The sequence below is a fragment of the Punica granatum genome, chromosome 5, assembly GCF_007655135.1.
Source record: "Punica granatum isolate Tunisia-2019 chromosome 5, ASM765513v2, whole genome shotgun sequence".
In the NCBI taxonomy this organism is placed as follows: domain Eukaryota; kingdom Viridiplantae; phylum Streptophyta; class Magnoliopsida; order Myrtales; family Lythraceae; genus Punica; species Punica granatum.
In genome coordinates, this window is record NC_045131.1 from 26,985,368 (window position 1) to 27,052,707 (window position 67,340).

General features: G+C 40.8%; 5 protein-coding genes and 1 long non-coding RNA gene across 10 annotated transcripts in view; 3 read left to right on the forward strand and 3 right to left on the reverse strand.

Moving 5' to 3' along the window:
• Positions 1–1,372, reverse strand: part of LOC116209175 — a 5,356-nt gene extending 3,984 nt beyond the window's left edge. Inside the window, exons 1-3 of one of the 2 annotated variants that reach the window (XR_004157160.1) lie at positions 942–1,372; positions 542–619; positions 1–51 (exon numbers count right to left, since the gene is read on the reverse strand). The exon at positions 1–51 is cut by the window's left edge and continues 107 nt beyond it. Coding sequence is in view for 1 of the 2 variants with exons in the window: in XM_031542737.1 (XP_031398597.1) it covers positions 1–51; positions 542–619; positions 942–1,242 (430 nt within the window). In the remaining variant the exon portion in view is untranslated. The remainder of the gene's footprint in view (positions 52–541; positions 620–941) is intronic. The other variant, XM_031542737.1, reaches the window with a different exon arrangement.
• Positions 1,373–36,030: 34,658 nt separating this feature from the next.
• LOC116209109 lies at positions 36,031–36,618 on the forward strand. The gene has a single exon (XM_031542667.1). It carries the CDS (start codon positions 36,031–36,033, stop codon positions 36,616–36,618), a length of 588 nt encoding a protein of 195 aa, XP_031398527.1.
• Positions 36,619–42,777: 6,159 nt separating this feature from the next.
• LOC116207333 lies at positions 42,778–45,916 on the forward strand. Its single transcript, XR_004156905.1, has 3 exons — positions 42,778–42,923; positions 44,121–44,203; positions 45,239–45,916. It is a non-coding gene; the product is annotated as an uncharacterized LOC116207333 (long non-coding RNA).
• Positions 45,917–47,398: 1,482 nt separating this feature from the next.
• Positions 47,399–48,745, reverse strand: LOC116209110 (vegetative cell wall protein gp1-like). Its single transcript, XM_031542668.1, has one exon. It carries the CDS (start codon positions 48,743–48,745, stop codon positions 47,399–47,401), a length of 1,347 nt encoding a protein of 448 aa, XP_031398528.1.
• Positions 48,746–51,639: 2,894 nt separating this feature from the next.
• Positions 51,640–53,955, reverse strand: LOC116208687 (cytochrome P450 716B1-like). Its single transcript, XM_031542230.1, has 3 exons — positions 53,536–53,955; positions 52,567–53,150; positions 51,640–52,359 (listed from the first exon to the last, which is right to left on the reverse strand). The coding sequence occupies exons 1-3, from the start codon at positions 53,910–53,912 to the stop codon at positions 51,848–51,850; spliced, it is 1,473 nt and encodes a 490-aa protein (XP_031398090.1). The 5' UTR covers positions 53,913–53,955; the 3' UTR covers positions 51,640–51,847.
• A 10,130-nt stretch (positions 53,956–64,085) lies between these two features.
• On the forward strand, positions 64,086–66,108 carry LOC116206798. 4 transcript variants are annotated; one of them, XM_031539605.1, is made up of 4 exons: positions 64,086–64,557; positions 64,878–65,181; positions 65,315–65,489; positions 65,599–66,108. In XM_031539605.1, exons 2-4 carry the CDS (start codon positions 64,897–64,899, stop codon positions 65,796–65,798), a joined length of 660 nt encoding a protein of 219 aa, XP_031395465.1. In that variant the 5' UTR covers positions 64,086–64,557; positions 64,878–64,896; the 3' UTR covers positions 65,799–66,108. The 4 variants fall into 4 exon arrangements, 2 of the variants coding, with proteins under 2 accessions (XP_031395465.1, XP_031395464.1); XR_004156799.1 differs by having other exon boundaries at positions 64,086–64,710; positions 64,878–65,489; XM_031539604.1 differs by having other exon boundaries at positions 64,087–65,181.
• Positions 66,109–67,340: the final 1,232 nt, after the last annotated feature.

A 67,340-nucleotide genomic window follows, 5' to 3' on the forward strand; every position in this document is an offset into this window, starting at 1 on the left:
CACCCTTATATGATGGTGGTAAAATGCTTGGCAGAACTGTTCGTACCACATCTGCATAGAGGGAATAATATGTTAAATATCTAGAAAGGGATGAAAGATTTCTTCTATGGTCATCTAGAAAGGGAAACCAATGCAAGAAGACGTAAATGGGAGTACGGTCCATGAGAAGCCTGCCTGCCACACAGATACGAAGAACATACTAGAGCCATTTGACAACTCTGTCGACCTCTTTAAGGTATCCAAAAGTATCTAAGGAAGATAAATAAGTTGTTTTCTGCAGATTACCCTTTTCTAAATGGGGTGAGAGTATGTAGGACCTTTTTAGAGGATTAATGTATTCCCGTAGGAGACTCCCCCGCTGCAGCAGGTGATGTACAAAGTTCTTTTAGACATTCTTTTATAAGATCAATGACAAGCTTCTCATCATTGAAAGAAACAATGGATAGGACCAGTGAAGATTTCTGCTGCCAAAACTCCTTTCAAATTGACCATGGAATTTTAACCCATTCCCAACTATAGGGTATAAGAGATTTCCTCTTACAAGTTTTTACGGAGCCAGGGGAGACAATCAGATTTGAAATTACGTGAGGTGCGGCGCCGTCCATGAAAACATATTCCCCTGCAAACGACGAGCGCCAAGAAAGTCATTCAACCAAATAAAAAGCGCTTGTAATGGATCGTAGCGCAAATGAAAGCCAAACACGGGCAGAATCCGCAATGCTGATGCTGAAGCGCATTCGAGGACAACCTTAAATCAAAATTGTAGTGATTTACGTGTTTAGAACTGAATAGCTACAACAACTATTATGATGCATTTGGCTGCGAACTGATGGAGAAATCAAGAGCTTGGCATCTCTTCCCGACCTCACCTTCCTAACGAAGTATTGCAGAATCATATTAAACAGAGTAGGAATTCGATCGGAGCAGAGACAACAATGTACCTCTCCGCTGTTTGGAGTCGGGAGAGGGCTTCTGAGTGGCGAACCATTGGCAGTCCAATTTCTCGATCCCTTTGATCTCGAAGCCGAGCCGCTTGATCAAAAGGGAACAGGCACCGGCACTCTGGAGGACGGCGGGATCGAGGATGCTAGGACAGGAGATCTCGACGGTGGCAGTGACTTGGTCGCCGGGCCGGTAGACCTCTCTGTCAGTGCGGAGATTCAGGAACGGCGCCGGGAGTCGGCTCTTCAGGCCTTGCTTGGTATCGCCGCCACCAAAAATGGAAAATCGCGGCGGCAACATTGGCCCGCTGCTCTTTCTCTGGCAGTGCCGGCTATGAGATCAGTCGAGGTAGCTTAGAGGAAGGAGGAGGAGGCGACTTGCTGCCGGTACAAAGCTAACTGGTCCGATTTGATTCCGGTTCGCACTGGTTTACTTATTCGGTCTCGAGATAATTTTCGGTTCGTAAATTTTACCCGAGTCCCCGAGCATTGACTTTCGATTTGTATTCCGCCCCAAGATCGACTTTGCTTTCACCAATTCGTAGTTGAAATGATGCAATGCAACATCGAAGATCATTTTAAGAGCGCACCATGACGACGAATCGGGAAATAATAGCAAGGGACGAGACACTAGTCAATTCATTAAATTTCACCAATTGTAGACGGTGGACATGGCTGATAACTAAAATGTGATTCCAACATAGAATTCTATCTAGAAACTATATATCTATCCATATTTATATATTATGTAAAACTAACTTCAAATTAATAAATGTATCTCAAATAAATGATGGATTATTAATGAAACAAAAAAGTATTAAAATAATTTATTGAAATAAATATTTTAGCTATGACCAATTCTAGGTGAGGCTAGGGAAGTACAATAATACTAATCAAGACCTGGACGACGATATCATGCCCCATAGCGATCTTCATAGCCTTTTCTGCGGCAAGCACTAAGCTCCACATCATCACCTCAAAAGTTGATTTTTAGTATTACTGATTCCCTAAAATTACTTTGGATCGCATCTGAACAACACGTTTTCTGATGTGCATGTTCCTCATAAGAAGCAAGCACAGAGCATTCTTAGGTCATCTCCTGGTGTTGAAGAACTAGACTTGTTTGGTTTTACGATTAAAATTTTACTATACTCAACTCAACTTTATTCTTCTACAAATTTAACATTACAATCATTACTGTTTTGTCTTTTCTTTCTTTTAATAATAATATCTTATTCATATTTTTTTAATCATTTTTATAATCAATTTCTTAATAATAAATTTCATATCTATTTTACATATATATATATATATATAGTCATATATATATTCTTACACATCCATATATTTTTCAACATTTGTCATAATTATTTTTTGTCTTTTATTAATCCCCAAAATTGAATGGAGTTGAGTTAAAATCTCAACTCAAAAACCAAACATATCAAATATTGTGTCTTTGATTTTAGAGTTGAGTAAAGTTAAATTTTTATTTTAATTGGCTTGTAATAATTGTGTTATTGAATTATGAGAAAAAGTGTGAAAAAATAATGAATAGTTGAGAAAAAGTAATGATTGTGTTGTTGAATTGTGAAAAAAGTAATGAATAGTTGAAAAAATTTAGTATTAAAAATTGAATTGAATTGATAAAAAAATTGAAGAAAATGAGAAAAAGTAATAATTACGTTGTTGATTTTTGTTGTATAATGAGTAGTGCTAAAGTTAGAGTTAAGAAGTATTGTCTGTCGATCCGTTCACATCAAAATTTAGCTTATGTCTCTCTTTTCATATCATTTTGATAACTTTATATTATCAGTCTTTTCAAGATACATTTAACTTAAGAAATATTTTTATATTGCATTGATAAAAACGAATACTAGCTAAAATAGTATATATTGGAGCACGAGTAATAAATCCAAATAAAAGCCAATAATATAGCAACACAGTAAAAAAAAATATGTGTAACCAACATCAACATAAAATTATGAGCATATTAGTTAATTATTTTAAAAAATAAGTGTTGCGCGTTCGATTTTGGGCGAGGAAGGGAGAGTGAGGGAAAAGTGGAAGGACATAAAAAGAGGGGAAGTTGGTAATCATATCACTAAATTTATAATTTTGTCTTTAATTAGTGGCATGTAAAAATTAAAACATATGAATTAAGACCATTTTTTAGGAAGATGAAAGTGAGATAAAAGCTCCTTCTCTAACTTTATGATAAACATAGATACAGATAAAAATAATTCTAGAAGAGAGAGTGCGATTCTGACGCAGTGTATACGCAAAGAATCTATCACAGACCCGTTGATTTTGTAGTCTACCGGAACTACGACTTTCAATCCCTATTGATTCTCCGAATTCCTAGGAAATTGGCATCCAACTCGAATCGAATTCGAGAATGGGCAAAAGAGCACAATAGCTCTAAACTTTATTAAGAAAACATCCCCCCGTTAAACCCTAGGGTTTTACCAAACTTCAATAGAAATTAAAACGCCTAAATTACACAAAAGACATAAACTTTTCCTAAAATTGCAAAAACGCTCAAATAATATAAAAATGCCCGTTTGACTCCGGAGGCCGTTTCCCTCAAGTTAGGGTTGTCAGAACTTGTTTTTCTTGAAATACCGATTTGCCACGTATTCTACCACATTAGGTTCCATAAATAGAATTATGCCGATACTTGTTGCAAAGTGCTCCGGCAGAGATCTTGGAGATCCAGAGGGTAGGAACAGTGTGCTCCAGTCCCTCATCGCTGTCAATCACCTGGAAAACGAAGGAGGGGCATAGTGCCAACACCTTCTCTGGCTCTAGGATGGGGCTGAAATCGTGAGGGGGAGGAATGATTGGCGGCCCTTGAATGAAGGCAAATATGGGACGACGATACCAGGTGAGGATATCGACTAAAGACTCCTAGAAGAGCTCAATCCCTTTCGAGTTTTGAGTACCTTATGGTTCTAGCTAAGCGAACGTGGGTGGGTAGGATAGTTTGTTTGCGGTTTCTCACATTGCTCTTGTATAATATCATGATCATCCTCTTGTATTCTCATATGTTTCGGTTGATTACATTATATTCTTTCGGTTTGCTCACAAACGAAAAAAGCAGGGAAATTGACTCTTGTGTTGTAATTATTTACATCATTGTTCCAATATAGTTAATATCCTCTTCATCAATACTTTCCAAAACTATATACCATTTCCTCATAAATCATATCATCGCATATATTCAAAAGTTAGCAAATGTCTATATTTATCCTTAAACTCCTGAGAAAGCCTACTTTTCAAGATAAATAATTCTAATCCACATGAAATTCACATAGTCCAAGTCCAGGAAAGGCAAAAAAAAGGGGGAGAAAAGCTAATTTGGATTCAGTAAAAGATCATCTGGTGGTAGAAGTCATTTATGTCGATCTCGATCTTGTCTATAGAACTTCGACAAGATTGCGATTAAAATGTATTTGTGCCTATTATATAGCTACGCTGTTATGTCACTTTGCCTCAAGTTTGCCCTTAAGTCAAGAAGACACAGGCCCATTGTTAGAAAAAGCTAATAAGAAAATAATATTCAAGTGGAAAAGAAACCACCTATAAGCTGAAAAAAGGGAGCTTCTCAAAAGAAGAAGATTGACATTTTCCAAAAAAAGAGGAAGATAATGGAGTTCCTAGATTGGGATATGTTGAGGAAAATGTATTCATCTGAGTCCAGACCTAAGAATCTTATTGACTCTGCGAACTAGGAACTAGTGAGATGTGCACAGCTCGAGAAAGTAGCTAGTGAAATTAAAGAAGGTGATCAGCATTATAACATTGCATCATTGATACTGTTAAAGTTTTTTCGGGTAAATTGCACTGGTGGTTCAAAAAGTTTTACAAATGTTTCAATATGGTACAAAAAGTTTTTTTTACTACTTGATGGTACAAAATGTTTCAAAGTTGTTTCAGTATAGTACAAACCGTCATCTCGCCTTTGAAACATTTGTAAAACTTTTTGGACTACCAATGCAATTTACCCTTTTTTTAATGATAATCACTTTTCCAAAATGTTCAATGCTTACTTATGTCAAAAGTATAATTATTTGTAGGAGTTTCTCATGGGATTAATTAGTTTGCATTTTAGTAAAATTTTTTAGTAGTAACGAAAGTGTCCACCTAATGAGGTGAAGTAGGCTAATATAGCCCATAAGCTAAGATAGAGTCCATTTGGCACATATACTCTTTTTAACTTGTTCCTTCTTTTTATGTTTTATCTATAGAGATTACGTCTTAATTTGCAAATCCAGGAGGAAAAGTCAATCTTACTTAAGAGGGTCATCCAAAAGATGCAATGGACCTTCACTACGTCACTTGGAGTTTCCCATAGGCTCTAGGTGAAGGAAATGCGGGCCTCTTTAATAAGGGCATGTCGCTGGTAGCTGGTAGTGACGTTCCAGCAGATTAGGGCATCCACTTCAACATTAAACCTTGGCTGAAATAGCTTAATGAGCAACTCTAATACCTTTGCAAGGCATGGAAGGATTATCAAGAGATGACCTTCCCCGATCTCTTTGAGGCGGTGGTTAACGTGCCAAAAATGGAAAGTCTTTCAGAACAAGCACAATATGAACTTGCCATTGCACTAAAGGCCAGTGAGCAAGCAACATTAACTTCTAAGGAAATAACGACAACATCAGATAGAGCTGGCAATATTTCACACGACACGATAACACGACACGGGTTTAGATTGGACATTTTTGATAATCGATCTAAACGGGTCCAACCCGTTTAAACATGGTTAATAAGCATGTCTTACCGGGTTGAACCCGTGTAACCCGATTATACACGATTAAACTTGTTTATTTAGACATGTTTAATTGCGTTACTATAATCATATAACCCGTTAACCCATTTATGTATTTGGATTTACCAAAATATCCTTATGTAATCCTAACTTCGTAAGTCTCTAACCTAATTTCCTTTCCTTTCTTTCACCAATCCAACACAGCACAACCGCACTTCCACTTCTACTTCTACTTCTCTACTACTCTCCCTCAGATCTCATCTACGATTTAATTTCCTTCTTCTCATCCATCAATGGCGAAGTTCTGCTTCTTCGCTTTCATTGCTCTCCTCTCCGTGCAACTCGCATTGTCCGCAGATCCGCCTCAGATCTCGCCTTCCCCTGCTGCCAAGCTCGCCGCCGACTCCACTCCCACCATTTCCCCTTCGAAGCCCACCGCTTCTTTGGCTCCCGCTCCAGCCAATGCGCCTCATGGCTCCATCTCATCCTCGTCGTCGCTGCCTCCCTCGGATACGGCTCTCGCCTCTTCCCCATCCACATCCCCCTCCTCTCCATCTCAATCTCCGTGTTAACGTGTAAACATGTTGTGTTAACGTGTTCGAGTAAACGAGTTAATCGGATAAACATGTCGTGTTAATGTATTCGGGTAACTGAGTTGATTGAATAAACAAGTTGTATTAACGTGTCCGGATAACGTTTATAATCGTGTCGTGTATACGTGTACCTATTATAACACGTTTCGATAAACGGGTTTAAACGTGTCTAAACGGGTTGACACGGATATAAACGTGTTGTGTATGGGTTTCCAAAACCTGACCCGTTTAATAATTGTGTCGTGTACGGGTTATGACTTTAATGACACGAACCCGTTTAGACACGACACGTATAAACGCAACACGACACGAATTGCCACCCCTAACCTCAGAGCCTACAAAGCATACTGAGAGCACAACTGAAGCAAATGATTCAATAGAAGAGTATGTTATTCAAATGGGAAAACTCAACTTATATTCCTTTCGTTTTTTCTGAAATTCTTTTTTCCCGATCCTTAAGTGGTGCTCTTTATTAACTCAAAATTCTAAATTCTATGGCAGACCATTACCAATTGATGATCCCATTACCTGCCATTCACTTAAAAATCTAAAGCCCATTATGTGCCACTCCCTGTTAAGAAATTGTTGAGATGGGTTTTGTTAGTAATGAGGAGTAGTCCTCCTCTCGACAAAATGGTGCTCGAGGGACCATTGCATATTTAGAAAATAACTGATATTCTGCCAACCCGTACTAATTATTTAGAAGAGAATGTTGATTTGATATTTCTTGGTCAAACACAGAGTACTTCATGCACAAAGTCTCTTCAAGTCTATGCAAGGAAGAAGCAGCAAGTGATGAGCACTGCCATGAAAGTTTTGTGTGATTCCGCTGAAAAAGATGAGATTCCTATGGGAAAACAACTTTTGAATTTTGAGGAGTTGCATGGAAGCGAAATTGACCGGCAAAAAAAAAAAAGCTAGGGAGGTTGCTGAAGTTGCCAATTCGCTAGTCATCACCAAGAACGTCGTTTCCACTTGATTGTTGAGCAATGGAAATGGTATTAGTAGTTTTTTCACTCAATTTTATGCCTTTTTAGGTTCTTCTCTGATGTTCCCATATGCAATTGATCTAGATAATTGAGAAAAGCACTCCACCTCTCAGGCTCATCACCAATAAACCACCACCAAAATTGCTACAAAAGGGTTCTAACTCGGAAACTTGCAAGATCGTTCGTTGAAGAACGAAGGAAGTATGCGATGGCAAAAGAGCTAGTTGACTTGCCAATTACTTCTATATCCTTAAGACTTGGGTCGTGCAAGGTCATTAAATTTTGAGAAGATGAGCCTCTAGGAAAGCGATTCGCAAGAGGAGCACAAGAAGACTACAAGGCTACAAAAAGCTATTCTTGATAGATTCCCAAAAAATTTTAAGAAGAGATCTAAGAGGTTTGGGAATATGAGCGCTACTTCTAAGAGGCTCAAGATCTAGAAGAAAATAACAATTTAGGTATGTGCATTTTTATTTTTTGAAAATTTTGAAAGTTTTTTTTAACTTGCGGACTTACTTTTGAAGGTCAAGTGGAAGAGGGCAAGGAACAATAAGGAAATAAGTTCGTTGAAGGGGTTGAAAACTTGATTGCTCAGATGCATAGGACCTTGGGTGTGTTTTGCGTTAAGCATATTTCTTAATCTTAAAATTTAATTCTTCTTGTTATTTCCTACAAAAAAAAAATGTGCTTTGCGGGAAATCGATGTTTTTGCATGGAAATGTTCAGTTGTGAATTTAGCTGTTAGAGCCTATCCAACTTAAAACATGTCAAATCATCTCCTGAGTAATTGTTTTTTTGTAGGAGTTCCTCACGAGATTGATTACTCTGCATGGTAGTATGGATCTTTAGTGGTTACGAAAGTGTCCTCTTAATGATGAGAAGTAAGCTAATATAATCCATAAGCTAAGATTTATTCCATTTGGGAAATTTACTCTTTTTAACTCGTTCTTTTTTTTTCCCTTTTATCTATAGAGATTACCTCTTAATTTGGAAATCGAGGAGGAAGAAAATGCGTGCCTGGGCAAAGGAAATGGGAGCCTCCTTAACAAGGGCATGTCACTGGTAGCTGGTAGTGACACCCCAGCAAATTAGGGCATCCACTTTGCCGTTAAGCCCTAGCTAAAATAGCACAATAAGCAACTCTTGTACCTATGCAAGGCATGGAAGGATTATCATGAGATGACCTTCACAGATCTCTTTGAGGTAGTAGTTAACGTGCTGATAGTCGAAAAAGTCTTTCAGGACAAGCATCTTGGGCGATGGAGAAGGATGGGAGTCTTATTCTTTTACTCTTGCCTTTACTGTCTATCATAGAAGTTTCCAAAGAAAATAGTGGAGAGATGAGAAGGAGATAAAACGAATCACTACGATCCGTATAGAGGAAACGGAGGAAAAAGAAGATGTGCGCTCAATTTATATAAGTAAGTGCGTTTGATCATTGTTCAAAATATGTGAACCTTTGGTTTCTCTATCCAAAAGCCAATTGTTAAAATCTGATTATGTTTAAAAAATAATTATTAGTTAGAACCAAATCACGTCTCCTCACCAACATCAGTCTCTTCAACTGTCAACCACTCCCATTTGCATCCCTTTGCTTATCGTTATTAATCATTGCATCATTTGTAAACATAAAATTGCTTCGAGACTACTCATCTTTGCTATGTTAGGTGAGCAGTTAACTTATTGGTTTGCAAATTGGTTGGTCAAATTGCATTTGATTATAAGTGGTCGCACAAAAATATAAGTAATAGTTTGTTGTTATTACCTTCTTTTGTTATTTTCTTTTGGCTCAACATTAATGCACACATGTCCATCCGGAAACTACCAGATGCAAATAAGACTATTATCACCGAGATGTATAATTGTATAATCATCCAGAATAAACAAAATCCTGGATATGCAAAGAAGGATTTGTATGATCACATTCACATATCAAGAAAGGAAGAGTTTAGGAACAGTAAACATGAAATATGGTAAGCAGATGAATCTAGTCGCTCATTCATTGTTAGGTTTACTAAGTACAATGAGGTCCGACTGGGGAAACTATTTTGGTGCGTCAAAATGTCACGGGTTGATTACCCTAGGTTCAACCATGCCCACATTTTCGAAAAGATACCTTAGGCCAAGAAGTACATCATGCCTTTTGTGGAATTATTTGAGATTAAGCAGAACCAAAAGAAAGTTTCTTTTACCTGTGCCTTGGACATTAAATAGAAAAAGGACACATTTAGTTAGGGAAAAAAAACCTGTCTATCATGCTGGATGGTGACAAAGTTTTGGCAAAGCCATTATATTGATGATTTAGGAAGCATTGCACCGATTGTGGCCTTGGAACCTAATTTAAGGGAAATGGAGGCACCGACTTTGCGAGGGGTTTTGTGAGGTGCACTTATAAGTACAAGACCCCCATAGACTTTGAACACACTTGGAAGTAATTGATTGAGCATTATAAGGTGGATTTTACGGGTAGATTGCACGAGGTTGAGCATATTCTCATTTTTGTCATAGCATAAAAGACTAATATGTATGGCATGTCCCTTGTGGTACTAGTGGGGATCAATCACCATTGGGAAACGATTCGCTTAGATGTGCGTTGGTTATTAATAAGAAAGGACACAATTATAGGGTTCTAATATAGATGTTAGAGGCGCGAGATGGAAGTTGTCTCAAATTCGTTGTGCCGAATGGTGACAAACCAATGGCTAACGGAATTAAATCACTCATTCCTGAAGAAAGGCACCATCTCTATTATTGGCACCAATGCGAAATGTCAAGGAAAATGGAGCAACTGACTTTGCGAGGGGCTTCACGATGTGCATCTACAAGTAGAGTCACCAACAAACTTCAAACGAGCTTGGAAGGAACTACTTAATTATCATAGAGCTGTGTACACGAAATGGGTAAACGATCTTTTTGTAGATGAGGAAAAGTAGGCGAAAGCATATTTTAGAGGTCTTTCACTTTTTTCGTCGGCTTAGAAAGCACATGGTACAGCGAGCCAATGTATAGAACACTGAAGATGGTTTTGATGCAAAATATTATGCATGCTATACAAATTCGTCTAGTTGCACGATCAATTAATCACTTATTTACGATTCAGAGAATGCCATGATGGTTACACAAATATACACTGGGCTCAAGCAAATTTTTTTATTTTGTAAGAAAAGTGGTAGGAAAGGAGAAACGCTTAAGGGCTTTAAACTTACGATGTGAAAGTAAATTCCAACAGGGATCACAAGGATGATTCCACGGAGTTTGTTCCAAGTCACGTTCCACTTAATCCCAAAGAAATGCTAAGCTCTTTATTTGTTTTTTTTCCCCTTAATGAAATAAGGAATTCAGACTTGAAGAATGCGTTTTCATATTAGCAATTTATAGTTGTTAGAAAGTTATTATTTTTGTTAATATATTTCTGGCACCAGTAATTTGGAGAGAATGGGGGAAAGGGAGGAGAGAGATCTATAGTATAAAAAAAAAAAAAAGATTGGTTTGCATGTGTTCTACAAATGGATTTTTCCACAAAAACATGATGGGAGAGATAGGGAGTGGAGATTAGTTGGAGAGGACTTTCTTGGATAGATGTAATCTTTTCAATTGATGAAAATTAGCTTCCAATAAACAACCCGTGGGACAAATCAATATGTTAGGGTGCAAATGAGAGTGACATGATAGAACTCCTAAGGGTGTGTTTGGATTGAAAACTTTATCCAACTCAACTCAACTTATTTCATAAAAGGACAAAACATGATTGAAATAAGTGAATATGGTGGGGCCCATACCCCATGACAATTCCTTCTAAGGAACCCTTCATCTTGTGTTGACCACGGTCATGTTTTTTGCACAATGCTTTATTTGTTTTTCAGAATGCCACGGTATACACAATTGCCGTGGCCTTGGAGGGAATTTTTTTTTTTTGCTTTATCTTCCTTGGCCTTTTTGCCGGTGAAAGTGCCGCAACAAAGGAGTAATTGTATGCCTGAAAATAATTTCATTTAAACAGAAATCAAATTGAATCTATGTCAAATCATAACAATAATTATTACTAATTTCTAATACAAACACCTCAGTGTATGTCATCGCCCTCCTCGCTCCGCACGCCACAACCGATTAGCGATACGGTCGCGTACAACATTCATTTCGGCACTACTCATGTCCACATCAACTCTAATTCCGTGTTGTTGTGGTGGATTGCGAAATTCATCGTAATCCGCCCACGCATCGCCGTATTCCATAAATAATCTGTCATGGTAATTATTACGGTGTATAAAATTATGCAAAACAAAACAAGCAAGGACAAGTTGTCCTTATGTATACGGTTTGAAGTTCGTCATTACATTCAGTATGGCGAATCTCTTTTTCAAAATACCGAAGCAACGTTCGATGACATTACGCACTGACGCATGGCGCTGGTTGAATAGCTCCTTTTCCGATGTTGGCGGATAATGCTGAGGGAAATCGCTCCGGTGATACCGTTCTCCCTTGTATGGAGCCAAATATCCCGGTATATTTGAAAACCCTGCATTAACAACATAATATTGTCCTGCAAAGAACAAAAGGAAAATTAAAGATAACTAATTTCAGCTAGCAATTTCATAGAAAATTGAAAAGGTAAAAGCAAATACTCACGACCATGCGGTGCTGGAAAGCGTTCAAGTGACGCAGCGTCAGCAAATATTCTTGAATTGTGTGCGTATGTGAACATCATGTCGTGTGAACAAGCAGCCAATACATTTTGTGATATATCGGCATTACGATCACAATAAGGTACTCTGTTCACATGTGGCATGCATGCATCGACATGGATTCCATCGATAGCTCCAATACAATGCTGCATGAAAAACGCATAATTATATCTAACTCACATGTTATACCAAAAAAAGTTCTATACAATATGAAATTAGCAGATAACATACCATAAAGAAGCGCCACCTTTCATCATTTTCAATTTCTGGCTGGACAATAACGTTCCGCGGTGTTATAAAATCGGCAGATAATTCTTGTATTCCGCGTGCAATTTGTTTGATAACTCGTGAAACCGTTTCCTTCGAATGCTGAAACCTTTCAGCCACCATTAAAAATCTCATACTAAGTGAAATAACCAACATGAACATGCCGACTTGCTCTTCTACGGCAATACCTTTTCTAGTATCTGTGATGCCACAGTGCAACCGTAATGTGTCGCATAGATTTCTAAACAAGTGTGGTTCCGTTCTGAAGGTTTCGAAGCATCGGACGTCACTCCCTAATAGTTCAACAATATACTATCGTCCTTGAAGTGCAGAATTTCTACACGGCAAGTTCCGTGGAACGGGATCTTCCATCTGATCATATTGCATCATCAAGGAGTAGAACATACGTTGCCTACATTCATTCTCGTTGTCTTCGGGGTTATTGTCATTGGATGAAGACATGCCATTACGAGACATACTGTTTGCCAAATGATCGCTTATAACTGTGAAAATAAATTCATGAATAAATCGTTAACAGTGAAACAACTCAATTATAATCATAACACAATAACATGCAAAACACACATAAAATAAAAACTCATCAGCATAAGCAAACACACATAACAAACATCAGCAGTATGAGTTCAGTCAGAAAATTTAAAAAAACGTTGTTTTTCGATGCGTCGTAAAAAAAACAGAAAGATCTGATCACGGTTGCTTCAAGGATGATCCAGCTACAATATCCATTCCATTCGTGACTCCTCCTTGAACCACATGAAAAGCCCTCGGGAGCCCGGATCAAGGAGTGCTTTGCCCGCTTTCACAAATAAGGATTGAGGGATTCTCGATTCCAATTTAGCCAACTCATTGAGGGCTTCCTCGATGCTATTCTTCTCAGGTTTCTCAGCGCTCGATACCTGTGCGCACCCGAATTTTATTCTTGTCGGGGCACGCATGCGTGCGCCTAAATGCTACGCGGCTTGGGAGTGTCCACCTTCCCGGGGATGCTCGACGGACGCACATGAGAATGAGTCGCCACTTGCCATTTTACGACCTGAAGGTCGAGGGCCGGCAAGTTACCCAGGTCTAGGGGTATGGATACACCTAGTATGCTAAGGCAATGGTCTTGGACGGAACAGGAAATTCCGAATTCGGGGGTTCTATTACGTGTGGGCCTATATCCCACACGCCCTTTCGGTATTCTAGCTTGCTAGGCTTGCCATTTTATTTATTTACCGCATGATTTAGGGTTGCATTTAACTCGCCCGTTTTGACACCGTAAATTCGAAGAAACACTCGAACCGTCCACTCTCCGACCGGGATTATGAATAAATATACAACATAAACCCTTACCTTGTTCTCTCAAATAAATAAAAGACAAATTACAATGACTGAATCCTGGTCGGTTCGCGTTCGGTCATTATTCCACTCATGCTCACCGTATGGTTTTGGAAAAGACCAAAAATTAAATTAAATGTGCACTCAGTGTATGGGGGCATTGGACCCCGTGATCGACGGTTAGGGGTGTTGGACCCTGTGTGAATCGTGTCCTAAAGGATCAGGCTCGATCCACATAACAAATAAGTGCAAAAATGTAACAAGCAAGCTCAAATAAACAAACAACGGGGTTTTTATTATAACCAAATTTACGTGAATTAACTGATTATTAACCGGGTATCTTGGCATACAAATCCTACCTTAAAACAAACAAAATGATTTATGGATAGGACATGTAGCATTCGGCATTATTTTAACGGACCCGACAGTATGATATCTGTAGTCAAGTCCTGAATGTGTGGGTTATTTTTAGATTATTCTGTATCGTGACAATATTGCTTTTACAGATTAAGAGTATTTTCACCTAAAACCCAAAACCTAACCCTCTATTTGACTATTGCCCATGTTTGATTTAGGCCGAATTTGAGATTAATCTGTTTTTCCATGTTTTAACCCGTTCTAAACACAAACATATACTAAAGTGACGGTAGGATAAGAACCGATAGTCATCCCCCTTGAATCGAAAAATATGTGTGTGTATGAAAAATCAAGATTACGTAGCACGTATCTCAATGCTTTTGAAATTGTGTATTTAAAAAGGGAGTGACTAACAGTTCTTGAACTGTCGACGCGATTACAGATTATTAATCGGTTCGTACAATTCATTTAAAAGAGTCAAGTGATTTAATTTAGCCAAATTTAACGTCCCGATTATCCCGTATGTAGAATTTTAGGTTAATTAGAAATTCGCCGAATGCTTTAATCTACGGATTTCGAGTCGTTGAGATAGCCATTAGTTGATGGCCCCATAAACTATAATTTCCGACATTGTCACTTTGTATATATATAATTACAAAAATAAAATATTTAAATGGGGCACATACATTGTCGGTCGGTGATCCAAGTAGGAAAGGGTCGGATATTTTTTGAAAATGTCCAGGGGACTGAATTGAACTATTTTAAAAGAGCAGGGACTGATTTGAAAATTCGGATGAAGTTTCGGGGATCGATTTGAAAATTCTGAAAAATTGGGGACTATGTAAAAATTACTGAAAATGTCCCAGGACTTGTTTGAAACGAATTTGAAAATCTGACCTGATCTGAAAACAAAATAAATGGCCCCAGGACTAAACTAAAACAACTTAGAAAGTTCCTTGGGATGCTAAGGTGGCGTTTGAAATTTAGATTTGATTTTAACTTGACTTTGATTGTGATTTTACAGAGTATTTGGTCAAACTTGCGGGCCCATATTCATGTGAGAATATTGTAATTATGTAGTTGTATTAAAATGGAATGGTGTAAATATTTATGGGTGATGCCCATTATTTTGACTTTGATGAGTGTAATTTGTTTTGCTATAGGTAGAGTTAAAATCAAAATCACGATTCTAAAATCAAACCCAAATTTCAATCGGGGCCTAAAAAATTCTGGGAATTCCAGGACTGATTGGAAGATAGTAAAATGACTGGGACTTGATTGAAAAGAATTTTGAAATTCGGGGCAAATCTGGAAGGGTGAAAATGACCCCGGGACTAAACTGAAAGAACTTGAAAAGTTCTTTGGGATGCTTAAAAAAAATCTAGGAAAATTCAAGAACCGATTGGAAAATAGTGAAAATGGCTGGGCTTGACGGAAAATAATTTTAGAGTTCAGAGCAGATCTAAAATAAATAAAATAAAATAAAATGCGTCCTCTGGACTAAAACGTGACAAAATAGAAAGTTCGTAAAATCGAGTTCGGGACAAATTCGATCACCCACGCAACCCAAAAACGCTCATTTCACATCATATCCATCAAGCAAGCATTAATATTCAGGAAATGAGCCCTAATTATGCCACTACGTCGAGAATTTACCTAGTCCGAAAAGTTGAGGGGCTTCTCTGTAAAATAAAAAAAATTGTCGGACAATCGGGTCGGATCGGACTAGCTCGCCCGAAGGAGAAACCGCCCGGAAGAGCTGCTGGACCGGATTGGGGACGTTGGGCCGGAATGGGCCGAACTTCTGGGCTGGACCTACGAAGCAAGAGAAATGGGCCGAGGCCTGTTAGCCGACGGGCGGTCGGGATCGTCGAGAACGGCGGCGACGACGCTGCGGGCGGTGGTTCTCGCCCCTGGACGCCGCGATGACGGTACAAGAGGGTGCGGAAGATGGCTTTGGGCACCGCTTGGGCTGCGCAGTGCCCGATTGGACTTTACCGGGGTCGAAACGGCCGGAATCGAGGGAAAAAGTCGCGTTTTCCGGCGAGGGTTTCCGAAATCAATCGATCCTGTAATCGGCCAAATCGAGGGCAAATTTCTCATTTTCTCTTGCTGGGTTCTGTTTCTTCTTCTCCGAATTGCTTTTTTGTTCATTTAATTGCAATCTCTTCCCCTTTTCCATTAAGATTTCGGCCGATTTTGGAGAAAATCGCGGAAGTCTGCGATTTGGGGATTCTGGGCCAGCGGGGATCACGGGCAGCTGGTGAGCGCTGCCCGGCTTTGCCTGACCTGCCCGAATTTTTTTTTTTGGGGGCCGGTTGGGATCACGGGCAGCCGGTGGGCGCTGCCCGGCCTGCTCGATTTTTTTTAATTATATATATATATATTATTTATTTATTTATTTATTATTATTTATTTATTTTTTAAAGAAAAGGTAATAAATTGGGAAATGATAATTTTGCCCCCCCGGAGCTAATGGACCGAAATTGGGTGCTGACAATACCGACTTGCTTTTCTTTGCCAACGGTGGGGTGTCTTGTCGGTTCTTCGTGAAACTCTCCCTGAATATGTCCATGCACTCCTGCATTTGTGAGCTCTTGCTTTGAGATCTTTTCGGCACTCGACGTCGAGACTCGGTTAAAATGGGCTCTACAACATGGACTGGGTTGTCACTCTCGTCGGAGCCTTCTTCGAGATCGACATGGTGTTTCTACTTTGCCTTCCCCCTAGATAAGAATTCCGCATTTAACCGACGTTCTTCTTCTAAAGTTGGTGGTGGATTGGTCGAGGATATGCGAAGAACACCGGTGGCCACGGAATAACTAAATAGTTGCTTCTGCAAATCGTAGTGCTTACAGCCCTTGCTCCAAAAAGTCTTGTACGCCCTATTCTTTTGTACCAAGAACAACGACATGATCGAAGGAGATCAGTGACATATGCTGAAAACAATAGTAGAAGCAGAACAAACAAAAAAATAGCATGTACCTTTGTAAACATATCTCAAACATCTGGGTCGGCTGTGATGGTGTTTGTGTCTGCATCCCATCCGATGCCTGTATGCTTTACTATTTTAGAAAATCAGGTGAAATTTGTCTTCATTCTTTGATACTTGTCCTTCACCTTCTGCAAGAACAGATGCTTATCGGGAAAAAGGTTGATCATTTCATCTGTGATCTCTTTTCAAGTGCTAGTCTTCCATGTTGTAGTGTGTGTTCTTCTCATCTTCTCAAGTATTATGTTTAGGAAAGCTAAGTCCATTTCATCACTCCATTTGATGATATTTTCCCCCTTTTGAGCCATGATGCATGCAGTTGCTGTAGCAAAACCTCCACAAATAACAGGCAAAACAAAATGAATGACAGACAAACAAAAGTTCGCAGCAGAAAGACAATGCAAAAACGAACAAATAGCGACTGCCATATCTCGTAAATCCATAAGCCTATGTTTGGGAAAAAATGAATGCGCAACAGTAGAGTATCAGTCAAGATCAGAACTTCTATGGTGTTTTTCGCAACAAATTAATCACAAACAGCTCACGATTTTAGCAAGTTGTATAACTCCAGAGAACAAAAGCAATTAAAGTCCTCACACGGACGCTTTCAAACTCAAATTTCACTGAGCAGCAATAAGTTCTCAGACAATTTCTCAGCTTCTCTGGTTTTTTTTTGCAACAAAATAACCACATCAACATGTCACAGTCGACGAGCAAGTTATAAGTGCAGAGAGAAACAACAATCACAGTCGTGAGTTGAAGCTTTCAAACTGAACAGAATTCAATGAACTAACAAATATCAGCAGCAATCGTGAAACAAGTGCATCTCAGCAATGGGCTAACAAAACATCAGCAGCAATATTCAACAGCATGCATCTCAGCCCACGCTGGGTCTGTCAACGAAGAACAATGAGAACAGAGCACTTGGAGACAGATGTGATAGAACATACCTGAACTGCACAATGCTTCTTCCGGGATTCTCATCTACCGCTGCTTAAATCAGCAAATTCAGCCGAGAACAGAGCACTTGGAGGGGCCCCTACAACTTTGTGAGATTCGCGAGATCTCAGACAAGCGTGCCGAAGCACAGAAGAAAATCAAATAATTCCTGACAAGATTCGTCCCCTTTCATTGTGAAGAAGCTCCTTTGCTCGTCACGGACGAACAGTGTTTGCATTCGACGCATTTGACGGAATGAAAGTGAGAAATCGATGGAATTGACGGTATGGAGATGAGTAATCGATGAAATTGATGGAACCCACTTACCAATCGGGTTCTTCCGCGCTCGATTTCAGATTATTGCAGCCAATTTCGTTGATGATATGAAACCCTACCGACGCTGGGAGGAGGGAGCTTCACGGCTTCTTTGGTTCTTCGGTCGAACGGTCATCTACGCAGTTCTCATTGTTTGTCCAGCACTTTGACCCACCGACAGTGCTATTGGGTCCCATAGCATTGAAATTTCAGACAAATTTTGTCGGGTAGGCCTTTGGATGGAGTTGAGTTGGACAAAGTTTCCAATCCAAACAAGATCTAAATGACCCAACACTTATCTGGAGTCAATTCTTCACGTTTGTCTCTCCCTTTGTCCTTGATACACGTGACTCTTATACTATGTGTCTCTCAAATCATTAAAGCCCTCACATATCTATGATGCGTTGTAGCAAATCTGATCGGCGCATACAATTAAGATAACATATTTACCAAAATAACCGAAAACATTATTTCATTGATACTTCAAAATCATTGTTATTTATACTTGGGCGAAGAAACCAAAGCAATTTGAACAATAAAATTGCTCTAGTTTCAAATTGCTTGGAATAAGCAACTAAAGCACCAGTAACAACGATTTTGAGTATTAGGAAAACAACAATTTCTATCATTTTGGTAAACATGCCTTCTAAATCGTTTGCATTAATCATTTTTTTTTTCAGTGGAAACAGGGCAAAAGCCCTAAATAGCAATTAAACAGAAACAAGACGGGGTATGGAGGCCCCTGAAATATCGCCTAACAAAAGTGGTAAGACCCCATTAGGAGCTGAATGGAGAACATGAGTGCCCAAAGGGAAGTCGATTGCTCTCCTAATAAGCCAGTCCGCGCACGAGTTTCCCTCCCGATAAGTGTGGAGAATACGGATTTCTCAAGTTCGCTGGCAGAGTTCTTTACTACGTTGGAGTAAGGCTTAGAATGTGGGTGCACAACTACCCTCCCCAGAGATAAAATTGCACACCACCAAGGAGTTCACCTCAAGTATCACTTTTCGAAAACCTAAATTCCAAGCCAGCTCTAGACCCATATGAACTCCCCATAATTCCGCCATCGTGACAGAAGTGATTCCAATATTTTACAGAAAGCCGATCACCCAACCAACACTGTCATTGCGTATTAAGCCATCAGCCCCTACTATTCCTGGATTCCCACGAACGTAGCCATCGGTGTTCAACTTGAGAAAATCTTCGAGTGGCTTCAACCAACGAATGTCCATCCAATCCTTGTTGCTACCACCTCCCATAGCCCAAGCTGCTGCCCAGGGGTCCTGAAATCCCAAGGCAGTGTGAAGAATTGCTTGTGTACCTGACTCCGGGAGGGAGAAATCGGGGTCAAACACCTCTTTATTTCGCCAACTACAGATTAACCAACAACCGGGGGCAAAGATAGAAGGCTAGTTGGAGTGGAATGGTTGGCCAAGATTACTCAGCAACCATTCCTTCAGGGGACAGGAGAAGAAGATCGATTGGTTTGCTAAAAGGATAAGGCTTACGCAAATCGGCTTGGACAACGCACAGTCTCGGAGGGCATGTAATGTCGATCCGGTGCCCAAGTTACAACCTGAACAGTCAGGAGAGGGGTTGAGATGTCTCTTGAATCGGGCTTCGTTCGTGAGAAGGCTTTCTCCTGCAACCCGCCACAAGAAAAGCCGAATACGTTATGGGCCTTCCCACGACCATATAGTCTTCCACAATCTCGACTGATAGGACAATCTCGAGGCTAAGGTTAATAGCTTATAAGCCGAGGACATTGAATAATCTTTCGACGGTGAAAGCCTCCAAAAAGGAATATAACTGCCACTCGTATCCGAAGACGGGGGGCAGCACACTCGTCAAGCAAAGCAACGATGTGTGGTTTAAATAAGTTGAGATTCGAGGCCAATCTCAGCCACTAGACGATGTCACAAAACTTACAACCGGCTCGTGTGGAGTTGCAGCTGATGGGACGGAGACAACCTGCTCTAGCAACGGCCCATAGCCCAGGACCCAATGATCCAGCCAAAATCGTGTTCAAGAGCCTTCCCGTAAGTGCCAGCATAGTTAAACTCACTCAGCCGCGTAATCCAAGGCCACTTGCCTCTCTTGGTTGGCAAATCGATTCCCAACGTACTGTATGAAGTTTCTTTTGATCCTCTTTATGTCCTCACAGAAAATTCCGACACAATTTGTCAATTTCCGCGCAGATACCACGAGGAAGAGAGACCACTTGCATCATATAAGAAGGGATCGACTAAATTACTGACTTGATCAATGTGGCACCATCCATGGAGAGAGAAGATGCCGACCACCCATTGAGCCGATTCTGGATCCGAGCAACAACATTCTAGAAGTGGGACTTCCGGACACTCCCGTGCATAATAGGGATCCCAAGGTATCTCCCCATTTCATCCGTTGGGGTAAATGAGCAATGGTGACTGTCAGCACCCAATTTTGGTCCACCGGCTCCAAGGGGGGCAAAATCGTCATTTTTGCCACCTGTAAGGGAAGTATTTCTAATTAGTTACTCGAGTATTCACGACTTTTTTGGAAATAGCACATTTTCCTAATTTAACACAAATTTTATGATTTTTCAAAAATAATAGGGCAAATTACAAAAAAAAACCCAAATTTTGTAAAAAGTCTCAGTTTTGTCATAAATTTTGTTTTGTAACAAAAAAAACCATAAGTTTTCTAAAATGTCTTAAAAATGACCTCCGTTATAACTTCCGTCAATTTTTGCCTACGTGTGACCTACGTGGACTGTTAAAGGGACCCACCAGCCTACGTGTGACTTATGTGGACTGTTAAAGGGACCTACCATCAACAGCAAAAATTGACGGAAGTTATAACGGAGGTCATTTTTGAGACATTTTAGAAAACTTATGGTTTTTTCTAATACAAAACAAAATTTAGGACAAAATTGAGACATTTTACAAAATTTGGGTTTTTTTTTGTAATTTACCCAAAATAATACTATTTGGGACATTTTCGAATTTCGCGTACATCGACGTCAATTTTCAAAATTTGGGACAAAATTCGAGATTGAAAATAATTTTATTGCATAATATCGATCAACGAATTTTTCTGAGCACGATGGCGGTCTCGAATCATTTTTCCGACATTCGATCAAGAATACAGAATTTTCAATTTTGTACGTGAGTCGAATTCAAATTCGAATTCGAAAAAAAAAGAAAGAAGTCAGAACCGGTCAGAAGTCAAATGACTTCTGACCGTTGACTTGATGCCCCCCATGTTCCTGTTCTTCTTCTTCCTCCTTTCCTCTTAGTTTTCTTTTCTTTTTTTTCGTCCTCCTTGCAGGGACGACCGAGCCCGTAACCTTTGCACACGCCAACGGATTTCGTGCATGCCGACTCTCTCTCTCTCTCTCTCGATTTTCCGGAACAAAAACCTGCGGCTCGGGATTTGGAAAACGGAAAAACGAAAAAATCCCGGAGCTCGCCGATTCTCTCGAACAAATCCCTCAGCTCGCCCCCGAACTCGAGATCGGGGAGCTCAGATTCTGGAACATCTCGACCCCCCCGACGCTCTCTCTGAGCTCGATTTCTCTCGGATCGACAGCTCCATCCGAACCCCTAAGCTCTCTCTCTCAGGATCTCTCTCGACTTTTTAAAAAGAAAAACCCGCAGCTTATCCAAAAAAAAAACAGCAACTCGAGGAACGGCAGCTCACGAAAAAAAAAGAAAAAAGGGAAAGAAACCGAAAGCTCGAGCAGGGGAAAACCCCCAGCTCCCTCGTCGAAACCCAGCTCCCTGGCCGAGCCCCCAGCTCGGTTTGGATGCTTGTTTCGTCCTCGGCTCCGACATTTTCTCTCGAAAAAAATCGGCCCTCAGCTCGTTCACACATCCTCGATCCGGATTCTCCCTCGGCTCCTCACCTCGATCCCTCATCCAGCGGACCGTCGGGAATCTCCTCGGAGTCGGAAGTCGGCGCGACGCTGCCGCTCGGACCGCCTGCATACCGCCCAGCAGCCCCGTTCGCACGTCCAGCAGTTCGGCCCAATCCGGCAGCGGCCCAGCCCAGTCATCCTGTTCGGCCCAACAGCTCACTCGGCCCAACCCGGATCTCAGCCCAGTTCGGCCTAATCCAGTTCGGCCCAATCCAGCCCGGATCTCAGCCCAATTCGGTCCAGCAGAGAGTTCGGCCCAGTCTAGCCCAACTCGGCCCGTTTCGGCCCAATCCCTCAGCAGCCCAATTCGTCCAAACTTCCTTTATTTACAGATTTGCCCCCGTTCTTTTCAAACAAGGTAAATTCCCGACTTAGTGGCATGTTTAGGATTCCATTTCTGAATATTAATGTTTGCTTGGATGGATATGATGTGAACTGAGTGTTATTGGATCCCGTTGATGATTGTATTTGTCCCGAGCTCGATTTTATGAACTTTTTATTTTGTCTCATTTCAGTCCTGAGGGCACTTTTCAGTTTTTAGAAATCAGCCCCTTAATTCTTCGTTGCGTTTCAGTCAATTCCCGGATATTTTAATATTTCCCAATCGGTCCTTGAATTTTTCAGAATTTTCCAATCATCCCAAGAATCTTTTCAAATTGTTTCAGTTTAGTCCCGGGGCTATTTTCCACCTTTTTCAGATCTGCCCCGAATCTTAAAATTCTTTTCAGTCAAGTCCCAGCCATTTTTATCATTTTCCAATCAATCTCTGAACTTTTAGAATTTCTAAACCTATTCCGAAAATTTTTCATGATATTTCGGTTCAGTCCCTGGGGCATTTTTCACTTTTCAGATCAGCCCAAACTTTCAAATTCGTTTCAAAAAAATCCTGGGACATTTTCAGTAATTTTTACACAGTTGATTTTTTTCAGAATTTTCAAATTAGTCTCCTGAACTTTATCCGAATTTTCAAATCAGCCCTTGTTCTTTTAAAATTATTCAATTCAGTCCCCAGACATTTTCTAAAGATATCCGACCCTTTCCTACTTGGATCACCGACCGACAATGTATGTGCACTATTTAAATATTTTATTTTTGTAATTATATGTATACAACGTGACAATATCGGAAATTAGAGTTTATCGGGCGGTCAACTAATGGCTATCTTGACGACTCGAAATCTGTAGACTAAAGCATTCGAAAAATTTCTAATTATCCTAAAATTCTACATACGGGATAATCGAGACGTTAAATTTGGTTAAATTAAATCACTTGACTATTTTAAATGAATTGTACGAACTGATTAATAATCTGTAATCGCGTCGACAGTTCAAGAACTGTTAGTCGCTCCCTTTTTAAATTCACAATTTCAAAAGCATTGAGATACGTGCTACGTAATCTTGATTTTTCATACACACGCATATTTTTCGATTCAAGGGGGTTGACTATCGGTTTTTGTCCTGCTGTCACTCTAGTATAGGTTTGTGTTTAGAACGGGTTAAAACATGGAAAAACAGATCAATCTCAAATTCGACCTAAATCAAACATGGGCAAATAGTCAAGCAGAGGGTTAGGTTTCGGGTTTTGAGCGAAAATACTCTTAATCTGTAAAAGCCATATTATCACGATACAGAATAATCTAAAAATAACCCACACATTCAAGACTTGACTATGGACACCATGTCTATCGAGTCTGTTAAAATGATGCCGAATGCTACATGCCCTATCTATCACTCCTTTTATTTGTTTTAAGGTAGGATTTGTATGTCAAGATACCTCGGTTAATAATCAGTTAATTCACGTAAATTCAGCGATAACAAAACCCCATTGTTTGTTTATTTGAGCTTGCTTGTTGCATTTTTACAATTATTTGTTATGCGGATCGAGCCCGATCCTTTAGGACACGATTCACATAGGGTCCAACGCCCCTAACCGTCGATCACGGGGTCTAATGCCCCCATACACCGAGTGCGCATTTAATTTAATATTCTATCTTTTTCAAAATCATACGGTGAGCATGAGTGAAATAATGGCCGAACGCGAACCGGTCGGGATTCAGTCATTATAATTTGTCTTTTATTTGAGATAAGGTTTATTATTACACATATATTCATGTAAAAATCCCAATCGGAGAGTGGACGGTCAAAGCGTTTCCTCGAATTTACGGTGTTAAAACGCATAAGATGAGCGGAACTTAATTAAGCGGTAATTAAATTAAAATGGCAAGCCTAGACAAGCTAGAGTACCGAAAGGGCGTATGGGATATAGGCCTACACGTAATAGAACCCCCGAATTCGGAATTTTCGGTTCTGTACAGTTCATTGCCTTAACATTTTAGGTGTACCCCGTACCCTTAGACCCGGGTAACTTGCCGGCCCTCGACCTTCGGGTCGTAAAATGGTTAGTGGCGACTCCTTCTCACGTGCGTCCGTCGCGCATCCCCGGGAATGTGGACACTCCCAAGCCGCGTTGCATTTAGGAGCGCGCATGTGTGCCCCGACAAGATGAAATTCGAGTGCGCACAGTTTGGCGACTTCACTAGGGACACTTAGAGGGTTCGGGCTCGTTCCCGCTTGCTTTGTTTGCTTGTTTATTTATCGCTTTTCGCAATTTCCTGCTTATCTACTTTACGCACCTTTATTTCTCGCATGCACATTGCATATCATACTAGCTTCAGGTACCTACGGGTCGCGTCCCACGACCAATTTTAGGAAACACAGGTTAGATAGGGGTTCCGAGTAAAGGTACGTCGCACGGTTGGACCGTCGATTAGGCCCCCAAAGATCCCCACTCGATTTCAAGGAATTGACACCCTTGAGTCGGGAGCCCCCATCCTTACGTAGCACGGTCCCTGTAGCACTAAAACCATGCATTCTGCAGGAGCTCCATGCCATCCTCCAACCCGGCTTCGACGAATAGTCCATCGAGTCGGCCTGCGTGCCATTTGAGTCTTTTCTGTTTCAAGAGCGATGTACCATGTAATTTGTACTAAGCCGTGGGCACTTACTTTCTTCACACACATGCATAATCTGTTTTTCAAAATTAGGGTGTCATTCATATGGACGAGTCCTAAGTCAGTCTTCCTTTCTTCTTGGTAAGAGACGCCTTGCTCGGCCTCTTGCTCGTGCCTCGACAAAGTCCGTCAACACACGAGGGTCCCACCGGGTCTCCACAAACAAAGACCGGCACATCTGCCAGAACGTCTCCCACTTCAGGCACAGCTATTAGAGTCGACCTCACCAACAACATGATCGATCACCTTCGTCGATAAGCTGCTGAGAAAGATGAGGAACTAGTCGGCCAACCACAACCTCAGAGGGAGCTCGCTCAGACCCACTACAGAAATCCAATGCCGCGCTCGCTCAAACTTCGAGGGTGGTGGAAGACTGGCTTAAGGCTTTATTTTACAAAATTTACATTGTACTTTGATCGTTTTGAGTCAATGTGAATGGCGGCGTTAGTTTTGAAAAACTCACGCATCGTATATATCCTACTCATTTACTGTTTTACATAACAGCTAACGTTCCACCATGCAAGTGAGTGAAGACCTTCTTCGCAGGTAGACCAATCACGACTTTCACGGCAAGGCAAGCCGTGACCCGAGGGCCGATCCACCTTCCTTGGCAAAGTTACCTTCTCACTAACCCCGCGCAACCAAGCGTCATCGCGTGATCAAGAGCACACGTCTCTTCGCGCAACTGAGCACATCCACCAGCACAACCGAGTGCGTCTTTCCGCGTCGTGTGAGCATGCCTCCACCTTACCCATGCACATACCTCCGGCGCGCTCGCACGACGCCTACTAGGCTAGTTCGATCCCCTGCGCCCTTACGTTGAAATTACGAAAATAGTAGGCTCCTTCATCATTCCCCTTTTCTTATTGCAGGAAATAACCGACAAGAAGGCAATTTGAATTCTAAAATCGAGTCAGGAAACACTTCTCTTCTAACTCCTCGGAATCCAAACACTGAGGACCGACCTTCCCTCCACGAAAGATCACAGGCGACAGCTCCAACGAACATAGCATGTCCCAGCCCACCCGCCACGGGGCTTCTAGCACGATCACACTGCCGATCGAAGAATGAGCCCAACCCACCCTCCGCTATGGCCACTGACCTGCTACCGGGGCAACACACACTCTCCTTCAAATGCTCTTTTACATTTATTCGCATTTCCAAACAAGCTCTTAGCATAAACGAACCATTCAAGGGGCACTTGAACAGTCTCGAAGACGCCCTATTGGTTCTGTCGGACCTGTCCGACTCGCATGTCCCAATGGGACTCGGCTCCTCGAGCTTTCCCTAGGACGGCTGCGCAGACCAACCCGCAATCGGGGAAAGTACAACTATGCGGTTCCCAGTCACAGTCTAACCGCTCCAGCGTGGCGATGACCGGACTCCCGAAATTGAGTATCCCCCACGCGCGGCACCCCATGGGTCGCGCGCTAGATGAGGGAATTTCCCATGGGTCCACCTTACATTTCTTACCACATATTTCACAGTATAATCACCTAATACATCATCTTCTTTGTCATCCTTCACAGGGGCACGCTGGCTACAAGTAAAGAGCGATACACGGGTTCACACCTCCACGAGAACTTCTACCGGGTCTCTCTCCTTATACTTCGACAGGAAAGAGGCTTGATGCGTTAGTACCCCCCTTTTAACGAAGCCGAAGACAAAAACGACTGAGTGAGCCACATGCTGTCAACCCAACCATCTCAGTCGATGGCAAGCATGGACCTAAGGAATTAGAGCAATCAGTGTAGAATTCATGGCTCCCACTGATCGACGACCCCCGAAAATGCCGCACACAAAATCTAACAAAGAATGACAAATAATGTCCCAGCTCGTCTGGTAGAAGATAGCCCGGTACCCATAAGGACCGGGAGCTCGAAATGGAGGCATATCAAATAGAGCTTTCCGTACTTCCTCAATAGTAACCCCAACCGAGAGGGCTACGCTAGCCTCAATCGGGAGCTCCGGAAACCTACTCTCCGTCATGCACTCTCCTCGGGTCGAGTCCTCCCCGTACAGGTTGCTAAAGTGAGACACCACGAGCTGTCAGAGACGTGCCTCATCATCCACCCACTCTCTATCATCACCCTTCAGCGTTTCAATTCTCAATCGTCGACGTTTGATGAATGTACGGGTATGAAAATACTTCGTGTTTCTATCACCAAACTTGACCCAGCCGCTGCGCGATTTTTGGAACCAAAGAAGCTCTTCTTGAAGAAGTATCTCCTCAAGTTCCCGTACAAGCTCCTGCTCAAGCCGAGTGAGGAAAGGGTTAAAGCCTCGCTACAACGCCTTTTGACCACCCCCGATACGAGATAAAACCTTGGACTTTCGAAAGTCAATAGACTTCTTTATCCACTTTTGAACCCGTACTTGAAATTCCGCAAGATTAGCAGCGAGATCCCCGGACTACCCTCAATTAGAACGAAGGAATTGAGAGAAGTCATGATGCATGTGCCATGCTGTTAGATACTGGAAAGGTTGTCTATGGTTGTTTTCTCAACTAACACCGTGACTACTCACAAGAATAGGATGGTGGTCAGACTTGACTCGGGGCAAAACTCAGACTGAAGCTTCTGGGAATAAGACTCACCATTCTGCATTATACACGGCTCTATCTAGCCGACAAAAGATGCGCTCCCGCCCTTGGTAAGTAGGCCCTCGCCAAGTGAACTGGGGTCTGAACTGCTCAAATCCAGCAGACGACATCGATTAAGAGTTTTACAGAAGTTGGAAGCATCATTTGGATTGAATGGAGCCCCACTGGATTTCTCCTCCTCTGATACAATAGCATTAAAATCTCCTCCTAATAGCCATGCTTCTGGTGTAGATGGGCAAACCGAAGTTAAAAACTGCTACAGCTCGATTGGGAAGAAGCAGAAGGACTCCCATATACCGCAGTAAACAGCCACGATCTCCTTCCCTCCTCAATTCTCGTATAGATAGCTTGATCATGACGATGTAAGACCGTAAGCCGGAGTCGGTCGGAACCCCATAACCCATATGCCCCCTGAAAAGCCTCGGGCTTCAACACGGACTACATCGAAGTCCCTGAGCTTCTTGCACACTGCATTAGCTCGATTACCGCTTATACGAGGTTCCACATTAACTGCAATGTCTGGATTATGCAAACGAAGATAATTTTTAAAAGAGTTAAGGAATTTAGGACTTTCCGCTCCTCTGCAGTTCCATGAAAGGAAATACATAGAAAACGAGTCATGACGGGGGGTAGGATGCATCCTGCTTCACGCCTTCCGAGTTGACGGGAATCTCCATATCACAATCGATCTTCTGCTTGCCTTCCACAGCTACTAGCGGGAGTTTTTCAACCACCATTGGCTCCGAGCCCGAACACTGTTGCTTCTCCGTGACTATGCTCGGGCTAGTGCTCAATGGGCGAGGGAGTGTCGCCCTGACTTCCATGGGAATCCTGAGTTGCAGACATCTCAACCGTCTCAACAGTGATATCCCCTGTCGTCGACTCGGAGCTAGGTGTCATTGGTGCGGGAACTGAGCGGGGAGGAGCAGCCCGAGGACGTTGCAAGATCCTCATTGGCGCAACAACTCGTGGCTCGGTGGGCCTGAGTGGTTGAGCTAAAGGGGCTGCAGGTTGGGTTGGAACATGTTTAATAGAAGCCTGTCCATAAACATTAACATGGATTTTCCTTTCGCAGTTTGGGCCTTATGCGACACAATAGGTCGGGACTGTGAGCTCTCCCCTACTACAACACATCGTAGACATGTGAGGGTATAATGATTTGAGAGATATACAGTGTGATGGCCACATGTATCAAGGACAAAAGAAAAGAAAAATTTACATTTTTAACAGAACTTGCTCGCATCGAAATTTACACACTTGTGGGATGTAGGTAACTACAACTAACGCCACACCGTTATCCCACTTGACTGCAGTTAAGGATGGCGCAAGAGAACCAACCCACTATTCTCGAAGAAAATACCCCACAGATATCGGTCTATTCTTAACTGTCCACAATGCATGCGCCGCCACCACTGACCCCCTGTAAGCGCGCTACTGGCGCACCGCGGAGCATCCTCGACTTACCTCCCACCTCCAGCTTCCTCAAGCGCGCCCCTGACGCATTTAGGAGCACTTCTGCCACCAGTACTATCACCGACAACCCAAGTACCTTCCACCTCCACTAATGATGTTGCGCGCATTGCCGCACTCGAGGGCACGGTCAATCAAATGGTCATTGACATGGCCGAACTCATAGTCTTACTCAGGGGCCCAAACTGTGCCTCCTCCAACTCTACTCCGCCTTTGGGGTACGGGCTAACGGTCGACCCGAACACTTGGGTCCCGTCGACCCATGTTCTGGAGGGCGGTGATATGCCCACCATACACGTGTCGGTAGTCCACTTAGTCAACACTCCTCCGCCCCCAACGACTTTCCCTATAGCCATCACTCCTCCACTAACGGTAGTCCTAACTTCGAACCCAACTATGTTTGCACTGCCGCCAATGTCCATACCAGTTTCGACCCCCATCTACTTAGCCCCTCTGCAGATGGTCTTCTCGGCACCGAGTGCCCACGCTCCTGCTTACACCACAGAGCCTTTTCCATTCCAAACTCTACAACCCCACAACAGCCTCCCCTACCAAGCTCCATCGCTTTTAAATATTCCCATCCCTAAACCGGGCAAGCCAACCCATGCTGTCCCCATAACTCCATCCACAAATTCCCTCCCCAAGGCGGAGATTGAGTAGGAGAGAAGGATGAAGAAGATTGAGGAGACAATTAAGGCCCTCCATGCTGGTGACCCCTGACACAGCACCAGCTACCGAGATTCGACCCTCTTCCCGAACATGCGACCGCCCCCGAAGGTTAAAATTCCTGACTTTTAGAAGTTCGACGGGACAAAAGATCCACGGCACCATATCCGTTATTACCACGGAAAGAAGATCCGGTATTGGGAATTCGAACAGTTTGTAGTCGCCTCATTCCAAGAGAGTATGTCCGAACCGACCCTCAATTGGTTCATGTCGCTTCGAGCAGAGAACATTCCTTCCTGGGCCGAGCTGTCCAAGAAGTTTGTAGAGCAGTATCAGTACAACATGGAGACCCCTCAACCCTTCCTCGAGCTAAGCACAATGGAGATGGCCGAGGACCATAAATTTGAGGATTACGCCACGACTTGGCGTTCGGAAGCGGCGAAGCATTTCCCCCCATCTGCAAAGCCCATTAAATACAAATGTTTCACGGGACTCTCAAGGGAGTGTACTAACAACTTATGGGCCATAAATCCTCCTTTTCCGAGATAATCATGGCTAGGAAGCAAGTTAACCTTAGCATCAAGTTTGGAAAGATCGAGGGTCTGATTAAGAAGAAGGAGGGGGAATCCTCGAAGAAGACCGCCACCGTGTTGTCCGCTACCGGTGGTAGAAAAGGCAAAGAAACTGCCATCAATGTCGTCAACTCGGGGCACCAGAGGCCCCAACTGTATTCAGTAAGTTTCACGCCCGCACCACCTACCGCTCCCGCATATGCCCCGTCGCCCATGCACTACCAACCGCAGCACCCCGCACAGCTGGTCTACTACTGGGCACCGTCGGCTCCACTTCCACCACCGGCCCCTTAGCAAATCATTCACCACTAGGGCTGGTAATATTTCACACGACACGATAACAAGACACGGAGTTAAACGAGTTTGGGTTGGACATTTTTGATAATCGGTCTAAACGGATCCAATTCGTTTAAACATGGTTAATAAGCGTGTATTACCGGGTTGAACCCGTGTAACCCGATTATACACGATTAAACCTGTTTATTTAGACATGTTTAATTGCGTTACTATAATCATGTAACCCGTTAATCCGTTTATGTATTTGGATTTACCAAAATATCCTTATGTAATCCCAACTTCCTAAGTCCCTAACCTAATTTCCTTTCCTTTTTTTCACCAATCCAACACAGCACAACCGCACTTCCACTTCTACTTCTACTTCCCTACTACCCTCCCTCAGATCTCATCTACGATTTGATTTCCTTCTTCTCATCCATCAATGGCGAAGTTCTGCTTCTTCGCTCTCATTGCTCTCCTCTCCGTGCACCTCGCATTGTCCGCAGATCTGCCTCAGATCTCGCCCTCCCCTGCTGCCAAGCTCGCGGCCGACTCCACTCCCACCATTTCCCTTTCGAAGCCTACTGCTTTGCTGGCTCCCGCTCCAGCCAATGCGCCTCATGGATCCATCTCATCCTCGTCGTCGTTGCCTCCTTCGGATACGGCTCCCACCTCTTCCCCGTCCACATCCCCCTCCCCTCCATCTCAATCTCCGTGTTAACATGTAAACATGTTGTGTTAACGTGTTCGGGTAAACGAGTGAATCGGATAAACATGTCGTGTTAATGTATCCGGGTAACTGAGTTAATCGGATAAACAAGTTGTGTTAACGTGTTCGGATAACGTTTATAATCGTGCGTGTATACGTGTACCTATTATGACACGTTTCGATAAATGGGTTTAAACGTGTCTAAACGGGTTGACACGGATATAAACGTGTCGAGTATGGGTTTCCAAAACCTGACCCGTTTAATAATCGTGTCGTGTACGAGTTATGACTTTAATGACACGAACCCGTTTAGACACGACACGTATAAACACAACACAACATGAATTGCCACCCCTATTCACCACTACACCCATGCCCCTCCTTAGACCCAACAATATCGACTCCCGGCTTCAAGAGCTGCTCAGCCGGTACAGTGGGCCTTAGCACCTCAGGTTCACACCCCGACCAGTCCCGCTCTCCCACATATATCAGCAACCTTTCGCGGGCAACAAGATTTGACTAGTGGTGCAAGGCCATAACTTCGATCCGACCAACCAGGACCCGAGCCGACGCTACGAGTACCACATAGGTGCCCCGGTCATACCCTTGACAACTGCTGGAGGCTACGGGAAAAGGTCCAGGAGATAATCGACGCCAAGGAGCTTTCGTTCAATGCCGTCAGCCCCTAAATGTGCAAGCCAATCCTCTCCCCGATCACAGGTCGAGCTCGGGACCCTCCATCAACATGATCAGCATATGCACGGTTGGGTATGACGAGAGCATGCAGGAGGATCCTCTTTATTTCGTGATTGAGTACGTTCCGACGGAAGTCACAATCGGGTTCACGGGGTTCGGTATCGCGCCTACCTCGTTCGTTATAGAATTCCCCACTCGGGAACCGTACCAAGATAGCAAGGTCCCATGGGCCTACGAAGGAAGTGTCGGAAACCTCGAGCAACAATTTAGCATCATGGGCATGATGCGCTCGGGCTGGGTGTACGAGAACCCGAAGGCCGCAAGTAAAGGAAAGGTCCTCGTCTCCGCATTCGAAACCGTACCGAAGGCCACGCCTATCCTGCAGAAGAAGGTGAACGAGGAAGAGGCCAAAGCCTTCATGAAAATTATCAAAGTGAGCGAGTATAAAGTGGTCAAAGCAAATGGGCAAGTCTCCGGCCTACATTTCGTTACTCGTTTTCCTCTTGAGCTCGGAGCCACACCAAGAAGCGCTCCTAAAGGTTCTGACCGTGGCACAGGCTCCTAAAGAGAAGGCCTCAACCCGCATCGAAGAGACCGTCGGCCCGATATTTTCCAATAACATCTCATTTTCAGATGATGAGCTTCCTTCCGAGGGGTACGCGCATTCGGGGGCGTTGCACATCATCTGTAAGTGCAACAATTTCGTAGTCGGTCGTGTCATGATCGACAACGGCTCAGCTCTCAATGTGTGCCCCATCTCCACGCTGAAGCAGATGAACGTGGAACTCAACCGCATCCGTCCGAGCAAGACAGCGGTTCGATCCTTTGATGGTTCACGGAGGGAAGTGAATGGAGAGATTGATGTCCTGATCGACGTGGACCCATGCTCGTTTATTGTCACTTTCCAGGTCCTTGACATCCTAAACGCTTTTAGCTTGTTGCTCAGGAGGCCGTGGTTCCATTCGGCCGGCATTGTCCCCTTCTCTCTGCATGAGAGACTTAAGTTCGTGGTCGAAGACTGGCTCGTTATGGTCATGGGAGAGGAAGACTATGCGATCTATAAAGAGACGGTCGTCCCCTACATCAACATTGGGGACGATGAAAACCTTCCCTTCAATTAATTTGAGACCATCTCTGTTATCCATGATTACGGAGAAGTCGGTCCGTCCCGCGCCAATCTCATGGCCGAGAAGATCTTATTGCGACACAATTACATCTCTAGCACCGGGCTTGGGGCACACAGACAGGGAATCAACCACCCTATAGAGATCGAGGAGTACAAGAACAGGAGGAGACTCGATATTCATCTCTCTTGCCATGAGATTATTCAAGCAAGCAGGGGCAGACACCTCCACCGTCTCGCAGCGCACTACGGGAGGCTCGACAGGGGCATCCCGGTTCCCCCGCTCTCCCACTTCTTTCCAGGCCCACCGCTTATCGTCAGAGGCACCCTTGACAGCCTTTCTACGGATTCAAACGATGCGCCTGTCGCTCTATTAGCCATATATGCCATCACCGAGGAGACTCCTTCAGGGATCTACATTCGCCTCACGCAGGAGAATGAGGAGCTTAACAAGAACAGGAACAGTACAAGAACATGAGGAGACTCGATATTCATCTCTCTTGCCATGAGATTATTCAAGCAAGCAGGGGCAGACACCTCCACGGTCTCGCATCGCACTACGGGAGGCTCGACAGGGGCATCCCGGTTCCCCTGCTCTCCCACTTCTTTCCAGGCCCACCGCACATCGTCAGAGGCACCCTTGACACCCTTTCTTCGGATTCAAACGATGCGCCTGTCGCTCTACTAGCCATATATGCCATCACCGAGGAGACTCCTTCAGGGATCTACATTCGCCTCACGCAGGAGAATGAGGAGCTTAACAAGAACAGGAACAGTACAAGAACAAGAGGAGACTCGATATTCATCTCTCTTGCCATGAGATTATTCAAGCAAGCAGGGGCAGACACCTCCACCGTCTCGCAGCGCACTACGGGAGGCTCGACAGGGGCATCCCGGTTCCCCCGCTCTCCCACTTCTTTCCAGGCCCACCGCACATCGTCAGAGGCACCCTTGACAGCCTTTCTTCGGATTCAAACGATGCGCTTGTCGCTCTACTAGCCATATATGCCATCACCGAGGAGACTCCTTCAGGGATCTACATCCGCCTCACGCAGGAGAATGAGGAGCTTAACAACTAGACTTCAATCCCGCACTAATTGGCCGTAATCGCTTATGTGTAAGGCTATCTTTGTAGATGATGTTTCCCGCGTGTAGGCAAAGACATAAGCCACACGACGGAAGAGAGGTTTTGTTATGTTTTCAAGTTCTCATCTTTAATGAAATCCCTGCATGCATTTTGAATTTATGCGTTTACTTTCTCCTTTTCTCTCTTACTTATTCGCAACGCTTTAAATTTCTAAGATAAATTGTTGATATTTTCAAGCTCCACTCGAATCCAAACTTTCGATATGTCGATTCCAACCCATCCGAGGAACGTCCCCAAGAGCCCCAGCACATATACTTCGGGGAAGGGCTCGACGAGAATAGTCGAGTGCTCGAGATAGAGAGTTTACATTGCCTCAAGGACCACAAACTCACCTTAGTCGAGCTGACAGAAGAAATCAAAATGGGCATAGAAGAAGAACCCCGCACCCTGAAGATCGGGACGGGCCTCAATCCTGCACAACGAGCCCGGATGATCGATTTTTTCAAGGAATACCAGGAGGTTTTCGCCTGGTCCTACGCCGACATGCTACACTTTAACCCTTCAATAGTTAAGCACTTCCTCCCGCTTGACACATAAAAAATCCCGCCCAAACGGAAGCACCTACGGAGGTAGCGAGCCGGCATTCTCCTCCGCATCAAGGAGGAGGTCGTCAAGCAAATCAACGTGGGATTCTTGAAAATCTGCAATTACTCTGAATGGGTGGCGAACATTGTGCCGTTGGAGAAGAAGGATGGAAGAGTCAGAGTCTGCGTCGACTATCGGAACCTCAATAAGGCCAGCCCCAAAGACGACTTCCCTCTACCCCACATCGATGTCTAGGTCGATAACACCGCGCCACACGCAGTTCTCCTTCATGGACAGCTTTTCCGGGTACTACCAAATTCGAATGGCTAAGGAGGACAAGATTAAAATGATGTTCATCACAATGCGGGTCACTTTCTATTATCGGGTCATGCCTTTTGGCCTCGAAAACGCTGGGGCAACCTATCTTAGGGCAATGGTCACGCTCTTTCACGACATGATGCACAAGGAGATTGAGGTCTACGTCGATGACTTGATTGCCAAGTCGAAGAAAGGGGAACATCACCTTATCAACCTGAAGCGTCTCTTCGACCACCTAAAAAAATACAAGCTCCGTCTCAATCCGGCGAAGTGCACCTTCGGTGCCAAGTTGGGAAAACTACTGGGATTTGTGGTCAGCGAACGCTGCATCGAGGTCGATCCGGACAAAGTAAAGGCAATTATGGAGCCGCCCCCGCCATCGACGGTACGCAAAGTACGCGGCTTCTTGGAACGACTGAACTACATCGCGCATTTCATTGCAAACCTGACAAACAAGTGTCAGCCTTTCATCCGCCTGCTTCGCAAAAACGTAGCGATCGAGTGGGACGATGAATGTCAGAAGGGACCATCAAGGCATACTTAGCTCAGCCGTCGGTACCGGGTCATCCTCTCATCCTTTACTTGATAGTGCGCCGGCAATCCTTGGGGTGCATGTTGGGGCAAGAGGACAAGTCCACGCATGCAGAACAAGTGATTTAGTACTTGAACAAGAAGTTCACTAGAAGGGAGTCCAACTACCCGGAGATTGAGAAGTTGTGTTGTGCACTAGTATGGGTAATGCAAAGACTCCGACAACACACTCTCTACCACATTATTCGCTTGCTATCAAAAGCGGATCCCCTGAAATACTTATTCGATAGCCCATCCTCCATGAGGAATATTGCAAAGTCGCGCTGTCAGTTAACGGAGTACGACATCGAGTACATGTCCTGCACGTCAGTCAAGGGGCAGGCAATTGCAGACCATTTGGCGGAATTCCCGGTCGAGGACGACACCCCAGTCAATTCTGACTTTTCAGATGAAGGGATCCTCCAAGTGGATGATGAGGAGGGCCTGCCCACGTGGAAGATGTATTTTGATGGTGTAGTCAATTCCACCAAGCCCAGTATTGGTGCAATACTGATATCCCCTGACGGGCGCTACTATCCCGTTGAAGCAAAGATCGATTTCCCTCACACCAATAATGTGACTGAGTATGAGGCGTGCATCCTCGGCCTGCAGGCGGTGATCGACTTCAAGGTCAAGGAGCTAGAAGTGTTTGGGGATTCTATGCTCACGATTTTCCAGACGCTGGGGCAATGGAAGACGAAAGACGCGAAGCTAATACCATACCATGAGCACCTCGAGGAGTTGACTGAGAACTTTGAGAAGGTATTGTTCACGTACACGCCACTCATCAAGAATCAGTTCGCAAATGCGCTCGCAACGCTCACATCCATGGTGAGCATCACAAAATAAAATCTCATCGAGCCCTTCTAGATCGAGATTGCCAAGGGTCCCACCCACTGCGACGCTATCGAGGCCACCGACGAAAAGCCTTGGTACGAAGACATCAAGCATTTTTTACAAACTGATCAATACCCAGCATTCGACAACCGCCATGATCGGAAAACACTTCGGCGACTTGCCACACTACTCCGGTTAGACGATGAAAACTGGGCACAACGCCTCATGGAAGAAGTGCACAAAGGGAGCTGCGGACCTCACATGAACAGGCTCATGCTTGCCAATAAACTTATGTGATTGGGCTACTTCTGATCCACCATAGAGACCGACTGCGTCAAGCATGTCTGGCACTGCCACTTGTGCCAGGTTTACGCTAATCAAATCAAAGTACCGCCCAACGAGCTGCATCGGATGGCGGCCCCGTGGTCTTTTTTAAAGTGGGGCATCGACGTAATCGACCATATCACTCCCAAGGCATCCAATGGATACTCATTATTTTGGTGGCGATTGACTACTTCACCAAGTGGATCGAGGCCATCACGCTTGCATGAGTCAGTGCAAAGATCATGGCACGTTTCCTCAAGCGCGACATCATTGCCCAATACGGGATCCCCGCGACCATCATCACAGACAACGCTAAGAACTTGAATAACAAGGTCATTGACAAGCTCTGGGCGCAATTCAAAATACAATATCACAACTCCACACTACACCGTCCCCAAACGAACGGTGCGGTAGAAGCTGCAAACAAGAACATCAAGAAGATCATCGAAAAAATGACGGTCAACTACAAACCCTGGCACGAGATGCTCCCGTTTGCGTTCTTGGTGTATTGGATGTCTATCCGCACTTCCATTGGGGCAACCCTGTACTCCTTAGTCTATGGCATGGAAGCAATCCTCCCAATTGAAGTGAAGATCCCCTCCATGGGGGTCCTTGCTAAGTCTGAGCTTGAAGAAGCAGAATGGGCAAAGCAGCGCTACGAACAACTCAATCCCATTGATGGAAAATGGCTAACAGCGCTCTGCCACGGTCAATGCTACTAACAAAGGATGGCTCGAGCGTTCAATGGAAGGGTCTGCCACCGCGAGTTCAGTCTCGGCGACCTCATCTTGCGAAAGATCCTGCACATCGCGCCTGATTCTCGGGGCAAATTCACGTACAAGTGTGATGGGCCCTTCATCGTTAAGGAAATCTTTTCCGGAGGCGCAATCATCCTTAGCGACATGGACATGATCGAAAATGCACTTCCGATCAATGCCGATGCCATCAAGAAGTACTATCCCTAATAGCCTCTCATCATGCTGCAGTCTCCCCTTTCCCTACCCCTATAAGCTTCAAGCCACGCGTCTGCTCTTTATCTTCTTTCGCGTTTCTTGGGCTTCACGTCTGTTTCGCTTTAATAATTCTTTTTGTTCGCGCAAGCTTGTACTCTTTCCCTTCAACCCTTGTCATCTTAGAACATTCTTAAGAGAAAAAAAAAGTAATTTTCCCGCTAGGTCGAAAACCTCCTTGAAGAGGCCTAGGCAAAAAGAGAGCTGTGACAAAAGGAGAGCATGAATCAAAATCCTCGCTTGGCTAAAAACCCGTAAAGAGCGGTCTAGGCAAAAGTTAGAGGAACTGAGAGGTGCGATCGGACCCTAACATGAGAGGTTGTAGCAAAATGTGAGCATTTATGTGAGTAAAGTCAAATAAATAAATAAAAGTATCCCGCTAAGTCGTCATGCATCTTGCGACCTAGGCAAAAATTAGGGGCAATTGTTGGCTTGACCACTAAAGAACAGCAATGCCTCGCGTGAAGCTACAACGAGTAGTGGTTCGGCAGTCCTCAACACAAACAAACTCTCTTCGACTCTCTGGGCTCAAGATACACATCAACATGGGGTCGAATCATCGTATCTTTGATTTGGAGGATCCTCAAAGATCCCCCTTACCTTTATGAAAAAACTCTGCGGGTCGTGTCCGCACTGTAAAAAGCCTTTCCTTTAGCTAAATCGTGTCATGTTCAGGGACATTGCCACCCCTCAAACGACCACCAAGTCCAAATCCCCGAAGCATCTTTACATAGATTTCTTGTGCACATTGCAATTTCAGCAGTCTTGTGTCCCGGACCATTGTTAACTCTGGGCTCGTGACACTTGCGTGACTGACAATGACCATTAGTTGCCGTTCTCTTGTGTGCAAGTATGAGCATGCAGATCCCGAGAGGCGTCTCCTCCTAACGGACTCATGTCTGCCTCATGCAACAGGTTGCAATCTCAAACCAGAGCAGGAGGCCCTCAAGGGGCACACGACACCATCGTCCAATAGGTCCCCCATCATGCAACAATCAACAAGCCATGCTTATCACTGCATCATCCAAGCACAATCCCGAATCAACACCGAATAAGTCACCATTTTCAGTACCCTGCGCCATTCCCTGGCATTGATCCATGCTTCTGCATCTTCAGAGCTTTCCTATCAAACTCGCATTTACTGCTTTATAGGCTTCAGCCCCGCATTTACAACTTTTTAGGCTCCAGCCCCGCGTTTATAGCTTTATGGGCTTTGGCCCACATTTATTGCTTTAGGGCTTCGGCCCCACATTTACAACTCATTTACTGCTTTGAGTTAAAAAATTCACACTTTCTCGCTTCCTTGCCATAATTCCTTTATTTTTCACAATAGGTCCATGCACTCGCACAATTTTCTCCCTTAGGTCCAAAACAGTGAAGCAAGTGACCACGGTGGGGAGATCCCGAGACGGTCGCCAAATGCCGAACAGGCTCTTCTCAAAGTCTTTGGCTGCATCCTCTACTTAAACACACAGCCAAAGAGAGGCAAGCTGACTACTCGAGCATTCACGATTTTTTAGAGTGGGGCATTTTCCTAATTTGACGCCAATTTTACAATTTTTCAGAAAAATAATCTACGGGACGTCTTCGGATTCCACGCGCATCAACTTCAATTTTCAAAATTCGAGATAAAAATCGAGGCCGGAAAATATTTTTGTACACAACTGACATCCAATTGAAAAGATAACAATTTTAGTCTTACGCGCGTCAATTCAAATTTTAGAATCTAATTAAAGAAGAAAATATCAAACGGGTCGTAAAATTCAAAATTTAAAATCAGATTTCAAAATCAATTCGAAAAAAAAGAAAATGAGAGTCAAATGCACCGTTTCTTCCGCAATTCAACACTGTTTCCCGATTCTTTTCCTCCTCTTTTCTCTTCCACCTGCTCTGCGTTTTCTAATCGAGCCATCAATTCTTTCCTCTTTCTTCTTCTTTCTTTTCCTTCTGCAATTCAACAGGTCTATCACCTTCTCCCTGCTTCTCGAGCCATTTCCCTACTGACCTTAGTTCCTATGACCACCCCATTTCTTTTATTTTTTCCTTCTTCTCTGCAACATGATGATTCCTTGGCCTCCAAGCAGTCTTTTTTTTTTCCTTTCCTGCCCGAGCCTGCAGCCTCTACAACCCCTAGCCGTGCACCATCATTCCTCGATCTTCACCAACATTCCCTCAGCTCTCTCTTGTTCTCTTCATGATCACCTTCTTCCCCTCATGCCACCAGCTTCTGCTGCATCTTCTCCCTCCTCTGAATAGGCCTGCCTCGAGCCTAAAACCCTCCCAGTCACAGCCTACAGCTCTTTCATGCATCATGAGCCTACTGTTGCTTCTTTTCTACACGGAAACTCCCTCATCTCTGATTAGGCCAGCCAGTTCTTCAGTTGCCTCGCACTCCTCTAAAACCTCTAACAAGTTCTCTTTCTTTTTCTCTCAGAAGGATCAGCATGAACCAGCAACACCCCTGTCCAGCTCCCTCTTCCTCTTCGGTCTACTGACAACTGATTCCCCTACGAATCACCCCATTTAATTCCTCCATGCAGTCCACGCATCGTCAACTCAACCTCTCCCTCTCATGCCTTCTGTCTGATCCCCCCAGCTCAGAAGCCTAGACTCCCATTCCTCGAAAAACCTCAGTTTACTCGCTCATCTCACCTCTCTTAGACAGTTTCTCACTCGCTCAACAACTCACACCAGCACTCCCGCACTCCTGTTCCCCTTGGCTACCCCTGGACCCGACTCCTCTGAGCTTCTCTCTAATGCCCTCAGCACACACTAACTCCCCCACGGAACCCTCAGCTTCTCATTTCCTCAGTAGTTCACGCCATCCCTCTCAACCTCTCAGCTCAGCCTACTCCCGTACTCCCTAAGTTCCTCCCTGACTCCTTCAACCTATCCTCTTTACACCTTAGCCGACTCTTACCCTGACTTCCCTTAGTTGTAGGTGGGTCAACCTGATCTTCTCCGACCCGCGAGCTTCCTCCAGCAGACCTTCGAGAGCTTCGTAGGAGTCGGGTGCCGTTGTGCCAACCGCCACAGCCACCTCTAGCTCCTTCTCTTGTTCAGGTTTCGTTTCATTCTCACGAGTTCTTTGTGCTTTCTGTGTCAGGTCAGGTTCTTGGCTCCCATGAGTCGGTTGTTGCGGTGTCTAGGAACCTCCGGAGATCCTAAAGCCCCCTCGCCAGGTTGGAGAAACCGCTTGGACCAGCGAGTTCCCTCTTTCCGGGTGATTTCCTCCAGTCGGGTCTGTCAGACCTGATGGGGCACATGGCCCGACCCGTATGACCTGACTTCTAGAATCCTCTCTTTCTCCTCGAGGCTAGGTATAAATCTCGACTTAGTGGCATGTGCAAGACCTCATTTTCATATATTAATGTCTGTTTAGATGGTGACAACGTGAAATGAACGTTTGTGAACCGTATTGATGAGCGGGATTATTCCAAATCGATTTTACAAAGTTTTCAATTTGTCTCAGTTCAGTCCCTGCAACCCTTTTTCACTTTTTTCGGATCAGCCCTAAACTTTTAGATTTGTTCCAATCAAATCTTGGGCCATTTTCAGTATTTTTCACTCAGCCACTGAACTTTCCAGATGATTCAGAGCAATCCAAGAAAATTTTCAATCTGTTTTAGTTCAGTCCCTGCAACTCTTTTCACTTTTTTCAGATCAGCCCTAAATTTTCAGATCTATTTCAATCAAATCCCGGGCCATTTTCAGCATTTTCTGCTCAGCCACTGACTTTATTGATGAATCTAGATTGGTCCCTGGTCGAGTTTGATATTTTCGAAGCAGTCTCTGACATTTTGAGCTATTCCAAATCGGCCCTAAGGATTTTACCCGAATTTTCATATCATCCCCATTTCTTTTGAAATTATTCGATTCAGTCCTTAGATATTTTTTAAAAAATAAACAATAATAATAAATAAATAAAAAAAGGACTTCCAACTTGTCCTACTTGAGTCCCTGACCAACAATACGCATATTCTTTTAATACGTTCTTATTTCGTTTATTATACGTATATGACGTGGCAATACGTGCTTTTATGTTTCTCCGCTTCCATGAGTCGGCCCCATTTTATCGATTCCGTTTATATTATGTTTGTGTATGCTTGCATGTTTGTATGCGTTTCTCGTGATCATGGCGGCGTTGGCATTGTAAAATATGTATTATAATCGTGATTGATATATAATTGCATGCAACCGTTTGGCATTGATTGGATGATAAACTGTAAATTGAACGCGTTAGTTTTAAATAATCTGCATAGATTTGTATATCGACGACTATCTCGAGCCCACGAGGGTCCAAGAGCGCGCCGGTCATCATATTACTGGGCGTTCTTGGCCTTTGGGGACTCGTCTTGGTCTTCGTATCACAAATCGCTTCATAAACCCCGTAGTATCCAAAGTATAGGACGATAATCACTAAAATAATTTCACATACGGGGAAAGGGACGTGTAACTTGGCTAAATAAATCACTCGGCTTTAAGCAAAATGCATAAATTGATGAATAACTGGTAACTGCATTGATAATTTAAGAATGGGTGATCATGCCTTTTTCAAACTCAAAATTTTGCAAAGTATTGAGGTGCGTGGTCCGATGTAGAATGGATGTTTGAGAATGACTCGCGTACCTTGTGTGAGACCTGATATTTTTTAATTTCAAATAGTTTATATATATATACATACATTTACTTACATGTTATAGAAGTGTGTGTATATATATATATATATATGTTACGTACATATTCTGGAGCATAAAAAAAAGGGTTGTGGTGCTATGGACCCCACGTGTCCCTTATTCCTCCCCCATCAGATTCCACCGCCATACATTTCCTTCTATTTCATTTGCTTTTCTTCTTCTGTTTTTCTCTGTTTCGAAAAGAAGAATGGAAGGACAAAACAGAGAAGAACAGGGGAGAGAGAGAGAGAGAGAGAGAACAAAGGAAGAAATGAAGGAGAAGAAGGCCGAGCTTCAGGATCAGTTGGTAAGTTGATATTCTATAGTCTTAGCATAGGTATTTACCGAATTAAGTGGAGTCTAAGTCTCTTACTTTCTTATTCGATTGAATTCAGTTTCACTTTGAGTTGAAAGAGTTAGAGTGGATGAATTTACTTAAGCTTATAGGGATTAATGGAGGATCTAATTCGTGTATTGATTTTATGTTTAATTATCTTATCTTGATGTGTTGATTTGGATGAAAGATAGATGTATCTATATGTTTGGCTTAGTTTAATTTGTCTTAAGGAAGAAGTTAGACTAAATGAGATTATTATGCTTTATAGGGGCAAATGGAAGATTAAGTTTATATGTTAAATTTTTATTTGAAAACCGTAATCAACGTAATTGGTTGGGTAAAAGATAGATATATCTATGGATTTAGCTCTAGTTAATTTGTCTTGAGTTGAAGGAATTAGATTAGATGAGATTAAGGATGCTTTCGACAAAGATTATTGAGTTTAGAGTTTTGAGACACCATTTTATTCAATTGTGTATTTTCCTTGGTGAATTGAAGAGTGTGGTACGATTGAATTGCTAAATTGAGGAAATTAAAAGTGGAATTCAAAACAGAAGTTTATGTAATTTCATTAGAAAAACTTAGGAGAATTGAATAGTTAGCTATTAGAGTGAACTGGTGAGTTATTTCTTGTTGAGGCCAAAAGGGTGTTGTTCGGTACCTTATTATTATGAACAAATTATTGGTAAAGGAATATGATTATTTACACTATTCTTGTGCTTATAACCTTAGTAGTATTAACGTATGGGAATTTATAGGAACTTGTCTCATTAGTGATAATAAAAAGAAATATGTACAGTAGGAGACCTATAATTAATTCTTTTCATTGATCTAAGTGCCGTTATCTGAGCTAGTTTGATTTTGATATTTATTTTTACGTATGATGAGATTATTTTCTTTGGATATTTAAGATATGTGGGCTGATTTAGTGAATTGAATTGTTACCTCAATATATACACACATTATGACGAATTATAATCTTCATAAATTGCCTAGAGTAAGAATCTAATAATAAGAATTTTGTTGTTGTCGTATATTGAGTGTTGGATTAGTAGTGCTATTGTTGTGTTTATATCTTAGTTTCGTTAATCCTCCAAGGCCATTGCAGGATGATTTAGTATGAGAATTAGTGGAGAAAATGATTGTTAGGCATAACTTGTTTTTCAGGCTATACTTATGATTGATAGGAGTTGAGGACATTGATTGTGCACCCTCAAGGTCAGGTTTGGAGAAATATTTTTGGTTATTCGGTGAGTACTTTATTCCATTGTGAAATGATATATATATATATATATATATATATATGTATGTATGTATGTTATGTGAATATTCCAGTCCTTTGTGAAATGATGCGTTCTAATTATATAAATTGTGAAGATGAATATTGTGATAGTTAGATTAAGGAATTGGTCGTGCTATGTTCCGTGATGGAATTTGAGAGATATTGTTTTGTATGTTTCACTTTGAGTTGAGATACCGCGGTGTGATTGCGTTTACTGGTTGTGTATGAGATATGTGATGGTAATGTGCTACCATTGTGATGTGATTGGGATTATGCTTGGATATAATGATGTATGACGTGAGATGGTATGGTTACAATTGATCATGATTGTGATTGTTGTTTGACTATAGCCATGGGACCGCTAGACCCGGCGGAATATAAACAGGGGCCGGATCGGCCGCTGAACCCGGCGGAATAGAAAAAGGGGCCTGATCGGCTGCTGAGACTCAGCGGAATACAAATTGAGTCAACTCTTACCGCCAGAGGTTAATAGGTGGCCATCGCTTATGAGATGTGGATATTGGAAGTTGAGAATGATATGAGTGAGATGTGCGGAGTCACGGTACCGTCACAACTCTGTTGCGAGGAAATGCAATCCTATGGCTATATTGATTTGGTTGTCTTGTATATTGCTTGTTTGGTTCGATTGCTGTAAATGTGATGATTATTGCGATTATCTGAATTATTCTGTGGAAGTCTTGTGGTTTGCTAATTGATTTAATGGGGTTATGAATGCAAGGTGATGTTGAGTCGATGGTTAATTCTGATAATAGTTTTATATGTTATAAAGGCAATTGATTGTTGTGAATGATATTAGTAATCAGTTGTATGCATTGTATAATATACTGTGTTGGTGAATTAATTGATAGACTAGGTTATGCTATTACTATCTATATAAATATTTGGGTTGTTAAAAGTATATTTATCACTTAATGTTATTCATTTTGCTTTGGAATATAGTGCTCACGGAGATGCAGCTCACACCTTGCATATATTTTTCCAGATAAGCTTCTAGCTGCGTAGGAGAACCATTTTTGATATCGGGGATCAGCTCGGAGAACTAGGTAGAGACATTAGTTATTTGATAGATATTCTTTTTGCATATAATGAATTTGAAATGTTACGACCTGAAGTTTTTGTGTAGTTGGTTTAGTGATGTAGCTCCGTTGGAATATATATATATATATATATATATATATATGTGAGAGCTTGCTAAAATTGTGATATATATAATTATTTGGTTGTTTATAGAAAGCTGGGTTTTTATATGACTAGTGTATGTGATAATAGAGATCGAGGAAATTTAAGGGAAACTCTGTCGAAATTTCGGGTCGTGACACCTTGACTTGGATATTCGCGTGATTCTAGGCGGTTCAGGTCGAGGCGCGAGAATCTTTTTTCAGATCACTTCCGGGCAGATCGACCTGTCTTTTGGTTCCTTCGTGGTTGTTGCATAACTCTGGAGGACTTAAGGGATCGGTTGACACCAGCTACAGACTGAGGTGGCCCGCATCGCGTAATCTTATCTTTTCTCAAAAATCGTTTTCAGTATAAGGGCAATATCGTCTGTTCCTAATTTATTGACTACCTAAGGGTTAGGATAATCGAAACACTTTGGGCAATGGGTGGAGACGGGCAGCCTGATTTGGCACAGGTTCATCTGCATTGCCCACTTCACCCGACTGATTGCATTAAAAGAAAAAGAAATAAACAAAGAAAGAATTGATTTTATATAGTAGCTCCTTACGTCCCAACAATTCTTTAGATCTCTAATTACTTTTATAGAATTTGATTTCGTCATTCGAAAAAGGAAACCACGATCCTATATAATTAATTTTGTATTTCAATCATGCAGATTCGATTTTTCAGTAAGTTAAATATTGTTGATCCATTATATAGGGCAAAATGCTTACGTTATGAATATAGAAATAAAATTAACTGCGAGAAGTTGCGTATCTTCAATTTTAATAGATGTTCCTAAGTGTATCGCACGTTTCCTCGATGAGTTAACTCGATTAAAATTTAATCAATTCAGGTAGGATTACTCTATTTGAATCCTTCAAGATTAGAAGCACTAGTTCGTTTTACGACAGTGTCAAATTTCAATTCAATTAATGAACACATTTGGTCTCCCACAAGTTTAATCCACCGAAAAAAAAGAACAAACAAAAATATAGAGAGAGAGGAACCTAAGATGCAGCTTGAGCTAGAATGAATCGTGCATAGAGGGAGGAATAGGAAGTGCATTTCAGAATTGAAGTTCAACTCGCAGTTGCTTAGATGATTGACATGTTTTGGGGGTATGAATTGCTGAATTTACTCTTGACTCTTGAGTGTTGTTTGCGTTTTTGGTTTGCAGTAGATTCGAGAATTGCTTTTCTTATTTGGGTTGTAGACTTGGAATTTCTTTTCTATTAAATGGTGATTAAATGATCAAAGCGGCTGATTTTATTAAATTCCAAATCCTTTGATTTCTTTTTCAGCCTAGACGCGATTCCAATGATTTATATCTATGTATATGAAAGCGGAGACGCACATTACCAGTCTAATGGCCTCAAAACACCCGAATTGCCGTATGAATTTTTTCCGATCTTTGAGCTATTTTGAATTCTTTAAAATAATTTTAATATGACATTTCTTATTTTAAATGAATTTTCTTTTTGCAAAATATATTTCAACAATTTAAATAGTTAATAAAACACCCTTTTTTGAATTTTTTAAATTAATTTTTAATTTTAAAATTTTAAGTTATAATAGTTTCTAGTTTTTATTTCTACTTTCTAATTTTAATTGCTTCCTTTCCCGCTGCACTTTTTCCTATCTTTTCCGCCTTTTCTCAATAATTTTCTCAAAATTTAATTTTGAATTTTCAGGAAAAAAAAGTTATTTTCAATTTCTTTTTAAACTTAATATTTATTTTCTGAATTTTAAAATATTTAAAGTACCTTGGTCCCTTAAACTCTTATATCATATTCCTATCTTGACAAACACTTAATTTGAACATTGAATATGGATGGAACTTTAAGAGGTTGTTTCAACTGCGAGTCATGAAGCGATGTATTACAAAAAATTATTATGCAAATTTATATCATAACCCACCCTTTTATAGCTAATTATAACCCGCAACCCCTATAGGCACACTCCTCTTCACATGATAAGAGGCCTACTTGGATGGAGGAGTGTCTGGTGACTCTATCGGGTCTGGTCCGGTGGGAACCAGCCTCTTGCTTTGATATGCATCCAAAGAAGGAGGTGATTCCGGAGATTGTGTGGGGTTGGGTCCTGTTGGCACACGTCTCTTTACATGATAAGAGGCTTCCTTGGATGGAGGCGTGTCTGGAGACTCTATCGGGTCTGGTCCGGTGGGAACCAGCCTCTTGCTTTGATATGCATCCAAAGAAGGAGGTGATTCCGGAGATTGTGTGGGGTTGGGTCCTGTTGGCACACGTCTCTTTACATGATAAGAGGCTTCCTTGGATGGAGGCGTGTCTGGAGACTCTATCGGGTCTGGTCCGGTGGGAACCAGCCTCTTGCTTTGATATGCATCCAAAGAAGGAGGTGATTCCGGAGATTGTGTGGGGTTGGGTCCTGTTGGCACACGTCTCTTTACATGATAAGAGGCCTCCTTGGATGGAGGCGTGTCTGGAGACTCTATCGGGTCTGGTCCGGTGGGAACCAGCCTCTTGCTTTGATATGCATCCAAAGAAGGAGGTGATTCCGGAGATTGTGTGGGGTTGGGTCCTGTTGGCACACGTCTCTTTACATGATAAGAGGCTTCCTTGGATGGAGGCGTGTCTGGAGACTCTATCGGGTCTGGTCCGGTGGGAACCAGCCTCTTGCTTTGATATGCATCCAAAGAAGGAGGTGATTCCGGAGATTGTGTGGGGTTGGGTCCTGTTGGCACACGTCTCTTTACATGATAAGAGGCTTCCTTGGATGGAGGCGTGTCTGGAGACTCTATCGGGTCTGGTCCGGTGGGAACCAGCCTCTTGCTTTGATATGCATCCAAAGAAGGAGGTGATTCCGGAGATTGTGTGGGGTTGGGTCCTGTTGGCACACGTCTCTTTACATGATAAGAGGCCTCCTTGGATGGAGGCGTGTCTGGAGACTCTATCGGGTCTGGTCCGGTGGGAACCAGCCTCTTGCTTTGATATGCATCCAAAGAAGGAGGTGATTCCGGAGATTGTGTGGGACTCGGTCCTGTAGGCACACGTCTCTTTACATGATAAGAGGCCTCCTTGGATGGAGGCGTGTCTGGAGACTCTATCGGGTCTGGTCCGGTGGGAACCAGCCTCTTAATTTGGTCTACATTCATAGAAGGGGGTGATTCCGGAGATTGTGTGGGGCTGGGTCCTGTTGGGACACGCCTCAGTACTTGGTATGCATCATCAACATAAGGCGGTTCAGGAGACTCTGTTGGGTTAGGACCGGTGGGAACACGCCTCGCATTAGCAAGAGAGAGCAAAATGAGGATGAAAAATGCATACGGACAGCCCTTCTTGATCCCCATGTTTGAGAACGTCGAAGTTTTAACTGATGGGCAATTGATGCGGCGAGGTGTTGATTTTATAGTGTTTGAATATTTAAAGAAATGAATAATTAGAGATTTTCCTTCCAAACTGAAAGATAATTAGAGATTTTGTTTAAAGTTTGCCAGTTTCCGGAATTGATTAACGAAAATCTTGCAATTTTATATATGGCCATTACTTTCAAGACAACTTTGTTTTATGTGTTTCCCATTTTCCTGAAGATTTCCATTAAATTTCAATCCGTATGGATTTGGCCTAGAGAGATGCTTTCTTAAATTAAAACTTATATTAGAAACTAACTTAAGGAGATTACAATCAGATATATCACTTCATGATTTCCATTAAATTTCATTCCAGATGGATTTGTCCTAAATAGATAAATTCTTAAATTAAAAACTAACTTGAGAAGATTGCGAAGTAGAATCACCAATAACTTCTCATCTATTACATATTAAGTAAGCATCCTTTATCATTGCATTAAAAGAAAAAGAAATAAACAAAGAAATAATTGATTTTATATTGTAGCTCCTTACGTCCCAACAATTCTTTAGATCTCTAATTACCTTTATAGAATTTGATTTCATCATTCGAAAAGGGAAACCCCGATCCTGCATAATTAATTTTGTATTTCAATCATGCAGATTCGATTTTTCAGTAAGTTAAGTATTGCTGATCCATTGGATAGAGCAAAATGCTTACGTTGTGAACATAGAAATAAAATTAACTGCGAGAAGTGTACCTTCAATTTCAAAGATGTTCCTAAGTGTATCGCACGTTTCCTCGATGAGTTAACTCGATTTAAAAGTTAATCAATTCAGGTAGGATTACTCTATTTGAATCCTTCAAGATTAGAAGCACCAGTTCGTTTTACGACAGTGTCAAATTTCAATTCAATTAATGAACACATTTGGAATGAATCATATCTTGTTTGTAAGAATTGATTCTACACTGGTGTATATATGCGCGTGCAAGAAATATACATTATATCGTAATTGGATATTTCTTAAGTTTGTTGCCCTCGTGATCCGAAGATGATATGATCACGATCCCCAAAGAAGGTAAACAAAGCAATGCAAATTTTGATCGGCCTAGATGTAACTAAGCCAGTCATTTTGCTAAAATTTGAAGACAAACATATACTAGCCAGTGAAGATAGCAGTTCGCCGCTGATTTAGGTTTTAAAGGATTTAGCTCTTGAACAATTAGATTATGTTGAAGTCGTGTTCTCTGAATCAAACAAGTTTTCTTTAGATAAGGGAATTAAACAAATCACTTAATAAACCTTGCACTATCTTACTATTCATGCTAAAGTGTCCATAAATATTTCTTATTTGCTGTTGTTTCATATACGCGAATCATATTATACTATTACAATGGTAAAATAGTGCGGAATTAACAAAATATAATTTTTATCCAAAAGGGTATCATAGAGAAGCAAAATCCAAAGGAAATAACATGGAACCTATCCCGAAATACAACGACAGGGAATGGAGACTCGTATATTATCTCCTAATAAGAGAATGTCTAGTCTTGGAGTATATGAAACTTGCCTATGGTTGCATACATATAGGGTAAGAATGGCCGAGATTCGCTAGCCAGTCCTTGGTACTTGTTCGCTTCGCAGTAAATATCCCTCAAGACTGCAATAAGTGCGGCGTCACGTAACCATGGTTATTGTTCTTTTTTTTTTTTTGGTCGGTGCCCTGGTATTCAGAAATCAAACTGTCCCGACTAATCCAGTTCGAGTCGAATTGATCTACTAAAGGTGTAAATCTCTCCCAGCATGAATTACCATGATTATTGTTTTCTTCCCATTAAATTTCGTACCGCCTCTATCATTTCTCTTGGATGTTTGAAATTTGTTAATTTTTGGATTGGGGTTAATTGCTCTGACCGAATAAATAAAAATATAACCAATAAAATGTTGGTTAATTGGTAAGCAGCTCCAACCTTTGTAAGGAGAAGAACGTAAGTTCAAGCACCGTAAAGCGCATTTGTTGAGAGGTAAATAAATTTTAATACTTAATCCCCTGAAATTGCGAGAATAATGTTTTCCACGAGTTTAATTCACCGACAAAAAAAAATATAGAGAGAGAGAGGAACTTAAGATGCAGCTCGAACTAGAATGAATCGTGCATAGAGGGAGGAATGGGAAGTGCATTTTAGAATGGAAGTGTATTTCAGAATTGAAGTTCAACTCGCAGTTCCTTAGAAGATTGACATGTTTTGGGGGTATGAATTGCTGAATTTATTCTCGACTCTTGGGTGTTGTTTGCGTTTTGGTTTGCAGTAGATTCGAGAATTGCTTTTCTTATTTGGGTCGTAGACTTGGAATTTCTTTTCTATTAAATGGTGATTAAATGATCAAAGCAGCTGATTTTATCAAATTCCAAATCCTTTGATTTCTTTTTCATCCTAGACGCGATTTCAGTAATTTATATCCATGTATATGAAAGCGGAGACACGCGTGACCAGTCTAATGGCCTCAAAACATCCGAATCGCCATATGAATTTTTTCCGATCTTTGAGCTATTTTAAATTCTTTCAAATAATTTTAATATGTCATTTCTTATTTTAAATAGATTTTCTTTTAAAAAAATATTTCAACAATTTAAATATTTAATAAAGCACCCTTTTTTGAAAATTTTAAATTATTTTTTAATTTTAAATTTTAAGTTATAATAGTTATTACAGGGGAGCGGAAATTGCTCCCCTGAACTTAATTTCCTTCAATATGTTCCCCCAAAAAATTATAATTTTCATTATTTTGCCAAAATTTAAAAGTTAAGTTATTATTTTGCCCCGGAAAAAGTATATATGGATTAAGTCATTATTTTGTCCCTACTGAAAGAAAATCCTTGCTCCATAGCTGCTTCACATGTACAATATACCATTAAACTGTTTACGGATTATAAGTATCATTATTTTTTCAAAAACGAGGGCTACGAATTTAGAAAAACATAGATCGGAGAGGGAATAATAGGAACATGGGAAGTCTCACCAATGAGAACCAACTCTGCATCTCTTTCATCCAAATCGACAACGATGCCACAACAGCAAAACCCCTTTCTGTGAGAGTACTACTAATTAGTATTGATAGGCTTCAGCCGTATAGGGAGGCCCATGGAGGGATAAGGCATGGGCTGGCGTGTAATCGCCTCTTCAGGATTCACTTGAGACCATTCATACATTGTAACGAGGTTATGCATGATAACGAGTGTCTCCACCCTTGCAAACTCATTCCCCGGACACATACGCACTCCTGCCCCAAACGGGACGTAAGTAAATGGAGGTATAGCCTTGGCCTTGGACGGATTATCGAAACGGAAGGGGTTGAACTCATCAGGGTTCTCGAATATATCCCCATTCATTTGAGTCCCATAGGCCGCCCAGAAGACCTGCCATCCTTTCGGGATGTCGTAACCGCCGAAGGAGAGGTCCTGGAGGGCTTTCTTGAAGTTACCGAACACCGGAGGGATGATCCTCATCAGCTCTTGAGCCACTCTCCATGTGAACTTCATGCTCTGTATGTCTTCCCATGTCAGCCGCCCATCGCCTCCTCTGCTCTGTTTCCTCCTCTTAACTTCCATTTGTTCTGCACGAAATCAATTATAGTTCGAAATTCACTAGGAAGTACATCGAAAATCCATGCGTGGTTCAATTAACTTATTAAATGTGGGAGAGGAATCTGTATGTTAAGTATGGAACTTGCGCTCTGATATCATATGAAAATTTGAATAGCCGATAACCAATTTCAGAAAGGATCCAAATTAAGATGTTGATCGGAGAGCAGAGTACCCACCCTGCAAGACTTCGTCATAGATGTTAGGATCTTTGGACAGCTTCCATATCATCAAGCTCGCGAGGATTGCGGAAGTATCATGACTCGCGATCATCAAAATGATGAAATTGTCGGTAATAGCCTCTTCTTCAAAACCTTCCCCATTCTCGTCTCTCGTGGCCAGCAAGCAACTCACCACATCAGCCCCCGGCCTCAGGGTTCCCCTCTCAAGCTGCTTCCTCCTCTCCCTCATGATAGGCAAGATACGATCAACGATCCTAGACCGGGCCTTTATGCCCCTCCAGAACTCGGTACCTGGGAGGTTGATTGGGAGAGACCACACGGCCTTGAAAGCCATGGTGAAATCGTCGAAGAGGGCTTGCTCGGTGGATTCATCTTTGATGCCAAACAGGATGTCGCAGGCCACGTTAAAGGTCAGCTTTTTCATGAACACGACGGCCTTAACGATTGTATCTCCTCCTTCTCCGGCCTTGGCAACTTCTCTAACGAAGAGGTTCTTTATTATCTCATCCATCCTCTTGACGGAGTGTTGTAGGCTTTCTGGCTTCAGGAAGTTCATCATTGCTCCCTTTACCAGCCTGTACCTGTATTGTGGAAGAGGCAACCTACAATAAACTCTCTTTTTTTTTTTTTTGAAACGCAAGATGCCCGCCCTGTAATCTGAGACTAATTCTTATTGGAGCATCGATTCGCCCCCCTAAACGTTAGATGCTTCCATTGAGTTTGAAACAATTGCACTGCAGATACAGTTTGCCTAATAGTATTGCACTCTGCCTATTGTACTTCATGATTTAATTATTGTATCTGTAAGTTCACTATGGATCTCTTCATATTCATATTTGAATATGTGACCTCTTTCTTTACAAGTTGAGGGTGAATAACACTGTATTGAACCATGTTTCTACAAGTAATTTTATTGTTTAATCGCTTTTGCTAATATCTCGAAACAGAGGAATAAATATAACTCGCCTAGAGCCAGAGAGTTCGGAGATATTTTGCTTCCCGGCTATGGTGCGGAGGGTCAGCGGTTGCTGGGGGACAAGAACATCTTCCCTGGCCGTGAAGATGAACTTGTTACCTGCCTGACCCATGATGACTACTGTTGGGGAGCCCATCAGGGAGGTCTTGAACACGGGTCCGTGTTCGGCGATCCTCTCCTCGAACCAGCTGGGTCCTTCGTCTTTCGCTTGTGCCTTGAGGAAGCTCAAGGTCTCCCCGATCACCGGATATCCCATAGACCCTCTTGGGAGATTCATTTCCCTAGTTCGCGAACCATTAGAGAAAAACACAAAGTAGACCAGAGCAGATAATAAGGAGGTGATCAGAATCAAAACGAGGAGAGACATTGTCGCGAAACACTGCTCTCTTTTGCAGATAATCCTCTCGTGATTCCACTATCTCATTACCTTGCACATCTATTACACACACACATATATATATATATAAAAGTCTGGAGCGTATTTCTCCCCATTTCAAAATTCTCATTTTACTGTTTTGTCGATTTAATGTACGTGGACATATTCCCAGACTCCATTAACTCATTCATTGTATAAAAATATATTTTCTATTTTCTATTTAAAATACAATATGACCATTTGTATTCGTATTAGTGTCCACTGAAAGAAAAAAATAGCATCTTATAGAAATGGGGTTTTTACCTAAAATAGTCCATAGTTTGTCCGTTTTGTCAAATCTATCATATGTTTTTTTTTGTCAAATCTATCACATGGTTTACTTTTTTTATCAAATCTATCTCGACGCTATCTGTTCCGTTAATATCTAACAGTCGTGCTGACGTGGCACGTGGAGAGATAGTGAGCCACACTTGCTACGTAGGCACCACGTCAGCACGGCCGTTAGATGTCGACGGAAAAGATAATGCCGGGATAGATTTGATGCAAAAAGTAAATCATGTGATAGATTTGACAAAAAAAAACATTTGATAGATTTGACAAAACGGGCAAATCATGGGCCATTTTAGATCAATACCCCTATAGAAATTCACTAATATATACATAACTCACTAAATTATTTTTGCACTTACGGCAACCAATTGTGCATCGTAAATCACAATTAAATCATGGTGCCTCACCAATTCTAAAAGACACGTTGCATATATATATATATATGTGTGTGTGTGCGCGCGCGGTTCTTTTGGCGATATGCTTACTCTCTATTCCTCATTTACTTTTCCAAAAATTACTCTTCAAACTTTCAAAAGTATGCATTTGTATCCCTCATTCTATACATTTTCGCAAATATTAATTTCTATTTTCTATCTAAAATACAACATGATTGTTCGTATACGTGTCCATTGAAAGAAAAAAATAGTGTCTTATAGAAATTCAACAATTTATACATAACTCACTAAAGCGTTTTCACACTTCCGGCTATCAATTATGCCTCATAAATCACAATTAAATCATGGTGCCTCACTAATTCTTAAAGACACGTTGCATATATATTCATATTTACAATTCTACTCATTTCACCATGAGGTTCTTTTGGTCATTTGCTTACCTACTCTTTGTTCCTAATTTACTTTTCCAAAAATACTTTTCAAATTTTCAAAAGTATGCATAAGTATCCCTTATTATATCTCTCTATTGTACTCTTCTAAAATACGACAGTAAGTATCTTTTCACATATATTAAGCCACTCACACCAATCGCCTCATTCCAAATACATATTTTCATCAATAAATCCTCTATTCAAGTATAATAATAATATATTAAAATTGTAATAATTTACGATTTATAACATCTATAAAAGCATAAATCCTTTAAAGTGTTTCTCAATTTTTACTTTCTGAAAATACCCTTTCAATTTTGAAAAGTAGACATCTATATCCCTCTATATGTCTATTCAATTATAATTTTCTAAAATGTAACTGCATTTACCTTTTCATGTAAATTATAACCTACGCATTAATCATCAGTTTCCAAATGCATTTTTAATCAATAATATACACGTATACATACATATATATATATATACTAATTACAAAAGTGTGAAGTTCCTTTTGATTTCTCTACATTTGTTATTTTCCATTTTACCCCATTTTACTCCCTTTTATTATCTTTTCCTACTTTTTTAATTCATAATCAGACCATCATATCAAATTAGTGCTTGTTTGTTCACGAAAAGTTGCCCCTTGAGCATCATGCCCTTACACTTCATAACAAAAGGTAATGATGCCCCCTCATTCAAAGCCCATTAAATATCATCAATTTTTTAAGTAACGGTCCAATTTCATTCTATTCAAAATAACAATCGAACTGCTCTCACTTTTTATGAGAGATACAACGAGAAACTTTGCTATGTCCTACAACATTTGCATGGAAAATATCCTTCTTCCAAATAAGGGTGATCAGATGGCGAGTAATTTAAGTGACTTTTTCCCAATATTTTGTAGATTTGGAGGACTCTTTGTCTGAGGGAGAAGCATTTTTCTTAAGGATATATTATCTAAGAGAGAAGAACAAAATTCGATGAGGACATGCAATAATAGCTCAAGATTAATTTTCTATTGGTATGTGTATGCTCTTGCTTCTATTTTTCATAATGTTTGTTTTTCTTTTGAAAAGTTTACAGAGAAAAATAATGGCGTAACACGGTACGTCGAAAATTACTGGGTTCAAATCAAAACGCAAAATCGGCCATTGTTTGTTCATTCGATTCTTCTCTCCCGTCTTTTGTCTTATCGCTTTCTCTCTCTTTTGGCGAAGCCACTGTTGCCGACATGATGCTCATTGTATCCCGCCCGCTACCACCTCAACTTGTCAGAATCACTAGCCCTCCATCTTATCGAGGCAATCTGACATCTCATTGTCAATGGTCTTGTCGTCGTGATATGGGGAGGGAAAGAGAAATAAACTTGACTAACTTACGAAAACAAAACGATCCCTACGTAACCAGTCATCCATAATATCAAATAAATCATTTTCATCTTTGGTAAATTTACCAAGGGCTAGCTCGTCATTGATTGTTAATGCGATGTCGTAGATGGGCTAGCAAGAGACTAAGTAGGTCAGGGGTAATCAATGCCAAGCCAACAAGCTCGATTCTAGAAGGGGAGTGTCATAGAGAAGAGAGTTGGGAAGGAAGAGGAGATGGAATGATTTTTTAATTTTTGCACTACAATTTCTCCCTAATAGATGTTGATGTGGCTGCATTTGATCGGTGCTGGTGAAAGGTTCCTTTTAAGGAGCGAGAACTGATATTTAACAGTGTGGGAATGCAGAAGCAACCTTATCATCCCGGGTTGTGACGATCATTGGTAGGGGGATGTGATTTAAGGTGAATGTACACATGCAATTATATCTATGTATGTATACCATTTGAACTCAACGATTAAATAGATTGATGTTTTAAGTTTTTTATGATGTACTTTTCGATATCTTTAGTTAGAAATTTTGTTTTATTTTATTTTTTATCAATTTCAAGAAGTTTTCAGGGGGAATTTCGAGGAATTTTTATTTCCTTCTTTTTGGAACTTTTCCATCTTATAGCTTTGTTACCTGAATCTTTTACTTATTCATTATTTAGAAATGACTAGTTATATCTAATTCTTATTTGTTAGTGATGCACCCTTTTATCAGTTGGAAAATCAAAATTTAAAATTCAATGGGTACTTACCATCTTTGGAGGACAAACTATGACATTTTTTCGCATATTTAATCAATTATAATTAGTCGACTGTATATTTTCATTTCCGAAGAGTTCATTGGGCTAATAGAAGGGCAAAATAATATGTTCTACCGGAAAAAGCTTTTTCTCTTTTATTTCAATTTGCATCATTTGATATCTAGAAGGTCAATGGGTTCTTGACAAATCTAGGTTCGAGGCTAGGTGATATTCAAATATATTAGTTGCATGGATATATATGATTTAATTATATAAAGCTTGTTTTGAATAATGAATGGACATTTTACGAAATGGCTGGGAAGTGGAAATGTTCCTTTTTTTTAGGGTACTCCCAGGAACAGACATATCCAGTGGAGACGGGGCGGGGCTTGTAGCTCAGAGGATTAGAGCACGTGGCTACGAACCACAGTGTCGGAGGTTCGAATCCCTCCTCGCCCACAAGGGGAAGGACCTTTCCCTATGGGGGTAGGAAAATCATGATGGGGATAGCGAAATCAAGGCTATGGAATTTGGGTGTAGGTCTTTTGTCGAAATGAAATGGCTTTACTTTTTTCTTTTTATTTATTATTTATCGTTAGGGGTTGAAAAATGAAATATAGTATGCTGCCCCGCCCGAATCAGCATATATATATATATGTACGCCCCATAACTCTTCCTCAGCTAGACTTGGTCAAAATACAAAGTAGCAGATCACCAGAAGAATGATTTCAAAATTTATATTTTGCTGTGGTCTAAATAGGTAGACATGCATAAGAAATGTATATCCCGAAATGATTATGATGGGTGATATAAATGGGGAGTCATTGTAAGGAAACTTTCAGCATTTCTATGGATTATTATCCACAAATATTTCATCTAAAATGAGTTCAAGATTTTTCGATGAAAATATTCACCAAAATTTCATATGATAATATCTGAAAATATTTTATAAATAAGATATTGTTCATACAACTTACCAATGAAAATTTTGTCGAAAATAGGTTAGAAAGTTCTCACCAAAAATATTTATTAAAAGTAAAAATATTTGTTGATGAAATTGTCATAGAAACATTAAACAAAAATATAGCTCATTGATACGTATTTTTCTTGCTGAAAATTAATTTATTAGAATAAGGTGGCTTGCCATTGTGTTATTTGATACAGGACCACTGCCTAGTCTGATTCATTTTTCATTATAATTATTTTAAAATTATAATTTCCAACAGAAATCAAATTTTATTTGACCTCACAAAATATTCAATTTAAGAGAACCAAATATTTCGCCAGAAAAAAAGTATAAATTCTTTTTTGTGTTTCACGAACTTTTTATAAAAATTTTATTTTTGAAATATAATTATCATAAAGGTTTTCAAGAGAAAAATGTAGGGATATCCAATGGAATATCCATAAAAATAACTAGATGAAATCAATGAAGAAGATGAGACTATATTGGCCACTAAACTAAGGTCAAACATTTCCTTATGAATTTATATACTTTATTAATTATAATCATACATAATAAATGAATAAATTTCAATTCTTATTTCATTAACATATCATGGTACGCGTGAAACACACACGCCGGCCTACTAGTATATATAAAAGGGATGAACATGTCACTCCGTTACTTCTAAAGCAACTAGATGAAAACTGTGCCGTGCGGGGGAAATATTTCTAATTTTCTCAATTAAAATGATTGTGGTATAATCTTATATTGATAGTAATCATATTATAATGTTATAATTTAGTTTGTGTTGCTTGCCTTTACTCCTCCAAACTGGCAAAAAAATAAGTTTAATATAGGCTGATTGTCCCTCCACGACCTTGTTTGGTTCAAGCTGGAATTACATAATCTAAAATATTATTTTAGAAAAGCAAAACAATTGGAAAGTATATATTTGAATTGAAAAAAGAAGAAACAAAATTTAATGAATTAGCTTAGGGAAATAAGACCTATTCGTAATTTTTTATAACTTGCAGTTGGATATATATATATATGTGATTATTATAGATTATAAAAAAATAAAATCGTAAGAAATAATATCTATTTGTATTCAATATTTAACATATAGTATATATTCGAAATTGTATATATTTTAAACTTCCATAAGTATCAAATCTCGATTTCTTGGATATGATGTCTAGCTCAAAATAAAAATTTCCAAAACTATACAATATCCGATAAGATAAAATAATCATCAATTCAAAATATCAAACATCAATATTTCAATATATTTATGTGGTATCTCATTATCGTGAGAAAATTATTTGTGAAACAGTTAAATATTAAGGAACTTTTGGATTCTTAATAAATAAAAAAGCAATAATTCTATAAAAATAATAATTTTGGACAAAATAATAAAAATTAATTAATATCTAATTATTCTACGATATTTTCTCCATGTGATATAGCTATTGATATGTAACAATAACCCTAATGAAAATTTAAGTTGTTCACCAAAACTCCTATGAAATATATATAAAAAAAATTGGATGATATCTTGTATAAATTGTTCATATATAGGTAAGATGTCATCTCATTGTAGGGAAGCATTTATAAGATCGATCGAAATTCTCACCTCTTGAATTTGGAGCTCGACTCAAGGAGTTCCGAACATAGTGCAGAAAATTTGCATGTGAAAATTCATCAAAAATAAATAAAAGGAGAAATGACCTTCATTTGAGAACCTACCATTTATTTTTGTCAAACACAGTGGAGAAAATCTGCATGTGACAATTCATAGTAAAAAAAAAAAGGAAACGACTTTCATTCGAAAATGTAACATTTATTGAATCTATAGGATCCATCGAATCCCTTGAATCTGGATTGGGACTTGGGGAGCTTCAATAATAGAGGAGAAAATCTGCATATGATAATTCATTAAGAAAAAGATGAGACAAAAAAAGGAGAGGAGAAACATATATTTATGGTAAACTAAAGAGAGATGTCTAAATTTAATAAAAGAAAATATACTATTTAAAATATTGCAATAATAAATATAGACTATATAATTAATACCGTAAATTATTGTAATGCCCTTATTAAACTATGTTCCATTATAAATAAACCATATATTCCCTAATGTATATACAATATATATATTCTACCGCATTTTTTATTTCCTTATATATATTTTGTTGAGCTATATACATATAATTTATATATTCTATTATTACATAATTAATTAATTAAATTTAAAATAAATTATATGAGAATATTTTCTTATTTTATAAAAATATAAGGATTTTCTTAATGTAAATCGATGACATAATAACGTGAGAGAATTCCGTTTTTTTTTATTATGTGACGACGTGAAAATTTAATTCGAGCTTTGTTTTCATATATATATATATATATATATATTATACTATTGGATTAAGGAACTTTTTAGCAAAAGATAACAATTGACGACCTGATCAACGTAGTTCGATGTTGACGCATCGTAGCAGGGCAAAAGATATCTCATCGGATGCATCGATATGGACAATAGTATGGGACAAGAGTATAAGATTATTATCAGTTAAGGCAATAGATTATGATTATTAGCCAAAGCAAGAAGGAAAAAAGACTGTAAGATAGGACAGACACAAATGATCAAAATTGGAACGTCGGACGATGAACTCTATCATTAAGCAATTCGTTTATTAATGGTAATGCCGATTAGTACAATACAAAGATATTATATTATATGTTAATTTTCTTTTCGACCAGATAATAAAATATAGAAATCAAATAACGGTAGCGGGTGTTCTCGCCTGGTAATTCAGAGATTTCAAATTTAATACTTGTTATGAGACTATTCGTACCTATTCATTAACTATTTAGGATTTTTAATTTATTATAATAGATTTATATCTCCATTGTAATCGAAAAATTAAAATATATAAAAAATAAGCGAAGCATAAATTTATATTCATTGTATATAAAGAAGCAGATAGCTTCTTGTCCACATTATTCCCAAGAATCTTCCGTTGGAAAATCCGACACAGCTCAGCCGTCCTTCTGCTGAGTAAGCCTTATATCACGCGACATGTGTTATAAGTCAAAGGCTTTTTTAATCACTCACAATGCGATCATCCATAATTTTAGCGGTATTTAGAGGAAATTATTACTTGTCAATAGCACGAGAGTTTCGAGGCACTGATGAGAGGCCGACAGTAAGAATAGCAGCAATGAACAGGGATGGCAGCGGGGTGGATATCACAAGAACCGTAATCGCACCGTGATCTAAAACTACACATCATGTCGGCATTAACTCTGCTGTGGTTTTAAAAATTGAAAATCGTATTCGCACTATCAAAAAATCATGGTTACCAGCACTTCATTGCACCGCAAAAATAAATTAAATAAAGATCTAGAAAAACTTAATAATTAAAGCAAAAAATAAAATAAGACTTAATAAATAAAAATTATTCATAAATTAGTAATTTATCTCTATAATTTTTATTAGTTTTTATTAAATTGATTAAGTAATCAAGCGAGATGGAAATTGAGTTTCGAAAATGGATTGAAATATTAGTCTAATCTATATGCATAGAAATATAAAAGTTGCAGTGCGGTTTTCATTCGCGATTTTTTCATCAAAACCATATCCACACCGCACCACTATAGTTTTTGAAGCTTAAAACCATATCTGCACCATAACCATTTGGATCGGTTATGCGGTGCAAAAAAATGGTATGGTTATCTCCGGATACGGTTTTTTACTAACACCATTACCGTCCCCAGCAATGAACCTACGATCTATTATGATCGTACCTCTCAAATAGCCAGGGGGCTGGACCTATGAAAATCACGTTACGATCGGTCCATGTTTGGAAATCATCTCGCCTCAAATTAGCTAGGTCTTTTGTCTTTAGCCTTAGCCTTAAGAAAGCTCAAGGTCTCCTTGATCACCGGATATTCCAATGACCCTCCCAGACCGAGCAGATAGGTTGAAAGTCATTCAGATCACCCTACTCAGTGTTTCTTTTGCTATCGAATTATGTTCCCGATATGATTGTATTGTCTGAGGATGTTATGAGCTCGGTTGCACTCCCTTTTCTTCGCATAACAAATCACATATTTTGAATGAGTCTGTCCCTCGATCTTCTTATCACAGAAAATATATGATATAGAAAATTGTACTGCGTAATTCTTCTCAATAAGGACTCTAACAATCTTTTCTTTCTGTGATGCTTACTAATAATCGAGAGTTAAGAGTGAAAAATTAAAAGGACAATGTTGGCTTTTATAATTGAAAAATGACCATTAGTGGTCAACATTGAAGAATAATTAGACGACATGAGGATTACATAGCCGTTGGTCTTCTCACTTGTTGAAGAATATCCTAGATATTTGCAGGACTACTAAATTGTTAATTGACATTTTCTTTCTTTTCCTTTTGGCCTTTCAAGGGGGGGAAAAAATCATTTCTTAGTTATATTTGTTTGATTGTATTTCACCTAAATTCTCACGGCCATTCCTGTGGCTGACGCATGACAAATTTAATTGTCAGGCGTGACAGGTCGGAATCGTATCGTAGTAAACATCGGCCGGACTCATCCTCTAACGCATTGCGCTTCGGTCCCCGAAAGCTCGAAGGGTTAGCTGGTGGCTAGGTTTAATGAAATCGGTTCGATGGGATGGCAACTGAATTAGATGATGACACAACCCGAGAATTTGGCGCTATGATCCTCCCCAACATGCAAGCATGTAATACCCAGACTCGTACCTTTACATGGCTCAAAAGCCAATGCTAGCCATGGGCAATCACGTTCTTGGAAGGCCCGTGACACCTGGATCCTAGCCTCGTAAAACCAAAAGAAATCGAACCCAAGCCCAGAATGTAAGGCTCGGATGGATAAACTAATCAATGCCCGGAAGTCTCAACTAAAGAGAGGATATGCTGACGGATCGTTAGGTTACAAGGAATAGAAAGGTGCGAGGAATGTAAGTGCAAGGAAGAAAAGGTACAGGTAAGATAAATTGCAAGGAACATAAATGTGCGAGAAAGGTGCGAGGAAAATGAAGATAAATAAAAGATGCGTGTTGTTGTGTTGTTGAAGAGAGCTACAAATCCTCTATTCCCAGTTTTTAATTATAGGGCTTAGGATGCTTATCATACCGATGAATAGGAAAGGATACAACCATTAGAGCAATAAACTCTATCCAAGGTAAAGGTAATGCAATGTGGAAATTCCATATTTCTTGACTAATCAAGTCCAGCTAAATCTAATCTGAAGCTAATAAGGAAACAGAAACACACCCCAAAATGGAGCCAATTACCATGACTTGAGGTCGGGTCAACCTCAATTAAAATCAAATCTGGCATTTCCCGCCTGCAACCTGTCCTTCCCAGCCTTTGGGGGACCAAATTTGGGTATTGCCACATTTGTCGTGTCAGATCTACTCGAATTTGAATTCGTAGGGTCAGACTTCATCTCAGTTTCCTACCCAAGGTCGTGTAATGGGCCGGTTCACTATGTTTGGCTGCTAGGCTTCCTTCGCGGCTTCGGAGCCTGCGCCTGACTGAGCCCGAACTGAATCAAGCTGGGTTGTCATCCGCGGATTGGACTTTAGTTCACAGCCCCAGATACCTTGTTTACACCCGACCATGTGCATGTTACTCTAACCCCGCGAAGTGCAGAAAATAGGTATAAACGGACTGAACGAATTTTTTTTTTTTTTTGTCAATAAGATGCATGCGTGCGTGTCTAATGCCTTATTAGCTTTAGTTGGTAATTCCTTTCAATAAATCAAGAGACAGAGTGTCTGCTTGAGAAGTGAACTATTGTTCAACTCAGCATAATTTAACCCGCAACCCAACAGAGGAGGCCGGAACTTTTGAATGAGGAGGGGGCCCCAGTTGGCTTGGTTTGACTAGTCGTTACATATATATATATATATTTTTTTTTTTTTGCGTGCTGTCGGTGCTCAACAAGGGGACCGTTAGATAGGGGCCCGACAACCCAACAGAAACCCTCGGAAAGCTCCTCCTTCCTTCATGCTCGATACTCTTCTTTGGGGTTCCGATCATTCACGGCATAATTTCGGCGAAATTGGCACAAGGAAGTTGTAGTCGAGGTCGGAAACTCCCGATTACTGTCTCGGAGGAGTCAATTTCACCAATTACTGACGTTAACCTTGCATTATTTGCATACTGTTCGTCCGTGAGGAGCACAGTGGCAAAGGTCGTGCGAAGAACAGTGAAAAGCATGAGCTTTGTCAGGATTGATTCGCGAAAAGAGTGTTGTCTGTCACCGGAGGACAGAGATTCTCGACTTGGGTCTTTGTCAGGGGGGCCCTCCAGTGCTCTGTTCTGCTTCCGGATGAAGCTTTAAGAACCGCGTTAACCACTGATTTGGAGAGGCATCGGCAGTGAGGTATCATTGTCAGCCTTCCCTCTCGATTACTGCTTCTCGGTTGCAAAAGTTTGTTGATTTTCTTCCTCATCTTCTCACTGAGAGCTCACCTGGTTATCCGGTGTCCTTGCTTCCTGAGTAAAAGCCCTGGCAATGTAGCGCCATTTTGCATTGGTTTGTTCTTCATTTTCTGCCTTGTCTGTTATCCTTCCGGGATTGGCCTTGTTATCTGGTGTTCTTCCTGCTCAGTTAATAGAGTATCCGTGTAGCTGTGTTATGCAGCGTGGCCTATTTTTCTTCCTTGTCTGCTCACTCACTTTGAATGCTTGTTATCTGGTCAGATGTTTCGAGAGTTTCAGAATGGCACCGCACGTGTTTAAAAATGTCTGTGACATAATTCGGTTGCGTTATACTAGGAATGGTATTACGGTCCATGAGATGCTCGGAATGTTCTTATTGGTTATTTCATACGGTACGCTGTATGCAATAGTGACGGAAATGATCCGGTATTCGAAGGAGACGGTGTCCCGAGCATTTAAAAAACTTCTTCCAGGAATACAAGAATTATCACACGTTTTTATAACACAGAGGAACGTTGTTGTAAAGTCGAAAATTGAAAATGATCAAAGGTGGCGTTACTTTCAGGTATTTTTCTGATAATTTCATACTATAATAATTCATTTCGTTATAGTATGTAAAGTACATATAATTATACATTCGTACACAGCATTATATCGGAGCTATCGATGAAACTCATGTTGCTGCATGTGTGCCTCAGGCGAACATAGTACCTTATCATGATCGGAATGCTAAGATATCACAAAATGTACTGGTCGCTTATTCACGCGACATGATGTTTACATATTTCATGACGGGTTGTGAGGGTTCCGTACACGATTCAAGAATATTTTTTGAAACTGCGACATTAGAATTATTTCCAGCGTCGCGTGGTGGTGAGTGTTTGCTTATACATTTACAATTTCCCATAAAATTGCAACCCTAAAATATTTAACTGTAATTTTCCTTATGTTCTTTCCAAAATAATATATGTTGTCGATGCAGGGTTTTCAAATATATCGGGATATTTGGCTCCGTACAAGGGGGAACGGTATCACCGAAGTAATTTTCCTCAGCACAATCTGCCAACATTAAAGAAAGAGCTGTTCAATCAGCGCCACGCGTCAGTGCGTAATGTAATTAAAAGTTGCTTCAGTATTTTGAAGAGAAGATTCGTCATACTAAGATTAATGACGAACTTCTAACATTATACACAAGGACAAATTGTCTTTGTCTATTTTGTTTTGCATAAATTTATGCTGCATAATAATTACCACGATAGATTATTTGTGGAGTACGGCGATGTGTGGGCGAATTACGATGAATTTCGAAATTCATCACAACAAGAAGGAATTAGAATTGATGTGGATATGAGTAGCGCCGAAATGAATGTTGTACGCGACCGTATCGCTAATTGGTTATGACGTGCAGAGAGAGAAGGACGATAACATGCACTGAGGTGTTTGTATTTGAATTTAATAATAATTGTTCTACTTTGATATTGATTTTGTCAAATTTGTATTACATGAAATTAATTAAGGTATACATCTATTTTTGTACATGTTTTTTACACGTGAGAGCATTCAAAAACGTGAGATCGAATCAGTAATGCTGTGAGCGTGATAACGATGGACGGGACGAAACGAGAAAAATGGGGAGGATGCGGTTAGGTGTCGATATGATCTAAATCCAAGCTTTCCTGCTAATTAAGCACTAAGTTACAAAAGCATTGCCGCTCACTGCGGACAAATGGGTACTACAAAGTGGACTCAATTTTCTTCAAGGATTATGAACGCATATTTGTACAGCTAACCATGAAGCAGGAGATGGTTCTGAATTAGGGAGTTGATTCCCCGACCCGGCACTGCTCCTAACAGCCACTTGCCGATCATACATCCGAAGACTTGCAGCTGATTCCCTCCTCGCTTTTCTCTGTTCACCTTCACGGGAGGCTTACCGCGACTCCTCTGCTTTGTTGAAGCATCTGCATTGGAAAAGGCCAAGGGAAAACACACAAAAAAACAATCGAAAATAAAAAAGCCATCACAGTGGAGTTGGCAATTGTGCTTGCCGGCCTTCTTTATTTCCCTTATCGGGCCCACCATCCAACAAAAAGTAAGATGTTTTGTCTGTTTTTTTTTTTTTTCAAATAAGTTGAGCTGAACAATTTTTATTTAGTTTTAGAGATGAATAGAGTTGAGTTTTATTTTTAATTAATTTATAATGATTATATTGTTGAATTATGAGAAAAAAAAGTGTGAAAAAGTAATGAATAGTTGAGAGAAAGTAATGATGGTGTTGAATTATCACAATATCGTGCCGCTGCCATTAGAAGCCGAAAAGATTTAAACTTATGAAAGGTTATAAATAATATATTTATGCTATTTATGATTAATAGAAATTGATTATTGTGAACTTAAAAAAGTGTCATATTCTCGATAAAGAACGCATTTTTTGGCTCTATGATCTTTGACATGGAGGGAAATTTGAGAAAAAAATTCTTCATCGACCGTAGAAACCAAAGGATATTGAAATCATCATCATCATCTCGAGGTAAATAAATTATATTCCATATACATTAGAGGGAGATAATTTTATATGAAGTATAGAATAAAATTTTTATTTAAGCAACTAATGGAATATTTGAGAGGATACAATCATGCCATAGATGGTTTTTTTATTGGATGTCAGAAATAAAATATATTCATTCGAGGATTTTTTGAATTAGGAAAACCGATATATTATTA

Bases quoted from the DNA above. Each gene is read 5' to 3' on its own strand.
- LOC116209109 (XM_031542667.1), top strand. From the start codon at position 36,031: ATGAGGAATATTGCAAAGTCGCGCTGTCAGTTAACGGAGTACGACATC.
- LOC116209110 (XM_031542668.1), bottom strand. From the start codon at position 48,745: ATGGGGATCAAGAAGGGCTGTCCGTATGCATTTTTCATCCTCATTTTG.
- LOC116208687 (XM_031542230.1), bottom strand. From the start codon at position 53,912: ATGTCTCTCCTCGTTTTGATTCTGATCACCTCCTTATTATCTGCTCTG. The intron at 53,151-53,535 runs GCGAGTTATATT...TCCACAATACAG, and splicing joins TCCGAACTCTCTGGCTCTAG to GTACAGGCTGGTAAAGGGAG. The intron at 52,360-52,566 runs GTGGGTACTCTG...GATTTCGTGCAG, and splicing joins CTATGACGAAGTCTTGCAGG to AACAAATGGAAGTTAAGAGG.
- LOC116206798 (XM_031539604.1), top strand. From the start codon at position 64,813: ATGCAGCGTGGCCTATTTTTCTTCCTTGTCTGCTCACTCACTTTGAAT. The intron at 65,182-65,314 runs GTATTTTTCTGA...TGTGTGCCTCAG, and splicing joins AAAGGTGGCGTTACTTTCAG to GCGAACATAGTACCTTATCA. The intron at 65,490-65,598 runs GTGAGTGTTTGC...TTGTCGATGCAG, and splicing joins ATTTCCAGCGTCGCGTGGTG to GGTTTTCAAATATATCGGGA.